This window comes from Haliaeetus leucocephalus, unplaced genomic scaffold, assembly GCF_000737465.1.
Source record: "Haliaeetus leucocephalus isolate CR32 unplaced genomic scaffold, Haliaeetus_leucocephalus-4.0 Scaffold362, whole genome shotgun sequence".
Lineage (NCBI taxonomy): Eukaryota > Metazoa > Chordata > Aves > Accipitriformes > Accipitridae > Haliaeetus > Haliaeetus leucocephalus.
The window spans coordinates 9,451,780-9,523,436 of NW_010972798.1; the positions used below are offsets into that span (position 1 = coordinate 9,451,780).

General features: G+C 43.3%; 2 protein-coding genes across 2 annotated transcripts in view; one reads left to right on the forward strand and one right to left on the reverse strand.

Moving 5' to 3' along the window:
• Positions 1-44,004: 44,004 nt before the first annotated feature.
• Positions 44,005-59,386, forward strand: OSTN (osteocrin). Its single transcript, XM_010573075.1, has 5 exons — positions 44,005-44,042; positions 51,314-51,412; positions 54,244-54,461; positions 58,135-58,231; positions 58,511-59,386. The coding sequence occupies exons 2-4, from the start codon at positions 51,314-51,316 to the stop codon at positions 58,217-58,219; spliced, it is 402 nt and encodes a 133-aa protein (XP_010571377.1). The 5' UTR covers positions 44,005-44,042; the 3' UTR covers positions 58,220-58,231; positions 58,511-59,386.
• A 3,824-nt stretch (positions 59,387-63,210) lies between these two features.
• UTS2B (urotensin 2B) overlaps positions 63,211-71,657 on the reverse strand; it is a 9,202-nt gene continuing 755 nt past the window's right edge. The window contains exons 2-5 of the mRNA XM_010573076.1: positions 69,846-69,947; positions 66,854-66,891; positions 65,412-65,505; positions 63,211-63,667 (exon numbers count right to left, since the gene is read on the reverse strand). Coding sequence (XP_010571378.1) covers positions 63,642-63,667; positions 65,412-65,505; positions 66,854-66,891; positions 69,846-69,947 — 260 coding nt within the window. The 3' untranslated portion in view covers positions 63,211-63,641. The remainder of the gene's footprint in view (positions 63,668-65,411; positions 65,506-66,853; positions 66,892-69,845; positions 69,948-71,657) is intronic.

Sequence of the window (71,657 nt, forward strand, 5' to 3'; positions counted from 1 at the left end):
AAGTTGCTGTGGTAACAAGGAGATATTCCACTTATTACTTTCCATGTGCCAGATCTGTGCCCTGGCTATTGGCCCAGTTCTATGAGGTACTTAATACTGCCTAAAAGCATCAGAGTGCCATCAACTCACACATAAACCAGAAGTTACCAAGGGCATTTAGTCAACCTTACTGTTGTGAAAATGGTTGTATTTCTACTGATAGCCATGGAAGAATACAAATTTGATGCACGTCTTTGGCTGCAGGTGCCTGCCAAGTGATGCAAGTGTCAGCCAGACAAAGAACAAGACATGGGAGAAATCAGGTGGAGTTGTCCTCTGTAATAAGAGAAACAGAGGGAAATCAGCTTTCACCTTTAATATCTAGAGGTTCTTTGTTTTTCCAGGCTGTCTACCATAATTTGTACCTGGATTTCATGGGCAGAATACCTGAAAGCCTAAATGTCAACGCAGCAGGCGTTGCTTTGTGTAGCATTTCTGCAGTTAGAGCACACTTGAAACCCAGAGGTAGGCTTCTCTGAGCGTTGTCTTTCAGTATGTGGCCACATGATGACATGTAGTACCTGCTCTGGGCACGCAGTATAAAGTGGAATAGGTACTTGTCCAAGTTGCCCTTCCCTTGTGTTGCTGTTGAACTAGAGTTGCTTATCCCCTCTCTGTAAAGCTGCTGTTTCTGCGCTTTCACTGTCACAGGTCCTTTCTCAGCAATGTAGGGTTCACTGCCTGAAACTGTGTGGCAGAGCTTCCTGGGGATTAAATTATACCATACCTAGGCACACAGAAAACTATATCAACAGAGACATTTTCTATAGAAACTTACGTTAATTCCACTCTGTCCTGCCAGCCACTCACTACCTACTGCTCAGGGTAACAGTTTGCTACCAGACCCACCAGCTTTGCATATGGTCAAAGTAAGACTGAGTCTTTAACTAAAGCATGTTCTGATGTTGCCTGCAGAATGTTGTTTTGTCAGTATTGCTGCCCCTTCCTAGCAAAGGCTGAGGACTGACTCAAACCAGACTGTACTGTACATCCATTTGCTGGGCTAGAGCAAACTGGAGAGCAGTATGGATGGATGCTGGAACTGCTAACTGCTGGGATTGCTACCAACACCCTTTTTACGTTCTGCAAAGTCTGAGAAAAATTACAGGTTCAGATTTCTGGAAGATTCAACAGTGATGGCTATATTTTAGTTGCAAAAACATTGTCTAAAATTCACCTTTGACCAGGGAATTGACTCATAGGAAGGGCAGGCACACTCTGTGCAGTAGGGCTGGATTTCACTGGGGGTTCTTAGGTGCTAAGTTCCTGCAAACACTAAGGAATATACGTAGATAATGAGGTGTAGCATACCATTTACAGTATGCTCTAAATGCTGGCACCAGACAATTCATGGCACCAGACAATTCATGGCCTCACGTAACTTTGTGTTGTGATGAAAGCATCTGACTTCTGACTGATATAAATCACAGTTCTCTTAGTGCTTGACATATTGCTCAGACTCTCAATCTCCTGCTTAGATGTGCATATGCTACAGAATGAGCATTATGAACCCAAATCTCATCAGAAATGTCAGGCTTGCTTTCTTCCCATTGCTTACTTACCTTTCTTCCTATTGATTACTTACGTGTGCAGAACAGCTTTATGCTGCAAGGTGGAATAATGATTCTCAGTTGTGTGAAGCTCTTATGTTTTTCCCTTTCAAGAGGTTGCATAAGTAGTTTGATGCAATGGAAAATCCTATGACAGCGAAATTTTGCCTTGCATAAGAATTGCCAGACTGAGGTCCCATCTAGCCCTGTACACCATGGCCTGCAATACATTTAACTTCTGAAGTCCAAAAAACCCTGCAGTGAACAACCATGGAATTAATTATGCACAGCTGAAGTGTTTTTTTTTTAAGATGTTAATTTTTAAAAAGCATCCTTTCCAAGCTTTGTTATTGCAAATCTTCTATTAATCTGCATTAGTACAGATTCAATGCTTTCAGGAGCTGTTTAAATGAACGATACTTTAAAAAAACTCATGTTGGAGCAATTGGAGAAATACCAGTTTTCTGATAAAAGGACACACCTGCATGTTATTTTTCATTATCAAGTGAGAGAGGGGAACATGGGCTTAGTATTTGAGGTTCTGGGAAACTGTTAAGTTCTGCACTCTTGTGCTTTGGGCTTCTCTTGTGACCACAGGAAAATCGCTTGGATTTGGATAAATGCTCACATTGCTGGGGCTCAACAAATTACTGGATGTCATCTGAGTCATGGTCATTGTCTAGATGCAGGTGCTTAGCTCTCTCTTCCTGTAAGGTCATGCTGCCCTAGTGAAACTTCCTTTATTGCATGCTAAGCTAAGTCTTACTACTTTGCATTTGCTGAGAGGTGAGAGCATTCACAGAGGTGGCTCACCCAAATCAGGTGCTGCATGGTAGCTTACTGGTGCCTCTGGTCTCTCTGTGTGAAATGTACTTTGAGCATAAGCTCACATTTGCTACACCACGTGGCTAGAGTCAGATGCAGTGGAAGGCCAGCCTGAATATAAGCCAAGGTTTTGCCCTGCATGCCTTGTGTTTCTCTGCCTATGTGAATCAGTTGAACTTCAAACTGCATTCAAAGCATGAGTTATAGCTGGCATTCAGTGTGAATCCTTGCCTCAGTTTTCCACCTCTAAATTGGGGAAGGTCACATATCCCCAGCAAACAACTGAATTGTGAGGAAAAATGCATAAAGAGTCAAGATAAGAGAACTGCTAATCATACTCTGTTGATATTGCCATGAAAAACTCATCCCATGCTGCCCATGGTGGCTCATAGGCTAAGGAGCAGGCCAGTCACTTCCAGAGGAATTTGGATTTAAAAAAAAAAAAAAAGTTTTGGTTTTTTCCCTTGATTTTCCGTAACTAAAACTCTGCCTTTCGACAGATACTAACCAACACCAAGCACTGGCACACAGTGATCATCAGAAATGCAAGTGAATGCTTTGAAAAGAGACTGCCGGCCGCCATGGAAGGGTAGAGCAGAACCTGCATTTAAGACAGAATTGGCTGTATTTGTATCTAGTCCAGTGTGTTTTATTGTCAGATTCACTTGGAGAAAGCATTGGATTGGGACACACACAGAAGCCCCAAACTGTATCCTTGGTGGCAGTTCCAGAGAAGGGGCAGGATCTTAGGTGAGTCACATCATATCCCTCCGTCTCCATCCCCAGTAGGTAATTGCATCCCACTGTTGTAAAGTGGTGTGAGACCTTCCAGTGAGTGCTAGGTGTGATTCATTATCTTTATAACAAATACACAATACGCTCTGCTTAGCACCACCGGTCCTGTAGTTGCAAAAGCTTGGCAGCCTGCCATTAGAAGTCACTGTAGCTCTTCATGTACTGGACATAAAAATCTATTCAGTCACAGCTATTATCACTTACCTTCCAGTTCAACCTGATTTCATGGGTATTTGTATAGGAAAGAATGGGCTGGAGTTAAGTGATACGTAAGTTAGCTGAGATCACGTCTGGGGAAGGCACATGTTGAATAAAGATCACCAGTCTCACGTTTGGTTTCCTTAGTGATACTACAAATAGCAAAAGCAAGCCAGAGAAGATTGCACGAGAGAGTTAAAACTGTGCTTCTCTCCGGTCATGAGGATGTGAATCTGTCCAGTTTGGCATGCAGGTGTAGTTTCAGAAAAGCAAAAACATGACCATGGGAAGAAAGTAGCATAGATGGTCTAGCTACTGCTGAATCCCCTAAACCTGGGGCCTCTTACTCTAGATGTACTCCTGCTTTTTCTGGATTTTGAGATAAAAAGCTGAGTTTGTTGTGATTTGTGTTTGCTACTATCGCATAAGAGATAAATAATACTTTTGAAACTTTCCAGTAGGATGTAGATATGGGGGAGTGAAACATGAAATATGCAAGAAATAAAGCATAGCTAGTTAAGGTTGGTGCCATACAAGTTCCACATATTAAACAATCTAAGTCTTAAAGAGGTTACAATACAGTGATATGAGCAATTGTTATGGTACTATTTTTATTGGGTTTTGTTGACAGTAAGCTGTAGTCAAAGTTTCCTCTCTTTGCTTGACAATGCAAGACATAATGTCTATCAACATATGCTTTTACTATTTTGCATAATAGGTAAGTATCTTGATCAAAAGACATTTCTCTTCTGCTAGTATAGCCACTCAAGGATGGGGGAAATGACATGGAGTTGACAAAAATGGTGAAATAGTGACTTCAGATAATGCGAAGGCTGGCAAGTTTTCGGTTGCCTTTATGTTCATTTCATGGTGATTACCTGTAAAGAGAAAGAAAAAGAGAGAGAGAACTTAGCCATCTGGTGAATTTTGGACAAAATAGATCACTCCCATAAAACTCACTGAAACACCCCCAATATTGGAGGATACTACCAAACACCTGGATGGGCTAGTCTGTACCATGTGGAGTAGTGCCAAGTTAGAGACACCTGTGCTAGCTCTGAACAAACTATTGCACCTGTATTATGCAGCATAGTATCACGTGGAGCCTGTAGCTCTGCCACGTTAGCCTGGCTCTGCAGTGGGCTGCTTCTCCATGTCTTTCAGTAGTACTAATTTGCCAAGTGGAATAGAGCACTGATGTGTTATTCTGGATTCAGGAGCATCTACAGTGGGATGGTGTTAGCCCCACGTGGACATGCCCTCAATATGCTAAAGCATTTTTCTCTCTGATACGTGAATGAGTGATGGTAAAGATAGTAATGATCAACAGAGATGAGTGTGGACAAAAAAGGTAACTGAGCTTGTTTGGGTGAAAGTCAACAGCATGTAGTGAGCTGAACTATATAGAGCTAAGGGATAAAACTCTGATTGTGTGCACGGAGCCCAGAAATGGGCAGTGTCCATGACCAGACTGGGGTCTGGTCAGTTATGTCAGATCAGAGTGAACCTGACTGCGTCCCAATTTATAACAGCAGGGAGGGCAGAGCAATGCTGTGCAGCACCACCTGTGCCCCAAGCTGATCTAACATTTACATCACACCATTCTCATGTCCTGTGAGTACTTTGCAGTTCTTTGTGGTTTCTTCTTGGTGGATATATGCATCATCTCTTTGTTGTGAGACTAATGAACCTATTAACAGAAATTCTGACAATGATTTGGGAAAATCAATGAAATAAAAAAAAGGCTGTTAGCACTTACTATGCTTTGCAAGCGCACTACTTTGGAAGGTCATTGCTAACAGAAGGAATTATTTTCCTCTTGTCAGTGGTATGGCTGGAAGCTGTTAATGTCATGCAGCACTGTACTGGCCTAAGAGAAACGAGTGGTGTGAAACCTGCCAAGTTTTATTCAAAGGGCTGGTGTCCATATCAGAAACCTTGCCACCCCAGTGAACTTATGGGAAAGAGTGAAAAAGGAGTAGGAAAAGAATTTTAATATCATCATTTATGTGTGGTTGGGTTTTTAGCAAATTCTCATTTTTTAAATGAACTGAAACATCAGCAGTACAGTCTTGGATGTTCAAGCGTTGGTGGTCAGAGGGTGGCTGTACTCTGCCAATGTAAGTACAATCCAGGTGTATTAGACAGGTGACCTATGGAGATAGAGATGTTTTAATGCCACTCTACAAGGTACTGGTAAGATATCTGGAGATGAAGCTGCAGCACACAGTAGAAAGGCTCTGAAAATTATTTGCGTGCAGGCTGGCAGTGTTTGGGATGGGGAATCAGTGGGACAGGAAAGGGTAACAAAGGAAGACAGATCTCAAAAGGAACCCAGGGCAGAGCAAGAACTGATGTTGGCCATGTACACTGGGGTGAAGAGCCAGTTGGGATGACAGTGCTTAGCTCCTTCCATGTGACCTAATCAATCTTCTTGAGAGACTGACTAGGCAGAGTGGAGAGCAGGGCAGAGCAGGCTGGGTGAGAAGACTGACCCTGTGGTGAAGAGCTTGAGGAACAGGGGTTGGGCCAGAGCCAAGGTAAAGGTAAGGTAAAGGTAAGACTCTGAGAGGGCATAAAAGAACGTCATTACAGGGGCAGGAGGAGTGGCAGCATGTTTGAGATGCCTGTGGTGTAAATCATTAATGATTAATAACTCCGTTGGTGCCAGAAGGCATTTGCCAGGTTGGGTGTCTCCATCCTGTGTTCTCTATGGTGCTATGATAAATACCATTGCCTTGACCAAAGTGGGAAGTCAGCCTGGATGGGGCAAAAAACATGAGAAGATGAGAACGAAAATAGGAGATGTGCACATCTCAGCCACCCTGCTCTAGACATGACAGCCTGTACAGAGTGACTGTCCTCTGTGAGGCTGGTGGAGGTCTGTAAGTGGAAACAACCTCCCATGTTCTTTGTCACACAGTACCTAGGAAAATCTTACCAGAACACAGTCATGCCATGTTGTTCGGAGTGCTTCCCTGCTTCCCCTCTTCACTTGCGGTGCCTTTGAACATGCCCCAGACCATTTGGCAGGAGAGCCAAGAGATACTGCAGGAATGCCTGGAGGGCTGTCTTGCCAGACTCTCTGATGAACTCCTGCCAACCCAGAGAAACAAGGGACAAGAGAGCCACCGAGGTCAGAGATGGACTGAGCTGCTACGTTCTCTTAGACTGTAGAAACAGGACAATTTCCCCAGAACCCTCCAACTCAGCATCATATTTGGATAGTCTGCTGGGCTTCCTGTACACCCGTGTATTCTCACTGAGCATCTTGAAAACATTTTGTCCACCACCACAGGTAAAAGTTCCCTTCTGTTACTAATATTCTTTGTCCTGCATTTTAATTTAATTTCCCCTATCATTCCTTCTTTTTCCACTGCACATTTCCCCTTGAAAGCTAAGATTGCACAAACGGATGTATATTCTTCCTCCCCAAGTGCATGTAGCCTTTTCTCTGCTGTTTGAAGAAATTAAAGTTTGGGCTGAAGTGTACCTGCAATTCCCATTAATGTAACAGAGTGAAAGCAACCTGCCGGTAGAGAGAAAGAAGCTCTGAACTCCCTTCCTCTGACAAGAGATCTTGTCGGGGGAGGAAAAGGAAAAGACCCAGAAGATGGTAGGGAAGTCTGCTTTCCAAGCAGTGGCAGTACATTCGGTGTACTGGCTGCCGATGGAGCCTGCATGTCCAAATTCTGCTCATATGCTTTAAGCCTAGGCTTACTGTTAGGTGCTTTGCTCTGAAAAGGCATACTGTACAAACCCCCTGATGCTGGCTAGGGTATTTAATCCTGTACTGGTATCATCCACAGATATGTGACCCAGGGGGATGAGCTAAAAAATTCTGCAAATCAAACTGTACACATTGAAGCTGTATAGAGTGGAGGAAAACGAAAAATGAGGGGATGAGAGGAAGGGAAGGAAGTACCTTCTTTTGAATTTAGTTCTAATGTTGAGTGGTAGGAGGTCAGAAAACAACTTCTGCTATGGTTGTTTATGTCCTGATTATCCATGTAGGGCATTTTGCATCTAGAGTTGCAGTTTAGGATTTTGGTGTGGACAGAAATATGTTACATACCAGTGAAGAAGTCTAAAACAAAGAGGAGGCAGGCAAGCAGAACAGTGAGCAAATGGGAAGTTTGCTGCTTGATAGTGCAATGCTAGGGTGTAATTCTGGTCCCCCAATCCAGTAAAACAAATTAAAATCTGACAGAAGCAGTGCATGAAGAGCAATTCAAAAATAAAAGTTTTTGACAGTTTAAGTACCATGTTCCAGCCAAATCATTCTTAGCAAAGTGAGTAAAGTTATTTATTAAGAATAATGTTCGTGAGGAAATAACTTCTCTATTTTTTCCTCATCTATCTGTTCTTTCCTAGTATACTTGTTGGTTGCCAAATAATTTGGACAAGCACATATGTAGCGTGCTTCTGCTTTTGTTCATGCAAGCTGTTCCTCATTTGATGTTTGTGGCATATCCAGATGATAGAGTATTTTCCTTCTTTCTGAAAGGAGTGACTGAAGCGTTGTGAAACTTGGGCACTGTCAGTAAGGCTTACAGAAGAACACACTAATCTGGGTGAAGAATAAGACAAAGTCTCCAAAGAAGACCACGGATTCCAAGTGGTTTGTATACTGTGTCCTGTTAATAGATCAAGCCCTGAAAAGTCACTGGGGACAATGGTGGGCGGGGAAGGTTGCACGTACTGTGCTATGCAATGCTCGTCTAGACTTTCCCTTCCAGTAAGTCTTTACCTTCCTGCTCTCTAACAGGATTGTGAAAACCCATCTGGTTTTTAGCTATCTTGCCAGCTCTGGTTACTAAAGATAAAACCAGTGTATAGGACAAGATTTGTCTTATCTGAATGGTGGATCTATTTTGCTTTGGGTATTGCTGGAGCTGACTCATGAGGAAAAGATGAAAAAGTTAAGAAAGGACGTGGCAGGTAACTGATTACAAAGTGGCCATGAGAGTCTTTTGCAAGAGTTACAGGATGTGGGAATTTTCAGACTGTCCACCTATGCTGTCTCACGTCTCGTGCTGAGAGCATGAGGGCTGCGTGTTTCCTTTCTGTCCCTTGTGAGGTAGCTCACGTTAATGAGATTCCATGTAGGAGCTCATCTCCTTCAGCTGCAGTTTCTCCGGAACCTTTGCGTGGTAACTATCTAGTCGCACCTGTAATGTCCTCCTCCTGCTTTAGCCTTTTCTCTCAGAGCTCTGCTGCTGACAGTGCCTCGTGATTAGTACATAAAAGGTGGTTGTTCTCTACACTTCTCCATGGTAGAGGTCTGCGTGACCTAAAATACTCTCCCAGCTCCCCTTTCTGTATGCAGTTGGTAGATAGTGCTGCCTCTTCGCCAACTGGAGCAGATCAACACCTTTCACATCACACCCTGTATTCTCAGCTGTTTTCAAAGGATGGTTCTTGGTCCCTTGTGCTGGCACCTCAGCTGGGAATTGAGTTCAAGGCACTCTTGCACATCTTGGTGGTGGGCAGCAGTCTTGAGGACCGGCTCCTGCAGCACTTACCCACTTCTAGGCAGAATTCCAGTCATACTTGCAAGGTAGTCTTCGCTGTGTTAGGCAATCAGAGGGGTTTGCTTTCATGTAGGAAGGGTAGGTAGGAAGATATTGAATCAACACAGTCTTTGTGATTGTTTTATATGATGTGTGTTCATGTGGTTTGAATTTCAGCATCTCAGCAGTTCATCTGAAAATTGGAAGTAGGCAGAAAGAGCAGAGGAGGCTGTGGCATTGAAAGGAAAAAATGCAGAACAGAATTTCAGCCTGCAAGATAGCTGGATTCAAAGTGTGTTTTTCTTTTTTTCTTTCTTTAGAATAGGAAATGAATCCCAGATTCCAAACCATATTCCTCATATAAATCAGCAGTAGCTGTTAAAGCTGAATGGGTGTAAACAGGAGCAAAACTGGGCCTTCAAAGTTCAATAGGAATTGTGGCTAGTGAGTGCAGTTTGTGAAAAGGCAGGCTTCCTGGTATATCAAATTGCTGCTCACTGTTGCATTTGCCCTCTCAGTTTCAGGGACTGACACCCCAGCGCCGTCCGGGTTTGCAGTTCGTAAGGCTGGGCATTTGCAGATCCCAGTGAGCCAAGAAAGCAGGATCTGCAAGGAGAACAGAAAAAAAAAGAATTGAGAACCAAAAATAAATCTCGTAGTCCAGCTGGCAAATATTCCCAGGCCACAATTGTCTTTGGCACCCCTCCACCCCCCAAGGTCTCCAATGGTTCTGAGGCCCCCACCACAAGAAAATCAAGGGTTTAAAAATACAATAATTAAAGAAAATCCTGATGTCATTTGGGTTTGGGAGTATGCGGAGGTTAGTGTTGTGTGACCGTGTTTGCACATATGCACCCTGTTTTGTTGAAGTCTGAACTGTTCAATGACTGAAACCATCTAGGCAGAGGAACGGTATTCCCACCTATACCTCCTCACTCTGAGAAACTGGGAGTTTGTGGAAGAACCTTTAAGGTGGCAAGTCCTTCCCTTGCTTTGTGCCAGCTCCACCCTGCTGACCTGCATGGTCACGGTTCCTTTGAAAGGGTGAATAAAATATGGACTATATTCAGCTTCATGTGGTAACACATTTGGTTTGACCCAAGTGAAGTTGCTTGTGGTTGCCTCAAATGTTCTGTATATGAGTAGGGAGGTAATGGGGAGAGCTGTGTTTGTATCTATCTTAATTTTTGGACCAAACCTAGCCAATATGCTTACTGAAGCCTCACCTATAAAAACAGGAGAGAGCACATTCATCTGATCTATCGGTGACTGAGTCTCAGCAGCAGTAAGGATCTGTTCCCCTCTCAGTTCTATTGGCATCCATTACAGAGAAAGCAGTCTTGACCCTGCTACCTTTTTCTTTCCAGACTGGTTGGGACAAGCAGTTACACTGGATTCATCCTCACTTTTGGGTTTCCAGAAGATACCTAGAATGGAGTGCCAAGCAAGTAGCAGATGCATTCCTTCTCTTTGGGAGGTGCAGGACTGCCCAACACAGTAAAATGTGATGCTTTTGGCTCTGTGTGCTGTTGTGATTGTTGTATTTATTTCACAAAGGGTTGACTCCAAAGTGGTTGAGTTGAAGGCTGCTTATTATAACCGTAGCTGATTAGAGTTTAGGATGGCGCAAGTTAAGTATGCAGAAATTAAAACGATGATACAGGACAAAACCATACTTCCCCTCCCTCCCATGTCAGGGAGATAATTCCCCTCTTTTGTGTGGTTACAGACTTCTCTGATGTTGATTTCAAAGTATTCAAAACCTGGTCTTCCCTGGCAGCAGCCTGCCAGCCCTCCTCTGCATACCTTATTCGGGAAGAATATGTCTAGTTCAGCAGTTACCTCTTTGGCTTCTTTGGAAAGGTACTTGAGAGTAGAGCAGATACAACTAATTCTTTTGAACTAATTCAACTGATGTAGATGCTGACTGATGTGGATTCAGTGTATCTGAGTTTATAACTAGCTGATTAAGAAGTATGAGCTAAGACAGTTCAGTTTCCTTAAAAAGTATCATTTATGATAGTTTTCTGCCAATTTTGTGACAATTGCTTTCTTATCACTGGATGAAGCCTCATGCCTTGCTCATCATCCCCAAACTGACTAAGGAGACTTTTCAAAAGAGTCTTTTCAAAAGAAAAGAGACAGAAACCATCTTTGAGGAGGGACAAGGTATAGAAAATTTCTACCCTAAAAAGGAAAGTTTCAGAAATGAGCATCACAAGGCAGGATTATTACAGCAGACATTGCTTTTCGCTCTTATCAGGGTTTGCTCACAATAAATTCTTTATTCTCCATGTTCCATGGCCAAGTGATGGTGGTGTTCACTGGTAGAATAAAATAGTTCAGCATTCATTGGGAAGGTAGAGCCTTTTGCAGCTAGCCCCTCATGGAAGCATCAGCATTTCTGCACTGACGGAGTGAGGGAACACATGGTTCCTCTTTCTTTCCTCCATTGCAGGCAATGTATAGATGGGACCAGATCTTCAATTCTTTCATCTTTTGCTTATATGAGCTTTAAAACTCTCTTGCTGCTTTCTTTTCAAGGATAACAGCAATGGTAGTCACCTGCTGATAGTTTAAGAAAGCCTTACAGCATGTAATTGCTGACAAAAGCCTAAGTAAGGCTAGGGCTCAGGGAATACAGCCTGAGTCCAAGTTCCCTGTTTCTCTGCTCCCTGAAGGGGAGATGGCCAAAGCTGCAGTTTCGTTCTCTGGGAGCAATCCTCAGACATCAAAGGGCAGCAGGGAGGAGAGTGAGTAGCCGTAACCCTTCCTGCAGAGAGACTGTGCTCTCTGCTCCAGTGAGGTCTAGCTCACAGACCATTGCTTTAGAAGTTACATAGCACTGGCACGTGGCATCTGGATCAACCTCAGAGCACGTTGTGGAACAGGCAGCGAAGATGCACACTGGGAACCCCGGCATACAGACTGGAAGACAGTCAGCATCCTACCAAAAGGTCAGGATAAGAGTTTTGTGTCTCGCAGAAAGAGCATTTCCCCTCTGATGCTCGCTTCAGCATCGCATGAGGGCAAGCTGATCAGGTTCTTAATCTGCCTCCCGTGGCAGCCATCTCACTGCTGAAAAACTCCCTCTGCCTCCTGACCTGAGCCCAGCTTAGCTGCTGCGGATCCGGCAGTATGTCTGTCAGCAGGAAGGTGACAGAAGAGATGACTGAGCACAGCAGTGTCTCTTGTGCGTGGTACAGATGGGCACGAGCTGTTGTCTCCAATGGCCGTCGGGAGCTGCCAGGCTGCTGTAGCAGACTTCTGGGAGAACAAGTTCAGCTTTTGTTGCTGCTAACGGTTACAAGCAACTGATCTCTCTGTGGAAGTGCCATAAATGAAGAAGAGTAATTTTACTATTAAAAATACTAAAATCTTCCATATGGAAGAAAGGGGTTTTTTTTGTTTGTTTTTAATTGCTATTTACTTTTCTCATTGTGCCCTAAATATACATAGCACTGTCCAGCTGGCTGAACCACAGAGCAGAATGAAATATCTGCCCCATCTATAAAGGCACAAACCTATAAAGTGCAGATGACAGACTGAAGTCTCATATCTTTGCTCCATTCACATATATGGAAGTTTTACCATTGGCTTCAATGAGACCAGAACCAGGATTTGGCTTATGTGAAAGGAGCATTAGCCAAATGAGCACAAGCACATGAGTCAGAAGTTCTGGGTTGATTCCTGCTGTTCCCACTGTTTGGCTGATTTCTTCACTGCTCTCTGCCTCAGTTTCCCTTATTTATCAGTGCATAATAGACTGAGGTTGTCTCACCTAATTACTAAGATAATTAAATTAATAAAACTCACCTTACATCTACTACTGTTTTTGTAAGAGGCTTTTGAAACTCCACTGGAGGTGCACTAGAGATGCACTTTTGCTGGCATAAAACTTGTTTGTATTATAAGGATTATCAGCTCTGTCCATGAGTTTGGCACACTCTGCTCATTCCCGACAGTTGTGTCTGTGACCATGGCATCGTTTATCCCATAGGTGTTCAGGTACAAAGAAGCCACAGTCACTACTTTGAATAAGTGTCTGATTTTCTAGAAAAGGGATGAGAGCAAGGAGCTTTCCATTTCTCCCATAGATTGTAGGTTGGTTTTGAGAGGTGTCCAGCTACAGAAGCTCTGGAGACACAGATCCAAATAAGACAAGGTCACCAATGCAGGGATATTACTGCGGTTAGTACAGGCACCGTTATGACCATCTAAGGATTTAAATGCATATGCATGGCTTACTAGATAAAGCAAAGTGGGAGAAGGCACTTGGTGGATATAACTTGGTGTTATTTTTGGATGGCTTCAGCTTCTCTCTCAAATGCCATCTTTGTGCTTAGTGGATGGTTTATCTGACTGTATTGCTGTGGTTAGAGTGCAATGCATAGGACAGCATAGTTTGAGTTAACAATAATAATTAATAAGAGGGCAGTACAGTAGCAATTGTTGTCCCATGATTCAAGCACAGCATCTCTACTGTTAAGATACAAGGGTTTGTTCTGGACTCTAGAGGCTTTGTGTCACTTTTCAAAAGCTTTATTTTCTTATTTTTTTAGCTTTATTATTTCAAGATCCTAAGGTCTCCTGCCAGACTTAAATTATCTTTTTTATATTTGTTTGGCTTCCCATTGAAACCATCCATTCATCCAGTTTCCATAAAACCCCTAATAACTATTTTAAAGTTTTTGTTCTTGGCTCTTTCCAAACCTGTAAATACTGGTTTGAAAACCCAAGCTGAATTCTGTGCAAATAATCCTCCCTACCACCCCTTCTCCTCTGGTTATAAGAGGGGCCTTCAGTGTTGTGCTTCCCAGCACTTGTTAGTTATCAGTGGTCCATATGCCTCTTATTTGAGGGGAAAAAAGGTAGTTGTGGCATATAAGCAACCTCACGGATGATGTCTCCGAGACATGATGGTTGCAATAACAAAGGAAAATAGCAGCAGGTAAATTAGTTAAAACACAATTGTGCTCCAAAGGTATCTTTTCTTTCTGCCTTAGTGTAATCCCATATTTACCATATGCATGCCCCTGAGTGAGGAGGCTATTATGCTTGTCAACAGCTCTCAGCTTTTGTGTGGCAAACACAAACCAAGCCCAACCCTCCCCAGCGAGTGCTGTCAGTGCATGGGGAAAGCCCTGAGAGACTCATGACTTGCCCCCTGAGATCTTCAATCTTGTGACATGCTGGGTTGTTCTGGTGAGAGGAGAAAGCATAGCTATGTCCTGGGGGGCTGACCCGTGCTGCTGTGTAGCTTGAGAGACAGCGTGGAGGATGAAGCAGTAGAGAAGTCCCAGCAGAGTATCAGTGCCTTGGGGAGATATCGTTGTTTAAAGATCTGGCTTTTGGATGAGAAGCCAGCCCTGATGTCTTTTTCCTGAGATTAAGACTTGCTGCTGATATCTAAGATGACGTCTGCTTGTTATGGGAAAGTTTTTTTCTTCTTGTCAAAAAGCAGACCCTTTTATGCAAAGCTAATCCCTTAGAAGTTTCTCACTATGCTTGTACCGGGGGTGGTATGGAGCTAAATCAGGATGCAGCGAACTTGCATGGACTTCGCGCCAAGTCTGTCAGGAGAGAATTGGGTTCAGCCTCTTGTCTTTGTGTTGTGTTGGCTGCTCTTTGCATTGTGCAGGTGCTAGGATGCTGGGTCCTGACGGCAATGGAATTGCCTTGTACCAGCTTGTGCAGTCACAGATACTAGATTTATTGCAGCTAACCAGAGGCAGCTCTTCACTTAACAAGTACTTGAAGTGAAGTGAATCCAGGATCAAATGTGCATTTTGCGTCCTTCACAGATGCTCAGACTAACTGCTGTCACAAGCAGGAGGGCAGACCTAGAGCTATTGAACTAAATGGAAAAAAATCCATATGTCTTCAGAAGCTTTGGATCCTCACCAGATATAAAAGCAAATCTCCCGATATACTTTTTCGACGTAGAGACACTGAGTGGGGCCTCCAGCCAACATCTGAAAAACTGGGGCCTAAAATTAGGCCCCTAAAATACCAAGAGCAGTGAGTGGTTCCAACTGATACCAAGTTAGGAAAAAGGGCCTGAAATAAACAGATTCCTCAGTAACCAAGATCCTGTTTTTGAGACAAGTGTTCATTCTCACAAATCAAAACAACAAGAAACCAAAAAGAAAAAAGAATGAAAACATCAAATCAAATCCCAGCAAACCGATGATATTATCAGCCAAAGCGTGTCTTACTAGAATGTTTTCCAAAATTCCTCAGGGAGTACCAGTGAGCCATGAAGAGGATATTGCTTTTTTCTGAAGTTTTAGATTGGGGTTTTTTTGGAACACACCACATTTATTCATGTGACAAATCTGTTCTTCTGTTAGGTCATGTAACTGCTGTATGGTTCTTTTGTTCCTTGTGAAGTTTCTTCCTTTTCCAGGCTTATGCTATAAGACATATTTTTTTAAAAAAGCATTTTTCTTGTCATCTTTTTGGCTTTGTAATGGACAGTATGATTATTTGTCTCATTTGGCAGGTAAAGTGAGGACGCAATTAGCAGCAATAAATACTCTGTCGAGAGGATAAGATTGATGTCCAGGGACTATTGTACTTTGATAGTTGTGTGTACACATTGTTCAGTGCAATCCTGTTCCCTGGCTGAAATTGTTGGGAGTACTGAAATATGAACGTCAGAAAATATTAATAGGAATGACAGCAATCCTGAGAACATCTCTGATTTCTTTAGAAACAGTACTTGGATCGGGTTTTCAGCCCTCTTCTAAGTTTGTAGTGGTGCTCCTTTCTGCATAAGATGAAAGTGGCCATGATATTGCATTTTGTATTACTTTTATGTCTCAATTAGGAACATGACTTTATCATTTCAGGATGAATGACTAAGCAATAAGGCATAGGAAGCCTTACAAGTTATTAGCTCTTTTTTTTTTATTGTGTACATAATTGTTGCAGTGGCTTGATCATCTAGTATATATTTATTGTTGTACTTAAACTGCTGTATTGTCCCAGCACCCTACTTGTCAGTCAAGATCTCATTGTATAGTTGCACAACTAGAAGACAGTTTCTGATCCAGGAGGTCGTGTACCTGCTTGGCTCTACACAAAGAGAGGCAGAGGACTCACACCAGCCTGAACTGTGTAGTTCCCCAAAGTGAGTGCGTGCAACAGTGCCAGTCACTTTAGCCATCAACAAATTTTTTGGTATGTATGTGTAGAGAACTTAAGAGAGCGAATGTGATTCCTGGCTTAGTTCTCATGCTTTTAATGCAGGATAAAGAAGTAATATCTCTAAGAATATGCACCTTGAAATCCGTGTGTGAGGAAGCATGTAGAGGGCACCCTGAAATATGCAGCAAAGAAAAAAGATGTTTCTCTGTGGCTGTTCAGTACCAGAAATACAAAGTCTTCTTAGTTCTGCACAATCTCATTCCTAAGAAACTTTTTTTTCTGTTCTTTCTTCCTATTCTGTCTATGTGAGCTCCCATTGGGTACCACACCACCAGACTGCCGTGGTAACTGCAGACAGGGCAGATGAGACAGAGCAAAGAAAACAGAGTTAAAGTACTCCCAGGGCAGGAGAACTGCTATACAAGGCTAAAAGAAAGTCTGATCATCCTTATGAAATGCAGCAGGAGCTTCCTTTTTTGACAAGACATCTGAACAAAGGCTGGGTTTCCCCCCCGCACTGCAGTCCCTAATGTTGTGCATCCTCTCTCTCTAACTAAAGAATTCACTAGTCCCTGTAATTTGAGACAGGAAAGAAGCTGAAGCTTCCAGAAGCCCTACTGGCAACCTGCTTTGTAGTCTAATTAAGAGGGAGGTGGTCAGAAACTAGGGAGACTGGCGCTGTTGTAAAACCCTAGAGAGACCCTGACATAGAAAAAGGGCTTTTTGCAATGCTCCGCATAGCACAGCCTTTTCCATTTTAAGTTCAAGTGCAGTCACGGTGGCAATAGTGACTTGTTCTGTCCAGTGTCAGTTTATGATGGAACATAAATGTAGTTTTAAAAATACATATTGGGTTTAAATGCAGCTCAAAATGTCAGCATATTACTCTGTGGTCTTGCAACAGCAGTGTTCTAATAAAATCACAGCCCTCCAGCTTCTGGAAGACAACACAGAGAATGATATTCCTCTGGTACTGTAAGTTATATTTTCCCTTTACAGCTCTGGCAGATTTCTTGAAAGTTCGGTGATATCCAGACAAAAACAATCTTAAGCAAACCTGAACTCTGCCTAGAAAGCAATCTTGATGTCACCTATGTTTGGAGCTTCCTACCTCTAATTCTAACAGAATGTTTTGATGATTGAAGGGGTTTTTAATGTGTGTGTGTGGCAGGAGATGTTACATTCCTCCACCTCCATTCAAGAAGCATGCTGTGGCTGTTTTAGTAAGGAGCTATTCCTACTCCAGAGACCTCCAAAGGCACCCATGGCATTGTACACATAGCTCAGTGATGCGCAATGTACACTCCAGTGTCCACCTGGACTGAGCTGCCCTCAGAACCTGGACAAGCTTAGACTAGAGAGACAACGTTAACTGAGATGAAGGTTTTTCCATCCACGGCCCATCTGAAGTCACGGAGAGTCCAGTACAAATCCTCTCTTGGTTAGGTCCTTGAGTCAGCCTCCTCATAGGGAAGGAAGGAACACTGAAAACCAGAAACTAAAACTTCTGTCTTGCACTGCAGGTTGCTGGAAAATGAGCTCTTTCTTGCCAGCTGGTTATAAAAAGGCAAATGTGCAAGTTGTGTAAATCACAGAATAATCAAGTCTTAAGTGAGATTGATATTGCAGCTGCATAAAGTAGATTTCTTATAATTTCCTTGGTTTCCTAGTAAGAGACATGCTGGATTCTCTCTATGTTTACATATTCAAAATGGATGCCTCTGCTTTAGCCTAACACAAGTTAACAGATGCTGACTTAGCAAAATGCAAGCATTTGGTTTAGTTTGGTTCTTTCTTTGGGTGGTGCATGAAAATTAAGTACAGTAAGAGCTGGGTTAAATTTTTCAAATCTTAAAGCTGATTAATGTGAAAATAAGTTTGTTTTCACAGAGGAAGGGAAAGAGCATTTTAAATCGTTGCAGAAAACTTTGCACTATTTCCAAAATTTGGAACTTGCCTTTCTTTTCCATCAAAAATAATCACATTTTGAGGAAGTTATCAAAATCATTAGGCTATTAAAAATACTGTGAGCCTTTTCAATGATAGGGATATTTGCCTGCCACAGGAGAGTCTGACTTTAACTTCCAATTTACTTTTTCTCTTTAGTTGCTTTAAGCATTCCTTCATTCTTGGACACATTCTCTTGGACTTTACTTTTATATCAACCCCAGTTTAACCCCAGATTGCAGCATTTTGTTGTATAACATCGCTTCAGTTAAACACTCTGGAGTGCATCACTGAGGGAGTGCTGTACTTGAAGGATTTGTGCCAGCTATTATCTCTCTGTAAAATAATTTATTTAACTTTGTTCAAAACATTAAAAAGTATGTCTTTTTCTGCTGCTGGCATCATTACGGACTAAGTATCAACTTCATTCTGCGAAGGTAACAGACCCGGTGTTGATGAGGCAGGCTTCCCTAGACCTATGCTGATTCTGAGATCAAATTCAGATTTGAGAAATTCAAAGTTGTGAGGCATTCACAGTTGGAGCAGAAAACTTAAATCGGAGGTCTTTTTCATCTGTAACATGTGGGTATGGCAAGAGGGTTATCCATTGGAAGGCACACATGGTATTGTAAAAAGATAAGTGCAGTTCGGTTCCTCTGTCTTGTGGGTGCTGTAGTTAGCAGAACTCCTAATTCGAATGCCATTGTCTTCTGGAACCGGCTGAGTCACACAGACTGGCTGCTTCTGTCCCTAAAGAAAGGGAATGCAGCGTTTCCTTCCTTTCTTCAAGGGCCTTGTCTCCTTCATCATCAGCAAGGAAATACTGTCCCTTTGCCAGGCAGAAAAGGCAAGTCACCACATCAGCTTTTCAGCCTGGAACCAGTCCTGGAACTGGTGAGGCTCAGGCTCTGGTAGACCAGGAAGCATAAGTCATGCCTTCGCTGCTCCCGAACAAGGTGGCAGCCAGCATGCCAGTTTCAGACACTTGCCTGGCTTTCTGCTTGCTTTCTGCCACATGGGCAACGTCTCTAATGTAACACTCACATCCTGTATGTATTATTGTCTGTCTGTACGCGTAGGTACCCAGACGTGCATTTGCCTTCCAGAATTTAACACGTTCCCACATGCTGTCTGCCCAGTGCACTCCAAGCCTGGGGCTGCGGGGATGTAACACAGCTCAGCTTAGTCTGTGATGGAGGAAGGTTAAACTGAATCAGGTTATCCCATTGTAAACTAAGAGTGCACAAACAAGAAATACCATAGTCAGGTTAATAGATGGTTAAGTTGACTTGACTATGTCCAAATCCTTTGACTGTCAGGCTGGGGGACGGGAGAGGGTCTTTCTGTTCTGTTTACACAGCTTCTGACATGGCAGGGCTGTGTCTTGCATTTGGGACCACAGTGAGTGCTAATCTAATCCTGTGTTTTGCTTAAAACTGGTGCAGTAATTCTCTGAGGCTCAGAAACTGGGGATAATAAAATATCTCATGGTCCAGCTTCCCTGGATTTCATGAGTCCCTACAAGCCTGATTACATGGGGCTTCCTAACTTGCTGGTACATCATTTCAGGCATTAAGGCTTTCCCAAGGTGCACATGGCCATGGACAAATGCAGAGCAACAAACCATCTTCATTACTCTGCAGTGGGGGTGGAACAGAGCTTAGCTTCTAATGAGGACCTTGTTGTTCTTCTGCATCTGTCATGCAAGCAAGATTGGCTTGTCACCTTCAGATTTTTGCACAGAGAAGTAAAATCTATACTGCCCATTAATGCCCTTGTCCTTTAGTAGAGGCAGAGGGACCTATTCTGCCCTGCAAGTAATATTCCTATGAAGTACAAAAGCACTAGTATAAAGTATAGGGCATAAACAAGCCCAGAATCGGTTGTTGACCCCACACGGTGGCCATGGGCTAGGGCTTGCCAGCTGAATACATGGCAAAGAGGGTGCACAGTCATAGCAATTAATTTCTTGCCTCAGGGTGGAATAGCAGACTTCCTCCACTCACACGTATGCAGAGCCAACCCCTTTTCCAAAAGCCAGTGTGCTCACGTTACACGGTGTTCAAAAGTCCTCACTGTTCCCAGAATATTTCCTTAGCTCGTTTGTCCAGTGAGGGGCACAAGGGAAAGCAATTACTGCAGCAAAGGTGGAAAATGGAGGTAACGGTTCAATCTAATCACCACCCCACTGTGGAGAAAGCTACAGCTCTCCTAACCACAGAGGAGGTGTTTAGTGCTCAGGCTCAAGGCAAATATTTCCTCATCACTCAGCAGCAGTTAGGCAGGATGTGCCAAAGCCAGCCAGGTCTTGCAGCATGAGGAAAACAAGAGCTGCATGGAACTGTCATCAGCAACAAGAGTCCTAGAGTTGAGACTCAGCTCTTCTCACTGTGCTAAACCAGATGACAGGCCACATTACACAGCTGCAGAGATTAAAGTTCAACAGACCTGTGTGCAGAACTAGTGGCTGGTCATTGCATTTAACTCTTTGAAGATCATAAATGACATTTGCACCCTTCCTGTTAGAGTCTAGAAGACACCAACAAGGAATCCCTTCCAGAGGCAGATGTGGCTGGTGCAGAGGGTCCCTTCTGCCACCCTGATGGATGAGGTTCCTCTACAGCTGTAACTGCTCTGAGCTGCTAACTCAGTGCAAAGAGGGGCAGCCTTCCATAACCCACTTTCTCTTGGGATGAGTCCCTGTTACTGCAGAATCAGGGACCAGGCTGGATTTTATGCCTACCAAAGTCTTTGCATCTAGCTGACGGAAGGGAGATAAACCAGGCCAGCCTGACCTCATTCAGATCAGCTTTACCTCAGTCAAATTTGCTGTATTGATACTCATGATGTTATTCCCTGTACGCACTGAGGTCAGGACACTGAGTGCTGGATTTGTGTCATGAACAGGCATGACAATTATTTTCCTCCAGGTGCTTGTGTTTGTAAAGCATTACCAGGTGGCAAGAGGAGTTTCTTAGGAGACGGCTGCTGTAGCCTGAAAGTGTTTTAACAAGATAAATGTTTTGATGGCTCCAACATGCTACAGTTGAACTATGATCAAACTCTTGCACTAGTTCCAGTAGTGGGGATCTTGTATTTCATTGGAATTACATTGCTTCAACTAATGTAATGAGTAAAGTGAATGCACAGGGAGAGACTGGGTTCAGACCTTAGAATAAAGTTACAGACCTCCGTTGCTCTATTACTTTTAGTATAGCTTTTGCCTTCAGAAATGTAGGTCTGAAGGTTATCAATTCTTGCCTGCACTATTGTAGACAACTGCATCAGTTCTCACTGCTTATGAACTGATCAGAATCCAAAGCAGAGCTTTGCTCAGGCCCACATCCTGCATGTTGTAACTGTGTTTCTGCTGGCCAGCAGTAGTTAGGTTCTTTACTTTCTCTCTGGATCAAGTCCAAGAGGTGGTATTTTATTCATTAATAAATTGCAACTTAAGTCCAATTTATGACTAAAAACTTGATGTAGAGGTTGCTAAAAGAAAACCATTCAAGTGAGCCTTCAAGAAACTTCAGGATAAAACATTGCTTCTCTGCAGATTGATCTGTAGATTTATGTACGCTGATGCCAAACTGCACTCACATATAATGACTTTTCAGCATGGATGCTATATACTGGCTGTTGGTACCCCATATGCAATTTTCTCAGAGATGTTTTAACTTTTAAGTCCCTAAGAAGTTATTAAAAAGATCTCAATAATTACAAAGGAATTGTACAAGGAACAATTAAAAATGTCAGTTAAATATTTGCTGTATCAAACGTCAAGTTGCATACTTTCATTTAAAGAAATCAGTTTCCAGTAGAGTTCATAACATCAGCAATGACCTAACCAGTGCACCTGACAGCTTGCCTGCCATCTCGAGCTGTAAATCTGGGTAACTAATGGTATATTGAAGAAGAAAAGGTCAATAAATGCAGAAATGTGTGGAGAATCTAATCTTTCCCTGGCACTTGTTATTCCTCCTTTTTCACTCTCCTTTCATTTTAAAATCTGTCACAGTAAACTAGTCACGCTTGGCAAGAGCCTGATCAGGACAAGTTTCCGATAAAGCTGTATCCATTCTTGCCACACAGCATCAGATGGACAAAGGCAATACGTGACTGCAGATCTGAGAACATGCAAGGGGAAAACTCCGTTCTGGAAATGCAGTTTAAGGAGGAGTCATAAATACATGTAAATATCTCAAATTTGAGAAAGAGAGGGGAGAGACTACAGAAGTCACTCATCTCTTCATGCACTATTAAAAAGGTTTTTGATGAGTTTGGTTTTGTTTTGAACAAAACTGCTACTGTTGAGAACAGAAGTATCTTAGGCTTCTGAGCAGTAAACCTGGTAGTCTCTCCGTCTGCCAGTACATTTTTTCCCTGTAGTGTGCTTAACACTTTGCCCAGTCCAGAAAGAAATGACTCAGTCAAAAGGACTTCCTCCATCTCCCTTGGGTGATTATTCCACAGCCTATTAGGTGTCCCCGTTAGGAAATGTTTCCAACATCATTTTCCCTGTGCTTACTTTTAAAGCATCATTCTATGACTAGATATTATCCTAAACAATGCTCTTCCATCATTAGTGTTTCCATTTCTTCTGTACTTGTCTACAGTTATCATGTCCCAGCATTTCACTGGTGTTTAGTTGAGCTGCAGATGTTTAATGTATTTAACCTTTCTTTGTATGCCAAGCATAAGACTGACACCAGGATATTTATACACCATTAAACAAGGGTGGCTCCTGTTAAATGTAATTACTTTCTTCTGATGCTTTCATGGTAGAGGTTGCACTAGAGAATAAGGGCAGCTGCTATTCTAAACTACATGGAAAAGGTGCAACTGCTAAACAAGAATGACTTATAAACAGACTATATATAGTAATATATTAGTTTCGTATCCAGCCTTGATTTAAGTCCACAGGGGAAGCAGTTAAATTTAATCGATGCCGACCTCACTCTCGAACAAAGATGTTGCATGTATGTGTGCACACAAGAAATTCTAACCAAACTGATGAATATTATCAGGTTTACTAGGATTCTGTATTTTAACTGTAAAGAATATCTCTAAAACCACTAGAGTCTTTTAGACTGTGGGAAACATTGCAAAATGTTACCACACCATGTCTGGATGCATAATATGTATGTGTTTTTGTATCTCAGCATATTTGGGTTTTTTTTGAACTTTAAGATTAGCTCTGAATTTCTTGAGTGTACAAAGCTCACTTCAGGGATAGTTATATAATTGCTGTATTGTTTATTACCCTAAATTGCTGATATGTACTGTCAACTCAAACTTCAGATATATTTTTTGAATTAAAGGTACAGACGATAGCTCTGTCTCTTATTAAAGTTGTAAACATTTAGCATTTAACCATCTTTGGTTGCTTATAAATTTACTAAGCTTTAGGTCTTTGGGTTGAAATTTCTTATGCCAACTCTGTCTGTCGGGCACAATATGGCATCTGTATGTAAATGTTATGGTCATTTCAGTGGATTTTTTTAGACTTTTCTGAGAACAAGGAAACAGGAAAATGTGATATAAAAGTGCAAGAACAGTCATACCAGGTCAGACCAGATGTCTGTCTAGCTCAGGATACTCACTCTGACAGTGGCCAGTACTGCAAGCATATTTGACACTTCCTTCAAATATTCTCCCAGGCTCCAACAATTTGTGGCTGAGGGATTTTAGAACCAGACACAATATTTTGTACTTAATAGTCCTTGAGGGATTTTCCTTCGGTGACTTTGTTTTTGAATCTGTGTAAGCTTTCAGCATCTAGAATACAATCTGGTGAGGAGTTCCACTGTTTAAATACACACTGATTGAAAAGAGGTCCTTTCTGGTTTTTGAGCCTATTTCCTGTCATTTTCAATTGAAGATCCCAAGCTGTTATATTGGAAATGATCATTTTGAAGGTCAGCTTCTGCCAAACCCCCTCTTGGTCCTCATTTTGGAATAGAAAAACAGTCAGCTCAGAGCCCTTTGCTATGTAAGCAAAGTAGAAGCATTTAAGATTGTTTCTTTCTGTGTGCATCACTTCACGTTTATTGACACTCAGTGTCATCTGCCCTTTTTCTGGCTAGACACTCCACCTTGTCAGCTTTATCTGAAATTTTCCATAATCATTCCTTAGTACCTTGAATACCTGATTGTCAGTAGCAAACTGTCTTCTCACTATTGTCTGTCTTTTCTGCATCATAGAATCATTTAGGTTGGAAAAGACCTTTAAGATCAAGTCCAACCATTAACCTAGCACTGCCAACTCCACCACTAAACCATGTCCCTAAGTGCCACATCTACACATCTTTTGAACACCTCCAGGGATGGTGACTCAACCACTTCCCTGGGCAGCCTGTTCCAATGCTCGACAACCCCTTCAGCGAAGAAAGTTTTCCTAATATCCACTCTAAACCTGCCCTGGCACAACTTGAGGCCATTTCCTCTTGTCCCATCACTTGTTACTCGGGAGAAGAGAATGACCCCCACCTTGCTACAACCTCCTTTCAGGTAGTTGTGGAGAGCGATAAGGTCTCCCCTCAGCCTCCTTTTCTCCAGGCTAAACCACCCCAGTTCCCTCAGCCACTGTGCATAAGGCTTGTTCTCTAGACCTTTCACCAGCTTTGTTGCCCTTCTTTGGACATGCTCCAGCACCTCAGTGTCTTTCTTGCATTATTGCATAAAGCTTATTTTTCTCAAGTTAAAAAAATTAACAGTTTTCTTGAGCAGCTCTAGCCACTTCATGTGATAAAAAAGAGGAAGTGGGAGTCAGGATAGTCAGAAACATGCATATTGCTATGCCCATAAGTATCCCAAAATTTCATGGGTCGTGTAAAAGGGAGTGAAGAAGATGCTTGACAGCAATGATTAAGAACATTGGGAACGTTCAGTTTCACTAAAAGATAAGTAACTTCTATTTATGTAACTTTTTATTTCTTTAATTTTGGCTAAAGAATTAAACAGCAGACCCAACACTGACTGAAATTGAGAGTGAGACTTGCTTAGAAATCAGTAGGGTGTTGTATCAGATGTAAAAATAATGTTCCCGGGTTAAGAATGAATAGGAACTAGTCCAGGAAAGCAATTAAGTGAATGTCTAACTGTACATGCCTGAGTAAATATTTTCAGTGGGGATGCATATTCTGAAATTGAAAACCATACTTAAATGCTTTGCTGGACCCCTTGAGGAGTTGTATAGCTGTCTGTAAATATTGAATATACGTGAATTGTTTGAAATGTATGACCAATTTGAAAATAATGTATTTTGTCAGTGTGCTTCTGACTATCAACCTTGACTGATCGTTAGTTGTTTGCTTCTCTTTCATACATTGCCCCCAGATTCCCAGTGAGCTGCAGACTTTGTGGGTCTTCTCTGGGGTCTGGTTTGGTCCCCACTGAAGTCAGTAAGTGGCAAAGTTTATCAAAAAAGTATCAGCAGGAATTTTTTTCTTTTTTTTATTTCAAAATAAAGTTTCTTAATCTTCTCCATTCCTTCCCCCGTTCCTCTCCAGGAGATCCGTTCCACACAGCCCGTGGAATTTTGGCTTCTCATTTATATTTGGAAGAAAACCAGATTTCAAAATGTTGGAATTTCTCACAGGTCAGAAATTCCTTTTTCCAGCTAGTTCTACATGAAAGGGACCCAGTGGCTTCTGTGGCACTTGCCTTGCCTGTGTAGGATTGTCAGGCAAAGGTAGCAACACCTGGATGGAGGAGGAGGGACTGTACGGAAGCACATCCACCACCTTGCCACAAGGTGAAGCACCCTCTGCCCCAGCAATGATAACTGAGCCTCCTCTTCTCCAATCTGTTATTAAATCTGTCCCAGAATAATAGCTCCTGAGTCAGTTTAACCTTTCCAGCTGTAAAGGTAGTGGATATCTTTGTTAGAGATGGGATTCTCAGAAGTTCCTAAGAGGCAGCTGTCAGCTCTCAGCAGCTTTCACTAGGACATTTCAATCCTAGCCTGCCAATAAGAGGGAGTTTTGAAATGTGCCAGGAAGCATTGTTCCTTCAGATGATAATTTTTCCCCAACATAAAAGAAAAAAACCAACCAACTCAGAAGTAGGAGATTCCAGTTAGTAGAAAAGGAATGAAAATAGTCCTAATGTCTGCCTTTACACAGTCCCCGCAGCTATTGTTTTGCCTTTCAGTGTGTCATTTCTGCTGTCCACTCTCCAGTCTTTTTCTGCTACATTTCTTGCGAGAATAGAAGAAAGACAAATTTCACTGAAGTGCAGTAGAATCAGGGATGAGGGGAGACAGAAAGCTTGTTTTACATGGGATAAAAAAAGTAGAATATAAATTATCCAAGAAGAAATGTGTCAGGTGGCAAGGCACAGGCAGGGGGTGTGAGGGAGGTCCTGAAGGAGTTCTGCTCCTCTGCTGCTGTTGCAACCTTTTAGTACCAATTACGACTCTGCACGCGTAGTATTTGAGCATAGCTGGGACATAAATCTTCATACTCCAAAGCATGTGTCTCCTGTAGTCATTTCCATGAGTATGAAGAATATGTAACAAGTTACAATTTCACTGTTTCTGACTTTTTGGTTTCTGTAGTAGAGGACAGTCAAGGTTTACGCTTACGCAGATGAGAAAGGCACCAGAGCAAATTTTAAAGCACTTTTTCCCATAAATGACAATGAATTGCCTCTTCTTTGTTGGAAAACAATAATTAAAGGAGGCCTAGCTGATCCGATTTGTTTAAGCACCCTTAGTCCTATGACAAAGTCAGTCACAAAATGTTCTTACAGAAGTTGAGTAGTCAGGAAGGAATGATAAAATACTGACTAATGGACAAAAAAAGAAATAAAATTATTTTCAGTGTGTCTTAAGGGACAACAGCAGATACCTCAAGGTTCAGGACTAAAATTTAACATATTGAGTTCTTGGAAGATTGGACAAATAGGAAGCTTGCAGAGTTTTGCAGATTTAACTTTATTTTATTTGGGTTACTCATGGCTGAGGAAAACTACGACTAATTTCAGAGGAGTCTAAGTCAATGAGGTCTCAATTCAGGGACAAGGTGCTGAAGTACCAAGGTAATGCAAAAAATAGGCAGTAGAAATAATTGGAGAAGATCTAGTTGTGAGAAAAAAGAAATTCCTCAGCCTTGTGTCAGTAGTTCCTCACGACGTACCAACATGCACAGGGTCTTTGCTACGCAATGTTGTTCTTAGCTCTGTTCTCTTAAGTCACTTAGTAACATGAGGCTCAGAAGATTATTCTTTCTTCATAGAGCCCTCTGGAGCCCGAGAAATCCCTTTTGCAGGGACTATAATGTTCCTGACAGCCAGGCCAGTGCTGGCACCGTGCACATCCTTGCGCAGCCAGCCCGTGGTGTCACTGCTGAAACTCAGGTGGATGTTCAGGGGGGATAGCAGTTGACACACCACCAGCCCACGTTCAGAGCATGCTCACATAACTGCCCGAAGTGAAATTACCTTCTGCCAGTGAAGGCTGTGGACATGTTCCCTTCAGAAACATTTTTTGTTTGGTTGGTTTTTGCCTTTGTGCTGCAGTATGCTCTGAATATCCCTTGGTTATTTTGCTTTCTGCCATGCCTCGGTGCTTCTGACTTCTGCCTGCAAACTCCAGGACCTGGGTCATGCTTTCATTACTCCTGGGGCTTTAGCTGACCCCCCAAAATCACAAAGCTATGTGTGACCAAGGACATACCATTCTCATTTCTGCCCTGAGTTGCTCAGCATTGCTATCTGTTTTGGGCATAAAGAAGTGCAGGCAGCAGCAGTGTGACCATGTATTTAGCCAGAGATGTAGAGATAAAAGGAGGTTCCTCGGATTTTCTGCCTCACACGTAGGGAACAGAAACGTTTTGACCTTCATGAGCATCTTTGTCAAAGACTTAGCAGCAGTAGGTGAAGTATCTTGCACAGCTCCGGTAGGGAAAAGGAAATCAATCCCCCACACTCACAACTTCCGTGAGCATTACGTCTAACTTTAAAAGTGCTCAGGGAAGAGAAATGAAGGCAAAACCCAAGGAAATTAGTCAGATTCCCAGAGAGGGGAGCTGAGGGATGATAGAGTGAAGGTCTGTGCCTTTCAAAGCCTCGAAGTAAGGATCATGAGAGATTCTTTGGAAATGCCTTTCAGCTCACTGCCCAGCAGTGTAAATACTGTCTGTGACACCCACCAACCTGGCTGGCTGCACTTGCGTTGCATCTGCCTCAAAGCTGTCCCCGAGTACACAATGTTTGAAACAGAGACGAAGGAGCTTTCACAGATGGGAGTAGTACACCTGGTTGTTTCCCTCTAGTATTCCTCTATTCTAGTGTAGATTATCACTGGAAAATACCACTGCTGTAAGGCAGAAGCAGCTTTATATGGCTCCATTCAGGCTTCAGTCTGCTTTTATCCAGGACTAACTCCTTGAATATCAATCATTTTTTTTTTCTAATTCACACCAGTACAAAGAGGAGAAAATCAAATGATAAAAATCTCTTCCAGTAAGTGATCCTGGAGCTGTCTTTGCCATTAAAGTCTCTCTTCACAGCAGGGTCTTAAGAAAGTTCAAGGAATGCATGTCTGTCAATTCAGGAACAGGCACAACAAGTCTAAGTGCCTTCCTGAACCGCTGCCTTAAAATAACTCCACCAATGGCCACTTGTGCAGTGACATTTTGGAAATGTGCACCTCCTTATTAGAAAACTCGACTGTGAATACCAGGCAATCTACTGCGGTTCCTGGGATGTCAGCCCAGAATCCCAGCAGCCTTCCCATCTCAGCATAGCTCCGAAAGGCAGTTTTTAAATTAAAATCTTCATGCAAAATAATAGACGTTTCAAGATGGGAAGCCTCATAAATTGAAAAATGTTGGTTTTGCAGAGGTTGCTTACTTATTTTCACCTCATAAACATTTCAGAAGGGACTCTAGCACTTTGTTAAACTCTGCAGTGTTGGAGTCCTCCATGTTTATTACACACCTAGTAAACTCCCTGAAGTAGCCACAGGGCCTGGTTTCAGCAGCCCCACGGCTGGTGACTTGGGCTTTTCATTTTTTTGTTCTGCTGATTGATGTTCCGGTAGACAAATCCTGAGCAAAGTGTGCACGTTAAATGCAGATGTTTGATCCCCAAAGAAATGTGAGAGCCTACCAGCTAACCTCTCTAGTCCAGGTGCACTTGTCCAAAGAGGGCTGATGGTTAAATGCCCAACCTGGTGTATCCTTTCTTTTGCAGCTGCAGCCAAATCTCTGTTTTCTGTTTGGAGCTATTGGCTTGACTTCAGACCCCATCCCATCAGCAGCTTACCTGTCACACTCGGCACAGGCGGGTCTAACACTCTGTTCAGGACTTGCAGAGGACTTGTTGTAAAGCAGAATCCCAGCCATACATAGGTTGGCTCAGCTCCAGCCAAGGCTGTTGGCCAAATTCTCAGCTGCTGGAAAGTTTAGTTGATTTAAAGTCGTGAAAAATCCGCGCAGCTCTGTACAGTGATTTGTTTCCACTTTCAGAGTATTTGTGCTGACTTGGCCCACTGGAAACTTGCTTAAGCTGGTGGAGTAAAGCGGCATTTCCTCTGATTTCAGCTAGTCTCAGAGTCCTCTAGTTCTCCTGGACCACATCTTCATTTCAGTTATACCAAAGTAAATGCTACTGAGGACAGAGAAGCTATAACACCATAATAATTCTGTGAGATAAAAAGAAACCTTTTACTTATTTTGCTAGTTTATCCTTCACCCTGTGCTTGTGTGTCCTGGTGTGTCCTTCACCCTGTCCCAGTGCGGTGGGATCAGTCCCAGTTTTCCTGCCCCGAGCCTCCCCTCTGCAGTCAGCCCTCTGACCCTGCTGGCTCACTAGCAGTGGTACTCCGGGTACCCCTGCTGAACATCTCCCCAAACGTGTTTTCTAGGTAATATCAGTGGTTAAGCTTTCACCCAGTGAAAGTCAGCGTGAGCCAACAAAGTCAGAAGTGTTGGGCCAGTGACAGGGAGATAAGTGTCATGGGCTAAAGCTGCAGCACAAAAGGTTTTTGCATGGGTGTTAAGGGATGTGTTCATGACAGACACCAGACTAGCTTAACCATCTGGACAACATCTTCTCCTGCATCTGTGGGTGGTTTTTGTTCCATTATTTTTGTTGAGCCATACACCTCCCTCATCTGGAATATCTCCATTGATTTTAGCGAATTTCTTGGAGTTTTCTTCAGCACTAAAGAACATTTAGTTCATTGCTTATAATACTGACACTACCTCAACCCTGCAATGACTATGGCAAATGGGCCAAATACAAAGTCAAGGTAGGCCAGAATATCCTCCATTGGAAATTTTGGGTACAGATTTTGCAATCCTGTTTATCTGTGCAAATCAGACCTAATCAGCATGTAAGCTGGCTAGAAAAAGTGTCTAAACAAAATTGGTATAAAGTGGGTGTGCAAAATGAACATAACTTCTATTTCACTGGGGCCAAGGGGAGGTATTGAACTGCATGAAAGGAGAAGTATAATGCAGGGTACGCGTCTGGGGACATAGCTGTATGAAGAACAAGGAAAAATAAACCCTGCACAGATTTACATTATCTGTGGATCCAGCTGCTGGTATTTCTGTGAATCTGTTGTTGCTACTACAGCCAGCTGGAGCATGCTAAAGGGGTGAAGCTTGTGATTTTTAAAAAAGCATTTAGGACAATCTCCTTAGTTCCCAGCTTTTTGGAGGGCAGTACCTAAAGCAGTGCTTGTCATTCATTGTGGGAGGGGAAGAAGCAAGCGACCTGCACCGTGACTGCTGGGAACTCCCACGGGTGTAATACTTGCTCTGTTCACGTGCTCTACAGAAAGCTGCTGTGCCTACCTGTGTGCTGACATTCAGTGTGTTACAGTGGCTTTTCCCAGTAATGCACATTTATCCTGCCAACCCTGTAACCCATGTTTGCCACTCAGATATAATGTCCATCCTTCTGCTGTGCTGAGGACTGACTGTGCATTGCAGGCAAGAAGCGTTCCCTCTCTCCCCCTCCCTCTGTAGGAGTGAGCTCTGCTGCCCAGGCGGAAGGGGAAGGGAATGTGTTAATGGCTCCGTAACAAGAAGGGTGATTTTTCCTGGCAGCCCTTTTAGGTTTGCTTCCAGGATGTGTACAGTTATCATTTATGCTCCTTTAAATTCTTTCCTTTTCTCAGAAGAGGTCGGTGCATAGAAAGAGAATTTGGATTATCGGGCTGCTGGCACTGGCCTGCATTTTCCACTGTGTGTGCTTGGAATACAGTTTGGTCTTGTGCCTCTCCTGATTTGTTTACCTTTTCCCTTCCCATCTTCCTGCCCACCCCCCGCAAGCTGTTGGATTCCTCTTTTCATGATAAATATTTTAAAATTTTTAAGTGAGCCATTAAATCACTTTTGCAGTTTCTCCAAAAACCTTAAAATTGCACGTTTGATCTCCTGAAGTGTGAAAAGACCAAGACACATTAGTTCTTTGGTCCTCAGAGCACTCGACACCAAATTTGTGTCCTTGATACTGGAACAAGAGCTTTGAAAATGTTGTATCTAATCCTTAATCTAGAGGTGTCATAGCTGTCAGTCTAAACTGGTCTGTTTGCAGATGGGGAAGTGCTCAGCATGTAGTGGGATGTATCCGTATAGGACGGGTAGCACCTCCCTACTTTCTCTGTTGCTGCAAAATCAAGCCCTGACTGTAGGAGGCAATGAGCAGTCAAAAGATAAAAAGAGGAGCAAAGGGACAGTGACAGTGGCTGAGAGGACCTTCCTTCAGTCGCTTCTGTTCAGGTTTTCTGTACCCTTCAAAACAGAATGTGGCTGAACAGAACTGGACAGGGACAGGACAGCTCTGGATCGATCTGTATTGTGGAGCTTCACACAAAGATGCTTTTCAACCCCTCTGAGCTTGAACACCTGTGGGTTTGAGTATCAGTGATCCTGACTTAGGTATGTGAGTCAAGTATTGCAATTTGAAATTCTGCATTGTGGAGTCAAATCTAGCCCCAAGCTACGGTGAACAGCAGTGATGACCATTTCATAGCCAGCTGATGGGTTCCTGGGAAATGAGAACTCCTAACCTTATCTTTTTGAACCATTGTTAAAGTCGTGAAAAAGGTCACCTTGGTCTATGTGATATCTCTGCTACTTGGAATCAATGTTTTTAGAAAGGTAATTTTACTTTAGGAAGGAAAACTAATTTTTATTACGAAGATAATTGTAATGAGGGAGTGTCTGTGGTGCACGTTTGGCTCTTTAACCAAAAGCTTGGTGGTTTGAGCCCACCCAGGGACAGGTTCTCCCCTTTCCTCTGCCCATGGCAGGGGCGTTGAAACTAGATGATCTTTAAGGTCCCTTTCAACCCAAACCATTCTATGATATTGGGCTGTAGGGTTTTGGCCATGCAAGGCTGTCTGTCTGTCATAAAGTGTGCTATGTTTCTGCTGGCAGTTCCTAGCACAGAGGAGAAGAGGGGTTGCTCCCTGCACCCCCACAGTGAGGCCAGGGCTTGGAACTGGGGAGGCAGTGGACATACTTCCATGTGAAATGACCAGGGATGCCTATGATCAGATGATAAAAAGTTGTGGTTCCTACGAACCAGTCCTATTTCAGAGCAAGCAATGGAAATAATACTGCTTCTACTGCTGTTTTGCTCTAAAAGAAATATTAATGTAAAAATAGAGTCATTTAGAAATAACTATCTTCCCCCAGCTAGCTGTCATGGCAGCAAAAGCCCAATAACAGAGCTAGTCCCTGAGCCAAGGTTATTTCTAAACCACTTCTAATTCGTGGAAACCAATTTACAAAATTTTGGGTGGTTTGGGAATAAGAAAAGTCACTTTACAAATCATTGTCTGCTGCAGGAAAAGCAATTGTCATGGACCCAGAGCACAAAAACACGATATGGGGGTTTTTTTTAGTGTATCAAGTCATGTGACAAATTAGAGGGATACCAAATAACATAATTTCAACGCAGTCAAACGGCTTGTGCTCCACTTGCATGGTGATTATCCTCTCAGTTTACACAGATCTTTGCACTCCTGTGGTGCTTTAATAACATCACTTTAAAACCCTGACATTTGGGTAACGTGAGGAGCAGCGAATACTCGCAGCACCTACAGTCATCAGTCACTGTCAGCACTGGGCTGAGGTTTCTCTGCTTTCTAACCATGTGGCTGTACACTTAGCTTAAACTCCTTTTTCTGACACTGGGTATTTCCCAGAGCCCCCAGAAAACAACCTGGAGAGTCTCTGGTTGATGTGCCCAGCTGCCTGATGCCTCAAGAGCCTGTGCAGACAACAGGCAAAGGGAGAGGTTTGCAGTTCAGTGTCAAATGCTGTTCATTCACCCTGGCTGCTCCCCGAGGGCGATGCTGGTTACATTGCATTATTTGTGTGGCAGTAGAGCGAGGGACCTGCTTGAGATGGAGGGGAGGGGGAAAAAATCACTGAATAATAAAAGACAGCCTTTGGTCTGAGGAACTTACAGGACCAGGTGGGAAAAAGGGATGGAAGAAGGGCAGGATTGAGGTGCTTCGGGTAGTGATTGTGTGTGATAAATGCCTTGAAGAAGAAGGGTCTGATTTTTCTCTCCATTCAGTCTATGCAGCCAGCTTTAGGTTTCGTTTGTAGTGGTGTAAATCACAGATAGCTCCACTGACTTGAGTGCAATGATAGCACCCTTTGCTATCAGGGCTGTTGACTTGAGAGCAGTTATTCCTCTTACAACCTGGCTGAATAGAAGCCAGAGCTGTATCTGGGATGGGAAGACCAGGACTAGCTGGTAGCTGGCTGTGTTTTCTGGTTGTTGGCTCTTTATTTGGTCTAGTGAGAACCAAATTCATCTTTCAATGAAATGGGCACTCCCTACTCCTGACAGCATTGGAGGTCTCTGAGCATTTTGTAGGAGCAGGACTTACACCAGTGGCACTGCTATGTGCCCAGTAGTGTCTATGTGCAACCAGTCCCGTGCTACTCAGTGGCCTGGCATCCCCCAGCCGTACAAAGCCATGGCATGGCACCGCCAAGGACAGGGTTTCTGCCCCACTGGGTGAGCAGAGCTGAGGTATCTGTGGCAGTGTGCAGGGTCTGTTCCTTTTTTAGAAGCAGCCTTAGTGGCCCACCTATTTTTTGTGTTCAAAACGCTCCTTGTGTTATTTATCATGTACTGTTATTATTTGTAATTTTATTGCAGTATTTACAAAAAATATTTTGTAATGGAAAAAACTCCTTCTATGTTTACCTTAAGCACAACTGATGTGTGAGGCACGGAAAACCTCACAATGTCATTTTTTCCTAAAGACAGCTAGGCTTTGCTATGGCAAGGCTGGGCTGTGGGGAGTGTAGATGCTTCAGACCCATGAAGGATCCTCTTCTGACACAACATCCCAACTTTTGTGACATGATGCAGTTCAGTAGCCCAGTTCCAGATCCTCTCCTGTCTGGTCACTGGAGTTGTGTGCTTGGTGGCAATGTGCTTGACTTGGGGCTGCAAGATAGGGCTTGGAGTGCTTAGTCAGTATTATCTGCTCTGTTTCATTCCACTGGTCGGTTGGTTTTAAATATATTTTGCATGCCTAATAATTCCAATAAGAAATTTCTAAAAGAACATCAGAAAAGCCATCCACAGTATTTAAATCACTATGTTAATGCGACTGAGCTCATGCGGCTAAGAGATTGCAAATCATTTTCAGACGCCGTCAGCATCTTTTTTTTGCGCTTGTCTATGTCCTCCCGTGACCATTGCTTGGAGAGCCATGTACACACTCGAAGGATTTGCTTTGAGGGGAGGGCTCAAATATCAAAGTGGAAAAAAAGCATTCAAACCTAAAAGCTGACCATAAAGCCCAGCACATCATTTTCAGAAGCAGAACATTATTGTTACTCTGCTGACAAACTTCTTTTGAGGGCAGCAGCACAGTCCAGCACCATTTTAGATTTGTCTCGAAGCCGCACGTAACCAAAATAAATATATGGTTACATAAGAAACTATATTATGTTCTTGCTCCTGGGTTCCAAGTCTAATTGTAAAGTAAGCACAAATCCAGTATGTCTGCCCTTACAGAGGTAGAGGGCCAACCTCCTCCCACATGCGATCCAGTTGATTCACACCTGGGATAAATGGGCCAACCAAGTGGAAGGAAGGTGGTTTTGTCCCTTCTTCTAAGGTCCTTGTGTAAGATGTGGAGGCACTCTGTGGGGGTGAAGGCAAAGGGACAGGTAGGGAGAGGCACTGATCCGGCTCCGGAGAGCAGCCACGTCTCTGGGAGGACGGTGTGTGGCTTTTGGACATAGCCCAGCTTGGTGTGAGTAACCGAAGCCCAGAGGATTACATTGCTCACATGAATCAATAATGATTTATACAGCTTCATTAGTATGCCAGCAGCAATGCCTATAGTTATAGTGACTTAATGCCGTGCATGGTACAAGCCTGCTTTCTGCTGCGTACGACTAGGGAAAGAGTTATGTTGCGAAGCTGTGACAAACCTGCGCTTTCAGAGCTAGGCTCTGAAATTTGGCAGGGGATAGTTGTACTTCTTTGCCCCTGAAGGTGTTGTGAAAATGTATGAATCATTGTTTATTTCCAAAGTGCTTGGACACTCTAACTTCAAATGGGACAGAAAAACCCACGAAGGACTCCAGTTTGCTTCAGAGCAGAGATCCTCGTGAAAGACAAGCCTTGGCCTGCAGAGGGGAAGGATCTGGCTGTGGGGCTGGCACAATGCAGAGAAGGACAGAGAAACACACAGCAAGAATAAGCAGGCAATGTTAGGACCCTGAGTTTTCTGAAGTTGGCCATCTCGCAGCTTTAATCAAGCACAAATTGTTCAGTTCCATGTGGAAGGGAGTGGATAATGTTTACTGCCCTGCTCTCCCTATGGGAACAACATCAGGGGTTCTCCCTGGCTTCTTGGCTAGGCTAGGCCACAGCAGCCACAGAGGGAGAAAAGCTGGTAAGAAGAAAGGGCATTTTCCACGTCATCATGTTCTGAACAGGACTTTATAGCCCCTGGCCATAGGATGCTATATGGTGCTCAGTATTCTGTCTCAGTTTCTAGACCTGTAGGGTAGTAGAATAATGTGTGTGTATGTGTGTAAACTCCTAAAGAAAGGATGCTGCAGCAGGAAAGGTAAATTAAATAAAATCTGAGGCACCTGGGCAGCAGGACGGTGACTGCTATGAAAGCCCACGTGGAAGTGAATGTTGTCAATATGAGCAGCCGCACGTTGACAGAGGATGGTAAGATAGGACAAATGAAAATGACACCTACCTCAGACAACCAAAGCTTGAAATCTCTTTACAGAGGAGGCCAGTAGCATCAACACTGTGGACAGTAAGGCCCAGAGAACTGAATCCAAGGTTATCTAATCAAGGCAGAAGTGAAGCTGAGACTAACTCCATGCACCTATACAGTCTGGAAATGCAGCTTTTGGAAAGGACCTGAGGGTCTTGGTGGATGAGTTGACCATGAGCCAGTAGTGCCCTTGCAGCAAAGGTGGCCAACAGTATCCCAGGCTGTGTTAATGTGTGCACACATCTGGAGTGCTGGGCTTCCAGTACAAGAGAGGCGGGGACATACTGGCAGGGCCACATCTTGAAGCATCTGGCATATGTGAGCAGAGGGGGAGAGAGCTGGGGTTGTATAGCAGGGGCGATCTTATCGATGCATATAAATACCTGATGGGGGAGTAAAGAAAGACAGAGCCAGACTCTTTTCAGTGGTGCCCAGTAAAAGTACAAGAGGCAATGGGCATAAACTGAATACAGGAAATTCCATTTAAACACCAGATTTTTATTTTTTTTTAATTTTTTTTTTGCCACGGCAGTGGCTGAACAATGAACAGGCTGCCTAGAGAGGTTGTGGACTCTCCATCCTTGGACATATTCAAAACTCGACTGGACACAGCCCTGACCAAGTTACTTTAGTTGACCCTGCTTTGAGCAGGGGTGTTGGACTAGGCAATTTCCAGAGGTCCCTTCCAACCTCCACCATGCTGTGATTCTGTAACAGAACACAGGTCTCCTGAACCCCAGAGTAATCCTTGCAATGAAGTGGTTACTGGGATCCTGGACATCTTTTTGCTTAAATGTTGCCAACAGAAATATGTGTCAGGTATGAAGCTGCACATGCGCAGATGGTCTGTGCATATGTGTGGATACCTGGAGAATCCCTCTATATGCAGGCAAGCCAGTGCATCCGGCCAGCCTGCCAGAAGAAAATGTGAAAAATTGCTGAATTCCACCTAGACAGAATTTCCAGCTGGAAAAAAGAGGACGTGTCTGGGGAAACCTGGCCATGAGCTATTCCTGCCTCCAGGATCTTGCGCTAAGTCTCTGCACAGAACAGTTTCTCCTTAAATAAATACTCACCTATTCAAACAAGGTCTTTGCACAGCAGAAACAGTATATTCGTCACTTGATTATATGGTGGATTACTTGCTATTCATCACTCTTCATATTCTTCCCTTTAAAACTTCTTAGCTATTCCAGTCAAGGGAAAGAAATGAGAGTGCATAGTTGTGTTTATACATAAAGGCTTGCTGGTTTTGTCACACCAGCGCATCTGGCTTGTGTGGGCACAATCAATTTGTGCAGTTGTGCCACTAGTTTAATTTATGCACATTGCTTGAGAAAAATAAGCTGTAACAAAAGAGAGTTTAGTCTGGGGGTTATTTTTACTGCTTTTTATTATAGCAGTGTCATATAGTTATCTATCTATCTGTCTACGTGTTTCACTCCTCTCCGCCAAGTACCATGACTGCAAAATACATGAATGCAAAATGCTGCAAATTGGGTGACCTCCCAGGCAAGAGAGGGAAGGAATAAGCGAGGAGCTGACAATCAGCGCTCAGTAATTTGTTCCTGGAACCGTACACGGATCTACTCTAATCAGCAAATACCTTCCTCCTGTGGCATACAGAAGTGCTCCGTCTGTCAGATAACTCATTTGCAGCAAACCCTGAAAATCAGCTCTACCCGCAATGTGGCCACCTCTAGAGGGCGGTGATTGACTGATTAATGTTTGTGCTGTAATTGAAGATGATTACTGGATTATCCCGGTTTAATCCAGTTGCAGTGCTGCAGCTGTTTAGCAAATTACAGCTTCACTGCAGAATGTCTGACAAGGAAAAGTCTCTGTCCAGTTGAAGTGATAGAGGAAACGTGGCCAAGTAATGTACCAGAATTTGGCCCAAGCATTAGGATGAATTTACAAACTGTCATGAGATCTTTAATTCTTAGATAAACTACAGACCTTCATTTCTAGAACAGCATTTGTTTGCGCCATCCCTTGCAGGAACCAGTCCATAAGTACATTTAAACCAAAGCAAAACAGGAAAGGGAAACAAATCAGTCGGCATCAATTGCTCTACACTCCCAGGTTTACACTAACAGCTTGCTCTGGTTGGCTTCCAGCACAGAATGGTCCTGCTGTGCAAGCCACCATCCCAGGGATGGGCTTATGAGGAATAGGGGGGACAGTCCCTTCCTTATTAACAACATTTGGTGCAGGAATTGCTTCTAGGGAGAAACAGCTTCCCAGCCCCACCTTTCACATTACTTCATCTTCCTCTACCTGTGTGTCAGGTAAGAAACTAGTGGTGACGTTTCCCACAGCATCCTGTGATGTAGTGATCATCCACATGTGGCCCTGCCCAGCTCCCACACCACTGGTTTCTGTCTGAAGAATATCACTCACCTTTCCCTTTTCCCCCAGACCTCTGTCATCATTTTGCTCCTTAGCTGCTTTCTTTAATTCTTCCGTACCCTTTCTGCTGCTGCAAATGAACCAAACTACTTCTCAGCTCTGCACAGAAAATGGTGATCAGTTGTGTGAAAAAAAGTGTGAGGTCAGGACAGATGCATTCCTTCTTCTCGTGAGCATGTCTTTGAATTTAAGCTGCTGCTATGCATTCAGTGCTGTGCTATATTGCCACATTTGTAATTAGCTCTGAAGCTGAAATATGTGCTCTGCAGCCAAGATGCACACTTTGCTGCTCTGTGCTTTGTGTACCATGCCACAAGGGTTCATGGTCAAAAAGAGTTTATTTCAGGGACAGGTGACATCAGGACTCACGTCTTTGACAAGGGAAGTAGTGTGAAAATGTCAGCACCACTCCCTCTCTTCCCTCTTAGCACAGAAAGATGGGGCTGGTTCTCAGTTTGTTATCTTTATATTTAGCATTACTCCAAGTAGTGAGCTAGAGGGGATGGAAACACAATCTACTCATTTTCATTTCTGTGTTGCCAGTTTGAATTAGGACCAGGCTGATATTGGCCCAGCCTTATTACTATTTGCTTAGTACTTTGTGACCTCTTGATATGGTTTTGTTGCCTCTCATCCATTAGCTTGTGGACCACAGTGTCCACAGCACAAAAGGCCCCGTCACTCTTCTTGGCCATCTTCACTCCTCACGGCCATCTTGGGCTGGGAGCCAATGGCATGGGCACAAAAGATAAACTGTCTTTTTTTATTTCCAAACACATACTTCTGCATTGTAGCATGACTGTTACAGAAAAAGCTTGCATTTCAATAAACTGTCCTTGTTTGGGATTTTTGCTTTGTTTTGCAAGTGCTTTTTATGGATGCTTATATGTCATGACCCAGCACCTATCACAAGCACTTAATTCTAGCACAAAGGACTTTTAAAAAGTATATTTATAGAAACTGCTAGTAGGAAGCCCAACGTTCCTGAAGAATGTTACTCTCTTCAGTTTTACATGCTACCTTCACTTTGTGGGTTTTGCTTCTCAAAATCTATCTGGCTGCAAGGAGTCATCTTAAATGGAAGTGACACAGCGAAAGCTACTTTGATAGCCTGCAGATTTAAAAATAGCTGTCTTAACATAGTTTTTGCTTCCAAGGTAGAATGTACCTTCAGTTGGAAAACATGTGTGCACATTATTAATGCAGGGTCTCTTTTCCATAGTTCTGTCTTAAAGTGAGTCATCTGCTCTCTGGCTCTGTATATCTGCATGAAAATAGGTGGGAATCATCTTGGTTTCTGAAATTCTCTCTTATACATTGACTGAAAATCTGTGGTGGTTATTTTAAAATGTTTCCCCTTCTCCAGACAAGGTAGGAACATAGAGCAACAAAAGTAATGTTGGATGTTCTGCCTGAACCAGTGATGTAGCTATAAAATGCTGGGTGTTGGTTAATCTGGTGGAATGCTAATCCACTTTCAGACTGGCCTCAGAACTGGGCCAATTTTATCAGAAGAGTTTATTGTTTCAAGAAGTAAAAATAGATTGAAGGGACCATAATTTGGAATATCTCAGTTGTTTATCTCAGAGCCATATGAATCAGTATCAGCTGAGCACCTGACTTGTGGAGATCAGCTCCTCATAAAAGAAAACTGTAGTTTTCATTTGAAAAGAAAAAAGTTCTTGGATTATTTCTTAGAATTTTGGGGCAAAGCTTTCAAAACTGGAAAAAAATTTCCACTTTTTCTAACCTCAATGTTGTCTTTATTTCCCATACTAAACCCAGAACTAGACTATTTCTAATGACACACTCACTGTTTACTGGAACTGTGAATAATCCTAGCAATCAGAATGTATAAAGTCACGTGCCTTTACTCCATGCCAGCTCAATCAAAAATTCCTGAGGATAGGTCTACTGCTTTAGCTGTAACTCCTTCTGGACCCCACACACGTCATGTTGATTTGTAAGTGACAAATACGTGATCTTGTGTAATCAGTGGTCAATGGAAAGGGTGACATTATTTGAAGAGACTGGAAGGTAGAGTTCCCATGGGACAACTTAATGACAGAAGTGGGAGACTTCTGTGACTTAGACCACAGTGATGTGACAGTACTGCTACATGTTTTAGTGGGAGAAGAAAAAGACTGAAAGTACCATACAGCAAAACTAGCAAGCATGTGTATTCATGTGTCATTCCTAAGATTTTAAAGATGAGGTCTGACAAACTAAAATATAGTTTCCACAGGCAAGGCTGATGAAGAGCAAGATTGCTCAACGCTTACACAAGTGAACCTGTGTAAGCTAACTCCTGCTCTCTGAATAAGAACTTCTCTACTAAAGGAATTAAGGAAACCATTGAGCCAGCTCAACTGATTTGCAAACTAGTGTTGAAAGAATTACAGAAATTACTTGCGAGACCATGAGGGTAGCAGGGAGGCAAGTTTGTCTTTCTCTTGGATGGTAACAAAAAGAACTTCATGTCTTGTGTCCTTACCTCCTCCAATTTCCCTTTTTTTGTCTTCATAGTTCAGAAAATCACATTATGTTTGTTTATTCATTTATGGTTAAGGCAATAAAGATTCCTTCCAAACTCTTGGTTGCCCTAACTTAATTATACTGTAAGTATAATTAAACCACGGTAGTGTTGAGGATGTCTGTTCCTTGGGCACTCTTCCAGCTGAGTAACCACCATATACCTTTTTCATTATCTGGGAAGCTTCCTTATCAGCCTTCTCCAGAAGGTGTCAAAAAGGTATCTGTAAGTTGTTGCTAAATCTAAGTTAATTTAGAGCAGGAAATTAAATGTTAGCACTCATAACACTCTATTCTCTTTTTTCTTTCTTCTTTTTGTTTTTGTTTGCCTTTTTTTTGGTTTTGTTGTTTTTTTTTTCTTTCAGAAAAAACCACTGTGTGCTGGTAACATATGTCCTATCCTAAGGTCAGTAGCAGCCCAGGAAGACGGCTAATTACTCAGATCTGAGTCTTTCACACCTCCCAGTCAGAGATGATGATAGTTGTGTGTACCAGCATCCATTTCTGAAATCTTTTAGAGTGTATGCTTTTGTAGGAAGAGGACAATGATAAATTTATTTTTAAATAGAAAAAGTGCATATTACTTATCTAAAAGGAAGAGCCACAACCTCACAGTAGGTCCAGGTGGTACAAAAGTGGCTGGAGCTTTGTTATAAGATCACCAATCAGTGGAGAGCCTAAAAGCAAATTTTAGTACCAGGTCTTATACATCCTCTTGGAGTCAAAGGAGATGACAATATGGCTGCATTTCTCCTCCTGCTTTATCTGGAGCCCACTGTCCCACTCACTCTTGTCAGGTGTTAAGCTTCAGATGGCTGAGTCTTGGCCATCCTCCAGGCTTCACCCTGTGTTCTGAAATGCTGAAATGCCTACATTACCAGCATTCAGTTGTCTGTCGTCAGCTTACAATGGCACAGTCCATGTCTCCTACCAGCCGCGTCAGCACCAAACGTGGTGACAGAATGGAGCCCTAGAGACACCCTGCTTAAAGAGCTTGAGGTAGGACCTGTAAAAACTCCTGAGAGGAGTAAATGCCTTGTGCCTTTATAACAGAAAAAAAAGAGAAAAAAACAGCGCCTAGAACAGTAGTAGCTGGTCAGCAACGCCTCATGGTCCTATGTAGCAAAGGTACCCCATAAATCTAATAATATCTTGTGGTTAGATCATTGTTATCTTTTTTCCTGAGATCCTGCTCACATGTTTTACGGACATCAGTCAAGTACTGCTGTGTCCTTGGACTTCCAGCAACAAGCCACCAATAAATGCAGGTAGCACCGTAAACCAGAACGTAGTCCAGTTCTCTTCCAGTGGCAGCATTTTGAGCTGTGTTTCAGCAGTCTGGCATTGTTTGGCTCTGCCCTTTTGATTCTGCTGCTGCTCTAGTATCCACAGAGCCCATTTGGACCTCTGCAGCTGCCTTCACCGTTCCGTTACGCCCTGCAGCCGAAAACAGCCCCAACCTGCCTGCTCCAGCCTGACCTCGCTGTGGGTGCTCATGTGGCTAATGCATATTTCTGCAGCACTACACTAGGCCATATTGCCATATCTGCCTGTACTGAGGGATGCTATAGAAATACTTGCTTGGCCTTTCCTTGTTCTCTGAGGCTGTACATTTGTGTTGTGCTCATGATTAAACCCAGCCTCTCATTCTCCATTGAATTCCCCCCCCCCCCCGACCCCTCAGGGAGTGTGGCAAAAGCATGCTTTGCAATGAGCTACCCTGATTTGCCACTTTATGACAGCTTTACAAAATTCTGCGGCCATCTTCATCTGGGATATGAGCTGTGTTACAATATGATTAAACTCTTGTCTTTCTCTCATCGCTCAGATCAAGACAGATGATGAAATCAAAGCTTTTGCTCCCTGGCTGGCAAATTTTTCCCACCTATGGCAAAGCTGCATTTGAAATTTCCTTTTACTGTTTATTGCTTGTAGGAAGAGTTTTTGGCAAGTCAGAGTAAAAACTATTTTTAAAGTACTGTGCCTATCTGTTTAGAGAATAAAGTCACTATGAATTAACTGTTAAGGAGTCTGCACAGGTTGGAATTTGAGACCCAAAACCAGGTCTACAAGTGCTGTGTGAATCAATTAAAAACTGAGATTTTAAAAAAGGGGCAAAAGAGGTAGACTTATTCTAGTGAGGCAAACAGGGAAAGAAATAGGTCCTCTGGTACTGCCTAGAGAAGATAAAGAGCTTCATGGCTCACACTTTACTATCTTTTCAGTAATTGAAATGAAGTGCCTGAAAGACTTAAGTTCTTGTGACTTGCTTTACAAAACACCCTCCTTTTCTAATGTTTATCTTACAGTAGCGTTGGTCTACTAAAAATGCACTAATTAATTTCTTCCTGAAGTTAATGCAGTCCTTCTAAGGTTATTCCTGTTGTCCCTGAGAAATAAAATTTAAAAAAATAATAATTCAGGACATTGGGTTTCTGTATCGCAGTTTGCAAAAGTAAGAGATTAGAGGAATGGTGATGCTACTGAAAATCTTTCCACTCCCACGACTGTCTGAATCTTGAAAGAAAAAAAGAAAAAAAACAACAACAAAACCCTAGACCTTAAATTGTAACCTAATCATCTTGATCAGAGCAATAAATAAAACAAATGTGAGGCAAGTATGCGTGTGAGAGTGCAGGACAGAGAAAGGTTTAGGGCAAGGATCAGTGGAAAATCTTTAGAAATGATGTAAGAGAAAGCAAAGGCAGGGATTGGAGTTTGTAGCCTACAGCAGAGACTATAAAAACTCTGAAAGAAAGCTGAACATTAGGGATAAGTTAGGGGGAAGAACATAGCAGGACCATTAAGGTTGGAATTGCTTGTATCCAATGCAAGGTAAGAGGAGTGAGGACAGGGATGGGTTGGGGATGTTTTGTGTGTCTTCTGCTCTGTTTACAGAAGCTTTCTTCCCTTCTGTGCTTTCTTCCTTTTAATTTTTTTCAAGTTTTTTTGTATTAACAGGCATGCACAAGGTATACATATGCCCATGTCTGAAAAGGTTCTAGTTTGGGATTAAGATAAGGTGCCTATCACCTAGTATTTTTGGTACTAAAACTGAACTAATAATATTCAGTGGAAACTTATTTCCTTCAGCTAATCAGCCAATATTTAAACAAGATGTGTCAGTGCATTTTACAACAGTGAATAGTTGCTTTCATGCTTTTGCAGTGCTTTGCAGTAAACTGCTGTCTGGTTATATTGTTATGGATTTTCCTCTGTATATATTATTGTCAAATACATATTACTTCTTAAAATAAGCTGAAGAGCTATGACAGAATAACTCCTTTGCATTACTAAATACCATATGTGGTAGACAAGTTTGCTGCATGTAATATATTGTAAAACACAAGATAAATGATTTAGGGAAAGTCTTTAATTTATGGATCTGCAAAAGGGTTTTATTATATCCCATATTAGATAAATGTTGATGCCCATTCTGCCACATTCCTGCAATAATAGAATAACCCTGCAAAAACATTCCTACACTAACAGAGTAATTATCATTATCCAGTAATCTGACTACTTCAGCTTTGTACCACTGTAAATGAAGGCAGACTCTGATTCAGTGATAGTCATTGCAATTTCTCCATTCTGAGTTCAAAACTATTTCACTCTTTCTTTTTGCCTCCCAGACTGGAGTTGTACAAGTAAATACATGTGAATAACCTTTGGTTTAGATGTCTAGAGGCTACAGCAAAGTTCAGAATCCACTAATTCTTGAAGCACAAGCACACAGTGCCTTCAGCTTTCCTTACTTGGCTTTTCAATTTGGAATGACTGTCCTCTCATGGGGAATGCAGAGCTGAAAGCTGAGGAGCTGCGGGAACATTTTGTGCCCCTGCCCACTGATTCACTCAGGAAGCCTGGGGCAAATTATTACATTTATCTGTCTCTGCTCACCTGTATTCAAAATGCAGCTCAACCTACTTTTCTTGTAAAATACTTTGAATCTAATGAGAAATAACAGGAAAAAAACCCAAAACCCCAAAATCCAACCAAGAACATCTGTGGTGTAAATTGTAAATGATGGGAAAACTGCAAAATGTATCTGGCTGGACCAGGTGTTCTTCAGTATTTATAAATACCTGCCACACTGATTTCAGCAGATTAGGAATTCTTTTTCACTCTTTGAATGAATGACAAGTGTACCTCTGTGGGCTTCTTAAAAAGCAAATTAAAAAATTTGAACCATACAACAGTTGTAATAGCTCTCTTGATTGACCCTGACAAAGATTGCAAGTGATTGCAGCTTTCCTTTTCTTCTTAGTCAGCCCACAGAAGCAGATTACTCTCTAATTTCCATTTGCAATGCATCTTCACCAAGACTTTTCTTCTTCAAGTAATATGCTTGATCGGAACATTTAAGTGTTTATCCAGTAAATCAGCATCAGTGTTTGAGTCTCATTAAGAAGTTCCAATGCCATTCTTGTCTCTTATCTTGAAGTTTATCTTCAAGCTTATCTTGAAGGCATATCTTGAAGGATATTTTTACTAGACTTTAAATGGCCTATGTTTTTATATTGATAACATATTCTGCTAATATACTCTTCATATGAGGTATGAACTTCCATTTATCACTCCAACACTGTTAGGAAAGGAGATAATTTTTCTAATATAGAAAACCACAATTTATTTCTAGATTTTTTTGACAGAAAGGTTTCTTAAATGCTGAACATGGCAGTCTAACAATGAATAGTTTTTATTTCTCATGCTAAAGATGAAGGAAGAAAGCAAGCTAAATGTAAAGTTGTTAGAAACGTTAAGAGAAGTTGGCATATTCAGTCAGTACATATATAAATAGTGTAGGGCTGAGAGTTTGTTGGCAATGAATAATAGTCTAATAATGTTTTGTTTTCCATTGTGCATACCAGGAATACTGCAGCTTCGTCAATTATCTTACTTAGGAAGGGTGCAAATAGGTTCTTCCCATTAAGAGATATTTTCTTACACTTCATAGCATCCTTCTTATTTAATAGTCCCTAGGCTTCTGGATGGGTTTTATCACTTCTGTTTGTGTCTTCTGCTTCATGGTCTCCTACTTTTATGGTATTGATGTGAGTTTGGGGGTTTTAATTTCTAAAATCTATTGCTAAAAATGGATTTATTACACAGTATAGCCAGTTTTGCAAGATGTCCAACTTGTCTCCTTCCTGTCCATTCTAAGAAAAAGTGTCCTCATTTGTTCTGCATGGCCACTTGGTTTCATGCTCCTCATTCAAACGCAGAGATGAGGACCATGACTGACTGGTCTTCCACAAGTCTTTTTCCACCTTTGCCCATTAATTTTTTCCTGATTCATGCTTGTGTCCATTAAGCAAATGTACCCCAGCAAGGCTGTGTTCATTTGTACACTTTCTGAACTCCGCATGGGAACTCGAGGGCCATGTTTTCAGCCTTTCTTCATATGAGCCATGCAATTTGTGTGCTGCTCCCACAAATGTTGCATCTTCCATGGGCAGGGTCAGTGCAGAGTCTAGTCAAGCCCTGCAGGGACTAAGCCATCGCTGAATCTGTTTTATCTGAGTACAGATGGTAGGAACAGTTGTATACCTGAGCATCCTCTGACCGCATCTGCGTCTACCAAAAGTGGAGCTATCAGTAGCTGAGTCAGCATTTACAATAGATACTTCAGTAAAATACAGGCAAAGATGACTATCATGGTGATATGTAAACATGTCAGGGCCAAACACTGGAAATCATATTATTACAGTGAATGCAGTTATTGGAGTGATGACTTTGAAAAGCAATGACTAACCTGAAGTGCCTTCTTGAGAAATCTTTAAGGAACTTCATTTTCAGAAAGTGGAACATCCTTGGCCTTGAAATACTGTCTGACAAAATGTTTCATTTGGGACACAGAAATACCTAGGCATTATCTCAAATCACTAGTCGTATGCCTCTTGCATAAGTTCATGAATTTTCTGTTCTCTCTGGTTACATCAGATGAAACCTACCTGCATCCATTTATCTACATAGTTGGGAAACTGAAAATACAGGGAAATTTACATTGTAGAAGTTGACAGTGTCTGTACCGTATATTGTATATCTAATAAAACATATGGCATTGTTTAAAAATCTACACCTGCTCCAGGAAACACGTTATTAATGACATGAAGTGCCTGACACTGACTGCTTATGTTTTATTTTGCCACAAAGTCCCATGCTTCAATATCTTGCTTCAGTATCTTTTTAGAAAGCAGTATGTACGAAGTGCTCCATATCTCATCTGTGGGATGAGAACAAAAACACCACTTTAACCTATTTTTGGACTCTGCTTTTTTTTCTGAGGGTGGGATTTGTTTTGATTTTTCTTCCTTTTCTTTGATATTTACATGACTAGAAAATTACACTTAAGATATACACAGTCCCTGAGGAGTTTCTGAAATCACTAGGACTTTTGGTATGGGCATATTTTTGGCTTTGTGGTAATGAATATGCTCAGAGGATCCATCCTACAACTTTTAAAAGTAGGGCAAATTTGTTTCAGCTGGAGCAGACTTATTCTCAGAGCTGCACACAAGCAATTTGTAAGTTGTTCTTTTGGTAAGATACTCATCCATCATAATTTTTTTGGCCAAGGTAGATTCCCATCAGGTGTCCAATCCAAGACTCATGAAGCCAACATTAGGACTCAATGGTACGTTTATTAAGATAGGTAGCAGCAGTTAATGTTCTATTTTATGGCGCTGGAGCAGCAACAAAATACCTCAGTAACTGGCTTGCAGACACAGCTGTGATTTCCCCTGGCTGGTTGTAATCTGCATGGTATGATGATCCTCACGGCTACCAGGTGAGGGAGGCTTACCAGTACCATCCCAGTGCTCATGTGGCAGAAGGACTGGAGCCCTAATGGGCACCGTCAGGAGCTTCCCGGTGCCTACGGGACACTCATGCCTTGGCTCTGTATCAGGTCAGCTTGGGAGCATACAGCACAAAACCTCAAGGGCTTCTGGGCTCAGACACAACGTGCTTGTTGTGAGAGCAAGGTCCTCGTTTCATTTGCAGGTGAGCTTGGGCATGTCCCATGTTGGTGTTGCAATAACAAGCAGAGCATAGTCATCAATATAGAGTGGCAGCTGCAGTGAAAGATTACAGTGCAAGGCGTGATGTCTTGCCTCGGTTCTCTTGCTAACAGGCCAGCAAGAAAAATAAAGCTCTTGTGATTTATACTTGCGGAGTAATCTCCACAGTAATGTGAAATATGATAGTTCAAATGGGTAAGAACAATGACAGCTGTTACCATTTTTGACAGGCAATGGGTTTGGAGCTTGGTGATGAATTGTATGCTGTCTGGGGTTTGTTCAGCCCACTTATCTTCAGGATGTCATTTTGTTTTTTGTTTTTTTCTTTAAAAGAAAAACATCTTTTAAGTCCTTTGGTTTGATGTTGGAGACTTAACAGTTTCTGTTTGGTAAAGAATTTTGCTTTCTTGTGATCTTTTCTTGGAAAATGGCTCTGCACAGGCTCCTAAGAAAAAGTTTTGAATGTTTATCCTGCTTTGATAAGGTAGAATAACGTTCTCTCTTTTATCTTTAATTTTATTTTAACTGGACCTGCAACAAAGATACCTAATTATATGAGGAATTCTAGTTTTGACACATTTCAAGGTGAAATGTCACTAAAACATATTTATATGTCTGAATTTCAGACTTGCAATTACATTTAGTGGAGGGTAAACCATATTTTATGTCAGATAACACCAGACTAGACCCTGAGATACTAAAGACCTGTAATTATACCTCAATCCCCTGTCCTACCTCTGTGAAACTGGTGGTGGAGTTTTCCAGAGGAAGGATGGAAATTCAGTACAAGTGGTAAGGGTGCGTCTTGCAAAGGCTTGTGTGGTTGTCAGAGCATTGCTTATTGTCCTTCAGTAACAAATACTGTCAAGTCTCGCTTTAGGTCCCTCTTGGAATGGGTCAGGGTAAAATGTGAATGGGGTGAAGCAATAAGCAGTGCATGGCTGGGAAAGCCCCTTTTAGTAGGAGGGCTCTGCTTACCCAATTGCAACAGATGAGCGAAGGAGAAAAAGCAACAACTGCTTTTAACAGCTAAGACCCTATGACATGGCTGAATGTAGAAAGCTAAGTCCCAGACTGGCAGAAGACAGTGTGATTTTAATTATGTTTACGTAGCCCTCTTTGCACCCTTAATTTTGCAAATGCTTTTCTAGAGCTAAACTGCTCCACTAGAACAACCCTGCTGCTTTCTCCTGCCTCGTCCTATTGCTGCGTGAAAAATCAACACACCAGGATCTTGCTGTACTTAAGTTTTGCTCCCTTTTAAACTAGTAACATTGCTTCTTAGCTACTCATTTTCATGGGAACTAGAGCCAAGCTTTAAGTCCTTACAATTTCCTCGGCTTCTAATTTCACTGGCGTCGAGTTCAGACCAGTTAATCAAATGTCTTTTGTGTTGCAGGTGCCTTAATGTTTATTTTGATTAGTGTACCAGTTGCTATTTTTAGCTCTTTGGTCTTTGGGTTGAATGAATACCAGCACAGACATTAAACCATAATAAACATGTGTTTTTAACCTTGCCATTTATTTTTATGTCTCTGTATCCAAATAATCAGGATGTGGTTACCTGTGAAGGTAGTAGACTACTACTTCAAATTTCAATGCACACCCACATACAAAAATATACACTGTAGAGGTTTACAGCTTTAAAAACACCCAGACAGACCCTTGTCTGACTTTAATGGTTGTTGCCATCGGACTGAGAGACAGTGGTACCACCTGGCTTACTGCTTTGACTTTGTCCTTTGATTTCATGGAACTAAGTCTGCCTCACCCCTACACGATAACCAGCAGCTTTCTTCCTCGCTACTGATCCCTCATGAACAACATAAAAAAAACCAAGAAGATACGCAGTGGGGTAACCAAATAACAGAAGCACATGTAAAATGTATTGAAAAAGCCAAGCAATGAACAGAGTTTCAAGAAACAACACTACAAGTGTTATATCTTTATTTTTTAGAACTGGACTTCAAACACTCTTCTGGGTTTTCTCCTTTGTAGTATGGGGGAAAAGTACAAAGCCAAATTTTTTTTACCATGCGTTTTCTGCCTGATCTAATGGGAAATTTTCTACACAGAGGATAAAACAACTATTGTATATCATAGAAATGTATTTATACATCCTTTCTATCTCCACTTTTGCCAAGTGGAGAGTCAGCAAAGAATGGCAGAATCAGGCTTGAATTATACTCTGGGGCAGGACCTGGAGACAGTGTAATCAGCAAATTAGCAGATATCTTTGGCACTAGAGGCCCTAGCCTAGTTTTTATTCGCATCAGCTGAAATGTTCTGACCTGGGTGAGTTGGAGGCACATAAGGTTTTAAGAGCTAGATCCAAACAAGGGCTTAAACAACGTAGCCTAAACCCACAGCCAAAGATAACCCCTGCAGCAAGCAGCTTCCTCATCCTGAACCTCCCAAAACTTGACCCTCCCTGCGTTATTTAAAGGCTCTGCAGGTATCTGCAGTTCTGCAGCTATGGCACATGGTCAGAACACCACCAGCCTGAGCAATGTATTTCCATGTAAGCTTTTCCCAGGTGTGGGAGCTGGATAATTTTATTCCAGGATCCCAAGAAGATGCTGGAAGTTGTGGCTACCATTAACTCATGGTGAGGACCGGTGAAATGCAGCGTTACTTTCAAAATGCTGTTGGAGAGGTCTGTGATTCCTGTAGCAGCTTTAAGTACCTATCCAGCATGTGGGGAGGTCAGGGTCAGCCTGGGTGGCTATGAGCCAAAGTGTCCCTGCTTACGAGTGAGTGTCTAGTTCATCTGGTTTTAACACAAGTTTGCATTCATTACTGCTTCCACTGCAAGGACTGCTGGGCTATTGTGCAGAAAGGAATTAAAAGATTTGCGAGGCTGTAAAGGAGCAAAGAGGAGGGAGCTGATTCTGCATCCAAAGGTGAAGAGCATTCAGCTAGCACTATCTGGTCCCTGGGTTTTATGCAGTGACTGTAAGATAAAACATATTAACAGCCACAGGAACAGAAGTTCCCTTTGCTTTCACTCCTTTAAGACCTTTAGAGCAAGGTTTCTTTGGGAACGCAGCTGTGAAGTCATTAACAGATTGTTCTCCTTTGCAGATGCTGCAGTTCCAGCTTGTTGTGGTGCATTTGGCCCTCGTGATTACCCTGCTGCAGTGGCACTCTAGCTCAGTGCTCCTTGCAGAGGCAGCTCCAGAGGTAGGTGAATGTTTCTGGTGGCTGTCATGTAACCCTGCTCTTCCTCAGGTTGTTCCTGGCCACAGAACGTGGAAGACACCACAGTATCCAAACAGGGTTGGAAGGTGAACAATTGATATTGACTCTGCAAGTGCAAAGGAGCAGCCTAGTGAAAAGAGTGATGCAAATTGCGTGGCTCTGGGAGGACAGACAGAATGAAGTCTCACCCAGTTTCATGCAACCTCTCCTGAAACACCATGGGATTTTCTGTGTGTTAAAGCACTGTACAGTGACTTTAGGTAGAGAACTTCCTGAAGAGGGGAAGCGGGGGGTGGTAGGGGGGCAGGCAGCAAAGCACACTCCTCTAACATTGAAGGGAAGGTTTCATCTTCTTCTTAAAGACAAATAATAGCATGAGAAGTCTGCAGCTTTCAGAAGCCATAAGGAGATCCCTGAGAGAAGACCACCTGCACAAAATTTACAAATTAAAGGAGACAGAATAGACTAGGAGAGGGAGGCAGCAAAGTAACTTGCCTAAGCTTGGAAAGGAAAGCAGCAGATTAAATGGGAGAATTGTCTCATGTTTCATCCAGGACAATATGCAGGGTTTGCACCTGAAAATACCTCTACCGCATTCTCTTTTTTTATGTCATCTTGACATAAAACATATTTGTCAGGAAAGGTATTTATGTAACGGTTTTATGCCATAAAAAATCAAGGATCTAAAAGTTTGATCAAAGTAGCACTGTTTGGCTGTAGGGTCTTTACATAGGTTTTTAAGATCAGCTTAGAAGTTAGATGCGTACTGAAGAATACTGCTGGATCCTTCTACCTTGCTCTCTGTCTTCAAATGAGCATGCTCTGATTATACAAAATAATATTTGTTATAGAAAACAGAGCTTGGGGGAACCACTCCCCACATCAATGCTGCAGCAGCTGCTGTTCTGGTGCCACAGAGACCTGGTACCCTGTCTCTATCAGTGAGAGATTTTTGTGAAAAGAATATAAGAGCAGAATATCTTCAGAGACCTCCTGATCCAGAGATTTGCACTGGACCAGGGCATGTTTTAGCTGCTAATGGGCCTGAATTTGTCTTCGAAACAGTTTAAAATCTTGGTATCCATGACATCCTTTGGCAATGCATTCCACTTCATCTATGTGCTGTGTTTAAAATGTAGCTCCTTATATTTACTTTAAATCACCATCTGGAGACTTCACTGGGTGGACTGAGGAGGTTTTTTTTTTTCTTGAGGAAAAAATTACTAGTCTTTATTCACCTCTTTGCTGTTCATAAATTTACAAACCCTCCACTGTGCTCCTGTACCCCACACTTACCTCTGCTTAGCTGTGAAATTGTACTTTGTTCAGTGGTTCACCATAGGAAAACTTCTGATTATCAGTTTAGCTGTCTCTTTACTTCTTAGAATTGTATTATATCCTTTTTAAGACAAAGTAAGTGGGACTGCACAAAGTACTCAAGAGCAGAGGCTATTTTTGACATTCTAGTTTCAAGCATTATTGTAGATATTTATCCCCATTAACGAGAGGGAAGAGTTCAGTCTTTTTTAAAGGCATAATTTTGTTGCAAACCTCTATGAAAGTTTTATAACCCTGAAAGGGAACAGGAAGGATTGCTCAGTGCACTTGAGGCTTATAAAAAGTAAAGTCAGAGGACAGTACGAGATCCTTTACAAAAGTATTAACAGTGCTACATCATTTGTGTGATCATTGTGGTCGTTGTGCTCCTCCTTCTATAGAGATCACAGTTTTATACACTCCATCATGGGTTATGCCACCCATCAGTAGTGGGCAACGTCACCGCCACAACTATGGTGTGGACCACAGTAGAGACAGGCTTATTACATCGTTCATGTGATAGCTTCCTTTACATTTGTACTAAACCCACTGTGTATGAATAAGAAAGATAGTGGCGTGCTTCTAAAGATAGATGAAAACCTGCTTCAAGGCATATAATAAAATTTTTGGTTAGATATTTTTATCCAATTCTGTGAAGATCAAGTGGAGCAAGAAGGCAAACATTTCATCTGAAGAGAGAATGATTTGAGCTTAACACCTGCTTTTGTAGACTAGCTGCTGCCCTATATTTTTCTGTTATTTGCAGAGCAGCTATTTCACTTTGGTGTCTTTCATTTCCTTCTTGATAGACCACAATATTCCCAGTTATTCTGGATAGCAAAGTAGAGTTTGATTTTTGAAAAGCTGTTTAAGCCTAATGTCATAACTAAGGTTCAAAATGCTGTGTCGATTCAACATACTGTTCTTTCCTTTCCTCCTCCCCACAGAATGTTATTGCATAAATTCTTTGAATGTCAGTGCTGAGTTTTTTGCATAACAATTAATTAATTTTTTAGCTTTGGATGGAAAATTCTGTATAAGTTTTCATTACTATTTATTAGCATTCATTTAAAAAACGAAAATCAGTTTCCTGAAAAATATCAGGATGGATATTGGAGTCTGGTAATGGTGATTGCATTTTTAAAAGGGATTAAATTACTCAGCTCATGCTATAAGGGATACTGATCACACTGCTGAGATAGGGGTAGTGGGCTGGCCTACAAAAACAGGCTTTGTGAAGTAAAAAATGTTGGTAATTCTTGTGATAATAATGAAGGTGAGTTCAGTCTATTAAAAAAAAAAAATCCCAACCTTTTATGGCAAACTCCTGTGGGTGGAAAATGGCCACACTTCACAGAAGGAACTTTGTTTTAAAACTTTGTCACAGGTTCAGTATCCTAGAGATTATGTATTTATAGGACTGCTGCTGTGACGCTAGTTGAAATGGTTTTTCTGGAACTTGAGCAGTAAGCAAATACCCCTGCTTTCTTTTGCAGCCTTTGGAGCCTTCTGCTGCTCTGGGCATGGGAGCACATCCCATTGCCAGTGAAGAGAAGTCACCCACCAACCTGGCAGCCAAACTGTTCCTTCTCGATGAGCTGGTGTCTTTGGAGAATGAGGTGACTGAGACCAAGAAGAAAAGAAGTTTCCCAGGATTTGGCTCCCCAATTGACAGAATTTCTTCAACCTCTGTGGATGCTAAAGGCAAACAGAGGTAAATTCTTAGATGCTCCTACCAGTGATAAAGTTGGAAGAAGGCTGTTGGTAGGTGCCCTGGATACAGGTGGGTTAGCTTTAACCACCAGCGGGTTTACTGGTCAGTTGTGAGGGGCCTCTGATCAGGGTACTAGAATCTCTTCAGAAACCGTTCTGGTTGCATGGTGTGTAATCCTTCAGCTGCGATGAATAATACATGCGCTAGTGCATTTACCCCTACAGTGCCGTACAGCTAACAAAGAACATTCAAGCATATGCATTTTTTTAGTACACTTCTTTCCACTGATGTGAACTAATATTCAGTCTAAAACTGCCTTTTTGATCATGAGATTATTTAAAGCAAAAATATGCCTGAGGTTCAAAAGCAGAGGGGCAGGGCTAGGTGTTCCCGAGGCTGGGGTGAAGAGAAGGTATGGTGGTGTGCACATCTTAAATAGCAAGATGAAGAACACATTGTGAAAATGGGCAGACGGGTAGTACAATGAGCTTCAGGACCTCAATCAACTTATGGTAAGCCAGGGCTTAATCAATACAGCAGTACAACAACACATTCACCGTGCACATTTGAAGATAAGTATGTTTATAACAGGGCTAAGCAATGATGCTTGATATGGCCGGGGAGAGCCAGTGAGTTTGGGGCAAAGCTCAAGGGGCTGTTAGCTATATCTGAAAGAGCTTAATTGTCTTGTTCCCTTCTTCTGGTAACTGTCTTCTTTTGGATGGCATTCCCAATGCCGCAAAGTATTTAATAACATGCTTAACGCTTAATCTGGAAGTGGAAAGTATTCACAAGAGCCAGTCGACATGACAAGTATTTTTTTCAAACAGAGTTTTGCAATATTTTCTTGTTGTTTTTCCATTTATCCACCCAGTCCGCTACTCGGACTTTTTGACTGCAGCCAAAAGTGATAAAACATGAAATTCTTAAAACCTTGAGTAGAACTATTCTGTTCTGTATATCTCTTCAAGCGATCAAAACCAGCTCATTCTTTGTTTGCTTTTTAGCATGTTTTGCCTTTCCAAGGGAAGAAATACAGGGTCATTTTTGAAGCCGCCATACCTTTTTTTGCAAAAGTACATGGTATTCCCAATTTGTCTCATGCTTTTTGGGTGGAAATCTTGTTTCATTCTACATGCAGTACAAGGGAAAAAAAACCCACAAAAAAAGGAAATTGTGGTGAAAATTGTCCAAGTTTTCTAACAGCTTGTCTCTGAATAATGAGCTTATGCAAATGAGTGATACACTGCACAAAATTCCTCCTTTCCCAGCATCGATAGCACAGTTTGCAGTTTTGTGTTGAGATTATCACTTTGGGGGAGCTGCTTAGCTTTTACGTTTGGGATTGACTCATTTATTAGAACCATCTGAGCTGCCTTGATCACTGCATTGGTAGTCAGAGACTACCATCAGCATGGACTGCAGATCAGATGAGTGCTACGAAACAGTAGTAAGGCTGTGCCTTTAGGTGGAAACAGGCCGAGGCTGCTGCACTTAGAGGAGTAAAACAGAGGGCTGAGCACCCCATCACTGTTGTGCTCACAGTAGAGAGCAGCCCATTCATTCCTGTACCAGCTGAAATGGTTACCTTTAGAGACCAGGTAATGATTTTTGAAGTGTGAAAGCTGTTAAATAGATTCAGCCCCCCCCTGAATTAATACAGTGTGCGTAGTGCCTGGCAACACAACAGAAACTTTTGGAAAAGAGCAGATCACATATAAGTCCACTTACCAGATTGTTCTGGCACCCACCAGTTACAGGAGGGCCCAGATCCTAATCTCGCTCATCAACATCAATTTATGAAGCTCTGAAAGCACGGGAAAAGCATCCAAGAAGACATGCGTCTTCAAAAGAGGTAGAAAGATCCATAGATAGGTGGAGAGAAAGAGACTCTGGGAATCTTAGAAAAGCCTGCTTTAAACAGAAAACATCACTTTGTCCCTAGTAAGTGCTGAAATATGCACAGTCTGGGAGATGGAAACGGCAGGGGAGGGAGCGGGGGCTGTCCTGCTGTGGCTCGGGATGGCCACAAGAGGGGAAGCTCCGCTGCCTGCTGCCTGCCTGCTGCCTGCCTGCTGCCTGCTCAGCCTCTCCCGTGGGCATGACTTCACCTTTTCCTTCTCTGTTTAACTACAGAGCACCCCCACCCCCCCCAATCCCACCTGGATTCCTCCTTGTATCCAGCCCGGCTCAGGATGACTCCAGCAGCCCAAGTGTCCCACTTGCCCCCCACCAGCTTGTGCCCACACCTTGGGCGGAGAAGACCACTGCCCTTGAGGGAACAGACTGAGGATCTTTCTTTCCCTTTGCTCTCCCTATGGCTTAGTGCAACGGGGATACATGGGTGTTTGAGGAAGGGACAGCGAGGGCTATACAGACGGCTCCCCTTCATTCGCGATGTTCTGTGGCTGCCCCGGTGTGACATTTGTGGTGCTCCCTCCGTATGTGGTGCACTGCCAGTTCCCATTTCTTGACCTCGTCTGAAAAGTAGCTAGAAAAGAGGCGGTATGAAATGGGCTGCCGATGCTGGAACGATGCCTCTGGGCTTCAGCCTGCGCCCGAGAGGTGTGAGGAAGGGAGACTGCTCCGTGAGACCACGGACTAGACAGATAGTCCTGGGTGGGGTGTGCAAAGCCCCCAAAGCCCCAGCCTGAGTGAGTGTGGCAGTGCTAGCACGTAAAGTTAGACTCCAGTGCACCATAGCATGCTCTTCTGCCAGTTACTTTGCATTTGCCAACTTACAGAACAAAATTTCTTTTTATTTGTGTTCCTTGACAAGGACAGATAGAGAAAAGAGTTCATCTTCCAGGGCTTCTCTTGGACCTGCATTTCACTGGCAAGTATTTCCAAGGGCAAAAGTTGAGGTTATTCTCAGCTGCAGAAAATCTCACCATTTCCCCCATTAACTAAAATAAAACTTCTGCTGGTGGAAAAAATGCTCAGAAATGCTGAATTAAGATGGGAAAACTTTTTGATATTAGAAAAAAGGTAATAAAATATTCCTGCATAGAACTTCTTTCACGCTTTCCTCATGGTCTCATTCATCAAATCATCAGGAAATGTACCATATGGAGGAAAAAACCCCAAAACTAAAACCCTCCCATTTTCAATCTCAACAAAGGGTTACTACTATACAATTTTAAGAACAGTGCATTGGAGGAGACCCCAGAGGAAAATCGTGCTAGGGCTCCTTTGACTTGTCCCCTCTGTTACTCTGCAATACTTTCTACCTCCTTGCTTATCTTAGCCCCAGTTGGCCCTGGAAATTTCAAAGATCCAGACTAATGGGGCACCTGAAGTATGTGATATTATGCATGAAACAATTCCCCTTTATACATGCAGTGTATCTCCTTCCTTTTATGAATAGCACTTAACCTGTGAAGTTATTTGTTTGCTGCCAAATGAAAACAGGGAGAGTGGATCAGCATCAGCCAGTCTGTAAAACAGATGCAACTACTGCCTATTCTTCTGTAAGACAAGTGAAGCATCTTGTTTTTAAACACTCACATCTTTGGCTGCTCCTGTTTGAACAGAACAGCTGTTCTGTTTGAACAATAGGTTGTTAGTGGGATGCGTGGAGAATCAAAGATATAGTAACACTTTGATTATTCCTATGATGTCTTTCCCCAATTCTTTCCCTCCTTCTTTGCTTTTTTTTTTTTCCCCCATGCAGGAAAGTGGTTGAGCTGCCTAAGAGACGGTTTGGAGTTCCTCTTGACCGGATCGGAGTGAGCCGTCTTGGCAACACCAAGGGTTAGCAGTTCCTGCAAGTAAGCCAAAGTACTCTGGGTGTGGGCAGGCTCGGAGAACCCCACCTCTTCTCAGTTACTTGGAGGTATTCAGGTCATGCCTGTAGGCTTGGAAAGAGCGGCTTGGGGAATGATGGCTTCTTATAACGTGGATTGTGACTGTCAATTAGTACCCCCCTACAAAAAAAAACAAGTATTCCTAACATTTTCATCTCCTGTAGACCACCTTACAGTGTGTTTGTCCAAGCCTTGCATTTCTGACATGGGAAAATGTAATGTTTACTGCTTTTCTGCCTACAGGTGCTTCTGTTCTGAATGATTGATGCTGTATTGGAAATATTACAGAAATACGGAAGATGCATCACAGCATGTTTTGTCATTGACTAATGATACAACACTCAAGGAACTGACCTCCTGCAAAATCTGTTTCACATTGCATTTTACAAATGTTGCATTTACAAATAATAACAAATTCAATTCATCAGGTCAGAATGCTCTCACAGTTGTGCACGGTGTCACTGATAGGAGGGAACAGAAAATATGTATATAGTTTAATTGCATGGCATTTATTTCTTAAACTTGCAGACGTTCATTATCCTAGCAAGGACTGTTAGATTTTTTTTGATTGAAAATAAACTTCCAGAGATGCCAACAGCAGTCCATGAAAAGCAGACAGTTTGCTTTGCACATTTCTTTCAAGAGGGTGTTTGTTTGGTAGATGAAGGGAGGATTTAACAGTTACGGGACAAACGTAGAATTTATTTGAACTGCTGTTCAGGAGAAGATGTCTACTGACTTCACCAGGAGTTAGCGTGAATAAGAACTGTGACAATACTTTAGTGTTTGTCATGATGGTTTTAGTAGTCTTCCTCTTATCTCTGCACCATATTTAGACATGTTTTCATCATATGGCAGATCCTGAAATGTGGTAAGACTTCTAGTTTCCTCCTCTAAGCTGATGAATACATTTCACTCCTCCCTATGCATAACGTAGGATAGCGTCCAAATATGAAGTCATCTACTTCCTAGGCCATCTGCATCATATGCCTTATTTTAGCCTCTTGATGTGTGCATGGGGCATACTCAGACATCCAACTCTAAAAGTTCAAGTATTTCTCACTCTGGTAAAATGTAAACATGTCCTCTCCACTTCATTTCAGAGTAAAACGGGTTATCTTAAATCCTGTTTCATGCTTTTCACTTCTTTCCAGACTACAAAATATAGCTGAAAAGAGCTGTTTGCTGACATCTTAACGCTCAGATTCCTAGCTGATATTTTCTAAACTCACACGCTCCTTCTTGGGCTTTGGTCCATGTCAGCTAAATTCCTTGGATTGCTCTTCTTGGGTATAAATCATCCTTAGCATTGCAAAGGAAGATCCACTGAGAAAGGGATTATGCAGGACTAAGAAAAAAAAAAATTATTCTTCCCAAACCCCCTGTGTTAGGCAGAGAGTAAGGCTGGAGATGGGAATTAAGCGCTGATTTCCTAATGTTACATGAGGCACCAAGCACCTGGCCATTAGCTAGCAAAATGGGGAAAAATACAGTTGGCGTCTGGGTCAGCTACAGGAAAGGAGTTGGAAAGTCAATGAGTCTTCGAAGTTAAAGCTATTGTGAGGATGGGGACTTTGGGGCAATTGCCCCAGATCAGGCCGTGGTGGGAGATGAGGCTCCCACTCAGAAGGGCAGGTAGCATCCAATTCCTGTCTGAGAGGGGCCAGTGCTCAGCCAGAGCATGGGCCTTTCCCATTTTCCTTCTTGCTTACAGCCCTGCCTTGAGACCAGGGCTGGCCCAGTCACAGAAAGTCTGCAAGAAACTTTGCTTTTCTTGACATCCCCAACATAGGCTAATGCTGCTGAGAGCAGCTGCACAAACCAGTGAGTCACATCAAGAGGTGCCCCCATCTTTCCCATCAAGCAGAGCACTCTCTAGCTGAGTTAGGTGATCGTTCCTCCTTCGGTGGGTGAGTTGTCAGTACTTGTGTGTGAGGTGAAGCACCGCAGATGCTTTCCAGGCCAAGTTCTTGAAAGCCATAGAAAGAAAGAAGGGCTGTAAACCCATATGTGGTCATCGTGGGGTTTTGGTCCCTGCTTTTCCCCTGATCCCACTCCCTGTTTTCTGCCTTTAAGCTCGCAGGTGAAGGCTCTGAGAGCTGGATCGAGTGGGTGCATGTAGACTAGGTGACTTGAGACAGGATCTTCTGTCCGTGCTAGAAGCGAGTCTGCAAATGCAGTCCCAGGCAAGCCCAGACCCTGTCCTCTGCAGTGCACTGCCATCACCTACCCTGAGCCCACCCTGCGGTTTAGTAAACAGTTGTCTTCTTGCACTGAGCTCATGCAGACAGCCTGCAGATAATCTGCTTGCAAGGTAGCCATATGTATGGGGCATGGGCAGATTATGGAAGTGATGACCTGACCACTCATACAGCTGTCTGTCAAAAGCAGCATGGACAGAGTCATTGCATGATGTATTTTGGGAGACTCAGATCAGAGGAATCCAATGCTAACACAGAGGCTTTGCAAAGACACTGCTGGATCATAAAAGTATTTAACAGTTGGCAGGTATTAGCCTAGGCTTCCAAATAAAGAGGGGTTTTAAAGCCTATAAGTTGTGTGCAGAAATGCCCTCCATCTGAAGGGTGAGGTGAAAGCAAAGCACGACAGAGGTGTCTGTGGTGGTGTTGCGTGGAACACAACTGAAGCTGGAAGCTTCAGTCCTGCTCTTGGCTCCCACCTCACTGCGTGGATTACTTGGGAGAAAGCAACAGCCTTTCTGTTCCTCTTCCCCATCCACCACAGAGCACACTGAGACCTTCTGTGGCTCAAAAAGCACTCTTTCAAATCCATAAGTTGGCAGAGGCTGTTTAAAATATGATGATGTCTGAAAGGCTGAACACCACAATTTGTTTTTGTAGACAATATTGGATAGCTTCAGTCATTGTGCATAGCATAGAGGTCAACAAATGTGAAATGAGGCTATACGGCAGCATCCGTTGCACGCTAGATTTGCCCTGTGCTGCCTGTTTGCAAATCTGTTCAGATGCCTGTGAGGATTTTCTGCTAATAAATCAACATGGTCTGCTAGAATGTCTAAGGGAAATCCCTTTAATTATTGCCTGTGGGTCATTAACTTTAGCAAGAGCAACTGCCCAAGCATGGGTAAGGTGTGAGCAGCCATGATGTGGAGGTGGCACCTGAGGAAGAGAAGAGTTTCTGTTCTGCATGTTTAGGAGAAAGGACAGGACCCCTACAGTGATGTGTTGAGGGTGAGTTGTGGGAGAGCATCACCACCTTTGCTTTGAATTAGTAAATGAATTGCATTCAACACTTATTCGTCACTCCAGCAGAAGCAGCTAACACAGCAACATATAGTGCCTGTGAGGAAATAGTGGGGTAGTCTGGGTACCATGAGCACTTGAGTAACTGTGCTGATAGGATGTAGCACACCATGTGGGCTACAGATCACTGCTATGCAGCATGGTGCATTGCACTCCAGGAAATTCCTGTGTGTAGGATTAGAGCAAGCTGTTAAATAGCCACAGACGCTGTATTCCTTTTCCTGACTTGCCTATGAGCTGTCAGACCGGGTCGGCAAGGCACGGCTACAGCTAGCAGGTAACAGATGGAGCCTGCTGCTCTGGCCTTTCATTGCACTGGGATTTCCTGCAAGCTGAAAGCATCTGAGCTGAACACCAGCTTGGGGCACCCAGTGCAGCTCTTGTAATACACCTCCCTTTCAACTGGAGCACCAAACTCTTAAGGAAAGAGGGACCCTTCTCTTGGCAATAGGCTATAATTATTTGCTGGATTTGGTGGGGTTGTCAGGGTATGGGAAAGTATGCTCCCACATACCTTTTCACTTACACAAAAGCAACAAAAAATGGGAAACGTGTTCTGAATCACTACCAAGGAAATAACAAAGAATTAATGTTAACAGCAAACTGTATTTTGCATGTCATTAGACCTCACTGATATAATCAAGCTGGTTTTATTCCATAGATGCTGGCTTTGGCCTGTAATAGGATGAATAGATCTCCTGTTAATGAAGTACATACAAGGTACTGCTGTGGTAAGCGTGTGCCTCTTGCCAGAGCCCAAGGCAATGAATGTAGCATGGTAATTACAGCTTTGGGAGAGGTAAAGTTTTGAAGAATATGTAGTATGCAAGCTACAGTTAAATAGCATGACTCGACTGGGCTGGAGAGACAGTTCAATTCTAGTCAAAATCAGTCCACACATTCACAGTGGCTACCAGATTCTGCTCTTATTTACACTGTTGGAAACCTCAAAGGTAACATCAGGATTTATTCTGCACCCTTGGGAACATGGGCCTTTGTTTTTGCAAATAAACATGGATAACACGACTTAAGATGAATATATGTAGGAACCACTGATGGATTGTGATCTCTTCCTTTTGGACAGGAGCAGACATAATTCTGCAGTAGAAAAAGCCAGCCAGCATCTGCACTGACCAGCCAGATGAGCCAAAAATCTCTGCCAAAACATCTCTTTGAGGTGAGTAGGCAAAAATCAGCGAGTCTGGTCCAGTCCTATGAGGATAGCAGCTCACACATACCCATGAGGAAGACCCAACTCTCATTCCTAATTCTGCTCAAAAGGAAGGGCCTCTTCCTCGGGCACATTAAAACAGGCCAGTGTTGCTATACTAGGTGGTTATTGGGAGCCTTTTTCCCATTGTAAGCTTCACATGAACATTCAGGTAACGAGACCCTACATCAAGGCAAATGTGCTGCCCTTTGGGCCTCTTCAGGAGGTGAGAAAGAAAACAGCACGTGCTTCTGTGCAACAGAAAATCTTTATTGGAATGACATCCAAAGGATCCAGACTTCTGTGCCTGTCCTCCCCCAAACCTACTGTGTACGCTGACGGGCCACGGTGAGGAACAGCTCTGGCTCAGCAAGCCGAGGCAGGCAGCCCTGAGCCCTTCCCATTACACCCAGTCCGCCTTCCTGTCCCAACAGCGGGTGTTAGGTCACCGCAGACCTGCTCGTAGGAGGCGACGGGGAACCCAGACACCACCGTGAACAACGTCTGCAGATGTGGGCAGAGGCCCAAGCTCAGGGGAACTGAGTGAGTGTTTGGTGCCTCGGGGGATCTGGTGAGAAGGGGAAGAGTGTACAGCAGCAGCAGACTGAGTGGCACGCGCAGGACAGCAAGGAAAGTGGGGAAGCATCTTCCAAGTAGAAGATGACAGTAGGTTAAACCTGGAAGGAAGGAACAGTGAAGAGTGGTAGTGGGCTACCAGCTCCTGTCACGGTCCCTGTTAGACTTGGTTGCGGTGCGGTCGTGGAGGATGGCATCCAAGTTAGCAGCACGATGAGAGAACAGAACAAACTCTTAACACATCAATACCCAGCAAGTAAGTTTGGGGAAGGGCTCATCTTCATCCTCCAGTCCTGGCAAGCCTTCAGATGCAGTATTTCCAAAAGCAGGCTGGGAAGAGATACAAGAGAAGGATGTTAGCACCCAAGGGACTTTTTCCAGCTTCCTGCTCTAGCCCTGGAGTGGGTTTCAAAAGCTCCATGTCTCGAGAGAGTTAGGGGGTGAGGCCAGCATTGTGGTTTCTGGGCACATCTCAATAACCAGCTTTGACTTCATATAACACCTCTAGAAGGTGTTTCTTTTAGCCGCATATAATGTAAATAAGGGGTCTAAAAGTTGTTTCCGTTTTGCTTGATTTATAAGGGTTTGCTTTTCCTTTTGCTCTACTTCAGCAATATCAGGAATCTGCTTTTTCTTGTCTACTGGCCAGCAGTTTTGCTGCCTCAAGAGGCGTGTGCAGGGTTTTTCACCTCTGGCTGACTGGAAGAGCAGGATACTGACTTGGAGAGACCGAATCTGGTCCTTACAATTTTTTTTAAAACCCAGTCACTCTGTCACTCTGCTGCTAACTGTCCTGCAAACAACATTGATCTCTGTGAGATCTCCTAAGGAGACTAGATTAGGGAAGTATGCACATTTTGGTGTTGGAAAAAATAGCTGTATCACCAGCATGCCCTGTTCTTTGAATCCTGCGTAGGTCTCCTATTCTCAAATATGAGAAGAGATTTCTACCTGGTTTTTGAAAGCAGGATCTTGGGAAAAGTTTCTACTGAATCAGCAGTGCTCATGCTGAAACACGAGCTCCTCCCAGACTGGAAGGACTTTAGATGAAGGCAAAGATTCTCTGTTTTAATTTCTGGCAGAATCTGATTTAAACCTGGCAGGGGGAAGTAGTTTTATCTACATTTGAACCTTCCAGAATGGTGGGGGCATGAATTAGATTAGCCAAGTTAATGACAGCCTCCAGGGTTGCTTATAAATTGCAGATTGTCTAAGGATCACCTAAGTACTTAAGCAAGCCTTGCACAAAGGGATTTTCTCTTGCCCGTCTGGCAGGTTGTCAGCTTGCACATGCACAGAGCATGTGGGATAAAGGCAGAACTAGCTCTTTTGTTTTTAGGCCCAATCTGTCATCGGTGACTTCTGGTTTACAGGTGCCCCTGCTTTGTGGAGGAATCCACTGAAAGCCAGCGTGAAGGGCATTGTCCATGTGCTTGTCGGGGCAGTCTTGCAGGACCACTGGTGCGATATGCTCTTGACTCACTGGATACAGACTGGACAAAGCTTGGAGACCAACTAGGGGACCTATCAGATCTTAGTTCTCTGCATTCTTGGTTGATTTCCACATCCTTTTTAGCTGCTTTTCAGCAGCACAAACAAGTGCTCTTTTTTTCTCTGTAGGGAGGCAGTGACCTTGGCAGAGGGGAACACATGCAGCCCACATGCCTCATTATGCCTTCAGCACTAGCTTTGTGCCCAGAGCAAAGCGACGGGTGCGCTGTGGTGATGTGTTCATACAGAACTCACCCCCTCCAGGACAGGCACTCGTTGCTCATATAACCCCGTGTTCCTCTGTGAAAAGAGGGATGCAACACTGACTGCCTCCAGTGAGGTCCTGGGTGTGCAGACCCAGGTATCTGCCCTGACGGCAGGCAGGGTTAGGTACACAGTCCTTCTCAAGAGCTGCTACACCAGCCAGCCATTAACAGAAGAGGGCCAGGACTGCTAGAAAAGCTGCCAACCTGTTTTTCAGCATATTTGGGGCATGCTTACTGTCACTGCCTTTGTTGCAGAAAGGAAGCCATGGAGATGAGAGCTGGACAGGATGGCTGCAGGGCTCTAACCCAAAACCTACCACGTTTTTTGGGCTGGGATGCTGAGAGACTTTCCAAGGCATAGGCCACCTCTGACCCTTCCTCAGTTGAGAGCTGATCCTTCAACTTCTCCAGCTGTTTAAAAACAAACACAGCAGTAAAGAAATGCCCCATCGTGAGGAGCTCCACAGCATGCTGGCAAGCACAGGGCGGCTTAGAGGCAGGAGGTACAGGCAGCCTGGCTGACAGCATCACTGGGGAGGACAGGGTCTTCTCTGGAGTGGGACCGTTCCAGGAGGAGCTGCCTTTGGAGCACTCACACCTCTTCATGTCCTCCTCTATTAAGCTGCTTGTTTGGTGGCAGCAGTGAAGACACTCTCTGCTCTTCCCCCCCACACCCCAGGGTGCAAACCCCTGTGGAGAGGAAGCTGTGTAGAAGGATATTGCACCACTACGAGTCAGAGGTCTCTAGGCATCCAGCCACTGCAGCAGAGAGCATCGCTTCTCCATTGCTCTGCGTTGACACACACACACCCCCCCCATTCTTGCTAACTTCCCTTGGTTCTAATGTGGAAAGTCCATGGTATTTCTCTTCCATCTGTAGCTGCTCTTTTCTAGTAGACTGGGAACATCTACAGCCATCATCTATACTTCTGCTCTGGCAATGCTGCTCCCAGGAAGCCAGAGCTTAATGTCCCTCAGCACTGGACTGAGGGGCTAGGGTAGGAGCTGGCAGCCTCCCATCTGGCATGCCACACTGTGATTTTTCAGTCTGAAGTGAAAAGGGCCAAGTGGAACCCAGCAGGATCTCCCGGATCCATGCGTACCACTGGACCTGGCCTGAGAAAGATGAAAAAGGGCTTCCATTGCTTGCAGGGTTTGGGGCACAGTGGGAGCATATCAAGGTTGCTGCACACCTTTCCCTGTTCCTGGGCACTGGGTGTAGTATGGGTCTTCCTCTTGCTATCTGTGTGCGTGCACACTCTGCTCAGCACAGCAGGGCTCTGACCCTGGGCAGGGCCGCCTTTACTACTAAAGAGCCCAGACAAAAATCATTCTGAATTAAGTGTGCAGTGGCTATCCCTCTAACTTCAACCCATTACCTAGTGCAGCCAGCTGATATAATGCCTAGGAAGGCAGCATGACCGCCTCTTCGCCCTCCCTTTTCTTCCATGGAGATTTCCTTTGGCGTTTATTTTTTTCCTGGCTTGGCCTTTGCTGGCCTTTCACTCGGAGCTGCCTCAGCTTTTATTGCACTAGTCTATAGCCTTGCTCTTTTTTTTTTTATCTTTTCCAGCTTGTGCAGCCATTTAGCCCAGGTTCTGCTTCTCTCTTTGTGTGATACATGCTTACATTATAGCAGCAGGATGAAGAGTAGCAGCACGCAAAAATAGAAGAATAGGGCATAAAGACAGTATGCACAATTGTTTAGCTATCCATACAACCGTATGTATATATGTGTCTGTGCATTTGCTCCTCTCACCTGTTCAAGCTCTTCAAATTTCTTTGCCAGCTCCCAGTCTGTGAGAAGGGAGAGAGTAACATCAGTATCTGCATTGCTTCCCAAAGCCCAAATCAAAAACAGTTTCTTAATTTAACCTCTTCACGGGTTGACAAGAAAAGACCTAGTTATCATTTAATTCCTGTTAGTGATCTCCAAATCTATGGTAGCAGAATCAGTGACAGAAAAGCAGGCTTTTGCTGCTGAATTCTATGGGACTTTACCCTAATTCTCCATTATGAGGGAGGCTTCTTTATCGTTCACCAGGCTCTAGGGGAATTGGCCCAACAAGGTCACATACTGTGTGACACCAACTCGGGTGAAATTCTTTGCTATTTTTTAATTTTTATCCTGATAACAGTAAATCTCTAATGCTGGCTTTTCTGTCACTGGCCCTTTACATGAACGCCCATTGCTTCCTTTAAGACTTGTTTATCCTCACATCACCCATGCAGGCAGAAGTCAGAGGACACAGATTTAGCCTAGCATAACTTACTGCTTTATAAGTCAGCAAACATCAGGGTTGGCAGAGTGGTTCAACAGGAAAAGTAACATAGCAGCGAGTGCATGGATTCCACAATTCTAAATGTTAGGGGAGCACAGGGACCTGAGGACCAGCTTCACAGGTCAGACTGAGAGATCTCAAGGCTGAGCAGTACTGTACTAGACTGTTGGATGAATGCAGATGGATGAATGAACTGCCCCAAGATATCCCATCCAGGACAAGGGGAGAGTTAGGTGCCTATGCATGGGATCTAAAACCTCCAGCTGAGTTGGGAAAGTCCTGGACTAGCAATAGGGAAAGCTGAAGGAAGTGATGGGGGATTTTAATCTCACTCCTCTTGAGGACTGAGGTGTCTTATTCCAGACTCAAACTGATGTCAAAATCAGTTAATTTTTTTTAATAAAATAGATGAAACAATGGACAGCACCATGACAGAATGAGCTCAGTCAAAGCTGAGTGACTGGACTACAGCAGTTCTCCTGGCAGGGGAACGCAAAGTGATCAGCTGGTTTTAAGTGCCAGTTTGGGAAAAAATGCACTAAAATAAGTAGAGGAGCCAGGAAAGAGCTAAAAAGTGTCTCTGCTGGGCCCCACAAGAAAGCCAAAAACCAGCCCCGGAGCTGCCTCCTTTGTCTGCTCCTAACATGGCCACAGGCGTTGGTCTGCATTTCCAAGGGGATTTAGGACATATTTCCCCCTGATTTCAGATATGACTTCAGCCTACAGACACATCGCCAGACTTGGGCTTTTTTTTAAAACGTTTGAAACCAAGCAGGAGGGTGCCAAGAAAGAGATGACTGCCTTCTCAGTTTCTCCTTCGAGAAGGAAACAATTCAGTTGAAAAATCCTGAATATTTTTTGACAGATATTCATCCAACAGAAAAAGCAGCAGTTCCTAAGTAAATCCATTACATCAGGGCTGGGTTTGAGAGATGGTCTGTGGATGGGGATGGGCTGAGAGTCAGGACGTGGGGGCTCTCTTGCTGGCACTGCCAGCCATGACCTCAGGTAGATTCCTCTTAAGCGTGTCTTTACATATCCACAAGGTAAAGACAGCCAGGCCTGCATATCTACAAGTCAAAAGTGCCACTATACACATTTTTACCTCTTTCAGAGTTTCAAGTGCCTGTTTTGGCTTGACTTTCCGCAAACCGTAAGCTTGGCCAATGACTGCTATGAATAGAAAATGAACAGTGGTCGAAATTTGGAACAGATTATCTCAGGCAGGGGGAAGGAAGTTAATTTATGGATGAAGCCTTGAGAAACTGCCTGCTGTAAATCCTCTGTCTGTGCTCTGCTCAGAGATTCATTATATTCAATTGTCTGGCATAAAATGCAGCCTTTCCTCTAGGAGTAATAAGTGCAATAATCCGTAAACCAATCATAAAAATGTTATTTCTCGAATGCATCCCCTTTGCAAGAAGAATGCCTTTGTTAGTATAAGGACTTGATTTATTTGTGTTTGTTTATTTGTCCCAGGATTGTTTAACCACTGCCTCACTGCATTAACAAGGGGCTGGGGAAGAGCACTGAGTGATTTTGATGAATGGATTTTCATAACAGAATTTTTGCCTGGCCCCGTTCTCGGCTGTTTTCACAGGGAAGGGCAGCTTCCTGCTCTGAGACCACCACATACAGCCCAAACCCTCCCCCGGCTGCAGTGGCCGTGGGAATAGCTGACCCCTGTAATCTATATGGCACTTGTGATCGCTGTGCGTAGTGTTATGGAAAGCCCAAGCTTATCTTCAGCAGGTCTGAGTTTAGCCACATGCGGGTGGCTTGAAATTTGGTGTCTGTTCACAGAGCACGGACAGGAAAAGCTTCCACGTGGCCTGTCCTTGGCCTCTCCACCGTGTGGGAAAACCTTGTTGTCTCAACCTCTTCCAGCAGCAGCAGGGGCTTAGGCTCAGAGAGGAGGTCCCACTACCTTTGTCCCAACCTACACCTGACCCCAAGGGATCTCAGCCGTATTCTCTCTGCAAAATCTTGATGCTGCCCCACTGCCCCGTGTGCTCACAAGATGCTGCTGGTTTTAGCGTACCGGCAAGACACTGAGCTGTCTCGCAAAAGCACGTGGGGCTGTATGGGGTGGGGGTGGAGAGGTGACTCCCAAGGCTGGCCCATGCCCCAGGCATAGTACACAATGTCTCAGGGATAGCGGGGGCACGGGGACTCAGCAGCATCTCTTCCTGTTATAACTTACGTACACGTACATGCTCCCTCACCAGCTCAGTGTCGAGTGTCTGAGAATCTAGGGTGTGTGGTTTGGGGCAGCTTTACATCGCATTGGAAAAGCAGGTCCAGGAGCCCCATGATGGAGAACATCTAACACTAATCACATGTAGGCACCATACCGGGTGCTTCCACTTTCTGAGCAGTTGATATTTCTGAGGAACCTGAGGAGCAGGTTCCTTGCATTCATGCAAACACAGGTTCAAGCAGCTGAGATCTCCCATCCCCTTCACTTACCAATATTTTCCGGTCTCCGCCATGCAAGTTTCTTATTAAGAAGCAGAGTCAGCAGTGTGTCCTCATGATTTGTGTCTTCTCTCTCCGGAAGCACCCGGTTCTCTGCAGCACATAAAACACACCTTTCTCGATCTCTAATGACAACAGGATGGACTGTCCAGCCCCCAACATTAAAAGAAAAATTAAGAAGGTTAAGAAGTGGAAGGAAAACGTCTCCTGTCAGCACTTCGTCAGGGTGGAAGGAGCTCGAGGGAAGAGGAAGATGTGTGAGCACAGAATAAAATGTCCAGGCAGCGAGGGCTGCACAGTGAAAAGGTGCAGGATGGGAAAGCCCTCCCTGCCAGCTCCAGGCTGCTGGCCAGTCTCACTGCAGCCTCATCGGCATGGCTGGCTGCAGAGAGCTGGAGACATCACCTTGATTTAGACAGTCCCGACCTCTTCTGCAAGGCAGATGTAGCGGCTGCCTCCGCAAAGCCAGACAGCAGCCCACGAGATATTCTCTTCTCAAAACTGCAGGTGTTCCCCCCACTCACACCACCCACTTTCCCGGGGCTGACAGAGGTGGGAACCCACTCCTCGTGAGGGCTGACGTGTGGGTACCGCATCTGAAAAGCCCTGCAGCCTCGCAGTCTATTCTAGCACTCACTCAGCCTTGGGGCTGCTCTGTCTGCTTGCCAGTGGTATTAAAGGATTCTTCCTGAACAGAGCCAAAGCGTGGGGGAGTTTAAAGCAAGCCTCTTTATTCCTGAGGAAGACTTTTACAGTAGCTGTAGGCCATGCAGAATTTTTCTGTCTTCCAGGAAAAACCTCCCCAAGCTGCTGTCCTAAAGCAATTTGGACCTCTCTATGAGGTCCCTTTAGGGAACTTTCTCAGTGGTTTTGCTTTAGTGGTTGTGGCTATGCCCTCAAATGAATGGTTGTGAAGGGCAAGGGTTCAGCAGAAACCGATGGATGCATGGGATGGAACTAATCAGAGCCCTGAAGGCTCTGAGACCCTCCCAGCACTGCTGAACAGATTTCCAGAATCATCTGAAACTTGAATGCTGCATTCTTTTTTGAGAATTACAGAATGGATGCCAGACTTGACAGGAAGAATGGCCATTCCCCAAAATCTTTGGTCTGAACATCCCTGCCCCACACCCTACAAAGCCCTATAACATGCCTACAGAATCCATGGAAAATACTAAGAAATTATGCAGAAAGTCTTATTTTCTCTTCTTCCAGGATCTTTAGGACTTCTGCTCACTCCTTTCAAGGAGGTGAGAAAGGAGAAAATGGTGTCATATAGCCATCAGCCCTACATAGCTGTGATGGGACGAATGCAATTATTTTTTATACATGTGAGACAAAACATTGTACCAGATGAGCCGTAAGGGCGTTCAAGAGTATGTGGGAATCAGCTCCATTAGCTCAAGTCACATAAATCTGCAGAAGCAGAGGGGCCCTGGCCAAAGTGATGCTCCAAGTATTTGGCCAGACTCAACCCTGCCTCACACTGCGGCTGAAGCCGCTGGTCCTGATTGTGATCTCTAGAAATAAACCCGAGGGAGTTAGCAGAGCTACACAGTGTATAAAACTTGTAGTTAGCGTGGAGTGCTATAAACCTCATTCCTAAGTCTGAAAGACAGTTATGATTTTATAATAGCTATTTTTAGTCATTTGGGGGATTTGCTACAGAAAAAAACCACTATAAACACTTGAGTAAAAACTAGACAGAAGCAGTATTTAGATAGAGTGGCCTCAGGAATGTTTTGGTTGTCATTAGAAAAATAAATAGGTGATATAAGAGAAAAAATCATTTGAAAAGCAATG

Coding starts and splice junctions, on each gene's coding strand:
- OSTN (XM_010573075.1), top strand. CDS start 51,314: ATGCTGCAGTTCCAGCTTGTTGTGGTGCATTTGGCCCTCGTGATTACC. Junction 51,413..54,243: donor TTGCAGAGGCAGCTCCAGAG/GTAGGTGAATGT, acceptor TTTCTTTTGCAG/CCTTTGGAGCCTTCTGCTGC. Junction 54,462..58,134: donor GATGCTAAAGGCAAACAGAG/GTAAATTCTTAG, acceptor TCCCCCATGCAG/GAAAGTGGTTGAGCTGCCTA.